The sequence below is a fragment of the Coenobita brevimanus genome, chromosome 80 (genome assembly GCF_032717465.1).
Source record: "Coenobita brevimanus isolate Jiangsu-jjx chromosome 80, ASM3271746v2, whole genome shotgun sequence".
In the NCBI taxonomy this organism is placed as follows: Eukaryota; Metazoa; Arthropoda; class Malacostraca; order Decapoda; family Coenobitidae; genus Coenobita; species Coenobita brevimanus.
In genome coordinates, this window is record NC_137033.1 from 17,691,329 (window position 1) to 17,763,417 (window position 72,089).

Consider the following 72,089-nt stretch of genomic DNA (forward strand, 5'->3'; position numbering starts at 1 on the left):
CCCTCCTTGGACACTCGTGACGATTTAAAAACTGCATCATTTCCAAGTCCCAAAGCTTATCACGAATTCAATTGGCGTTCAGACTCTAAAATCTCAAGTTCATATTTTTACCAAGTTCACATATTTCTTTTGCAAATTATAAGTATAAACTTCGCCGTAATTTCATCTTAATACATCTTACGTAGGACAACTAATTATCATCTCTGACCTGAGAAATATTTCGCCAATTAGGTACCACCTCACATCTTCACATATGATAGTATTCTAGTGCTACTAATTATAAAGGCAGTTTTAATAAGCCTTTGAAATTTTTACCAGCGTTTAGAATATAACAATGAATAATGAACACACCTGCCATGTAACCGCTGAAATGCTCACCGCAGCAGTGCGGTTTTATCGAAAGGTGGGCTTAACGTAACAGGAAATCAATAGTAGTAACACCAAATAAGAATTGCACATAAACCAACTCACCCTGAGTGACATTGTGTGCCGAAGTAGTGGTATTAATCCTTTATCCGCGTACAAAGTGACACTCCGCGAGCGAGCGCATCACGAGCACCACCTGCCATTGCCTTTGTTTACAATCTACTGAGCAGCAGACGGCACTCGGCGTCCGCGCGCAAGTGCCATGGCGATGCACCCGCCCTCTGCCGCCGCCTCACCTAACTTTCATCTGGCTGCACCGCCCTTCGCCTGTGGCACAACTAAAACTTGCATGTCACGGTACTGTTCACTATTACACGAATACATCTATTTATGAAGAAGTACGAATCGTAAAAAATGAAAGCCGGTCACGAATGTCTGGTCATTTTCTTAACCAACAAAATAAGCAATAAAGCATGAAAAATTATTACACGAATGTAGATCCTGTATCCCATATTTCAACACGTTCAATGTCGTGTGTGGTAAACTATAATATGATCCATTCTATTGCAGTTCTAGCTGATCAAAGCGCTTTTGATCCAAAAGAGCACAGGGATCGCCATGCACAAAATTATTATTATTATTATTAACACCGGTCAAACGTCCTTGCAGAGGACTATCAGGGAAAAGAAAACAGTTGAGATGAATAACGTATAGTTACAGATTAATTTGGTACAAATCACCTACGCCCCTTCATGGATATCAACATAGGTTGGAAAGCTTCCGGAGATGCTGTACGAACATTCGATGGTCCCCAATGACCTCGAGGTTGGGTGCAATTTGGCAAATATGCGGCTGAAAGCAACCAAGACAAAAGAATGCACTGAAGTGCTACCACAAGTGAAAAGCAATGGGCATGCAAATCCAGAGGGTTAGACTTGTTGCTCCCACTGGAAGGGCAAGTCGACGGGGATCCAGAAAGGGCGGGTTATACGGTGTTGCCCAGAGACATTCCTTTCCACATTTACCATGCTGCGACAGTTGCAATAGCATATACCAAGATACTGTACTCGTATAACACAAGTAGCCTATAGGAAGAGGGTATACCCGTATATATGTAAAATATAACAAGATGGTGGGACGGGTGCAGCCTGTTTTCTGGTTGCCGTTGACCCAGGCTCAGCTAGATATGAATCCAGTGGGCTGCAACCTGAAGTTGCCTTTTCTACAGTCCACCACTGTCCTTTCGGGGGATAGGGAGGGAAATGAGGGACACTTGATTAACCGAGTAGTGGAGCTACCAGTTAAATCAATGCTGCCATGTGAAGGCCTCTCTCTTCAGCACCGAGATTGCTGGCTAGGCTTTGTCTAGAGCTGACGTAAGCAACAGTCGAGACTGCATGGTGATAAAATTAGAGCGACCTGAAAACACTGAATTATTGTTTTAAATAACTAATCATTACACGAACTGTTCCTTAAAATCAAACCATTATTCTGTGGCATTAAAGCTTTATCCTTTTTGCTGGTACATTCCTCTTGCCACTCAGTATCGTAATTAGAACTTGACTGACAAGAAAAGCAACCAAGCATTCCCCCAGATACACAGCCGTCTCTCGACAAGCCATTGAACACTTCACACAAAATAATGAGCTCTTGCCGCAGTAGCTCACACACATACACAGCCATTTCCACCATCACGCAAGGAGAGTCCTCTCAATGTCAGGAGAGGTAACAGCTCCTGAACTTCCTCCAACCACTCCTTATCCTAGCCACAGGGCTAGTTCCAGCCCCACTTCCAGCATAGAATGTCCAAATAACAAAACTCTTCCATACGCTCATGAGACTCACCAGCAAGATCAATCATTTCATGTGACAGTCTCTAGCTCTCCCTGACACACTGCACAAGCTGCCGTATTATCTCATTTACTAAACAATTGAGTTGGAAAGACATTTTTCCCATATACTGATGGGGCGAGATGAGATCCAGACGAGCAGTTTGAAAAGTGGGTACTACCGGCCGTATGCCCAGTGAAATGTGTCTTAAACATCATTGAAGTCCTGGAATCTTTGCTCCACTTCACAAACTTAACCATCTGCAGTTTTTTTTTTTCTTTGAAGATGTGCTCCTCTTACACCTGCCAGTGCAATTTTACTGACTACAAAGTTCAAAAAGGGTTACTAACTCCATATCAATTCTCTACCCTCATCAACTATTGTACCATATCTCGCATTTTCACACACACACACACACACACACCATATCCGTTCATCTTTGTAGCCAATCAAGCTTCCTCCCACCTTCAATCTGCATACATATACCCATTTCACCACCATATCTGGTGCTTAAGATGGTTGACTTCACAAGGTGGCACCGATATGAAGGGGTGGCCATGCTTCATGGTTACAGAAATATTGTTATCTATCCCCAGCAAGGAGGATGGTCAACAGCAGCAGACCAAACTAGGCTACAGTTCACATCCGGATGATCCTGCAGCCAAACAACCATCACCATTTCTACATCCATTCTCCTCATATAACCATACCATCCAAACTTGCTGCTGAATCTTTCACAGATTACATTGTCTGATCAGTACTACATACCATATATATTCCTCAATAACCCCACTTACACTGTTCTTTCCTTCAACTTTGTACTTTCCTGCCATGCCACCTTTCCTCCCATATGTAACATAGGCACTAAAACCTTCAATCAATCCTCTCGCAACTTGCATACGTACTGACTTGTTTAGTTACATCACCTTTATAGTACCAGCCATCTTCCTTCGTGTGCCACTCTACTTTCCACTTCCATTCCATGTATGCTTTTCTACAACTGCATCTACACAAAGTACTTAAAACCTCCTCACCAAATCGCATATTTCCATTCACCAGCATATCACTGTTTCAATCTCTCTGAACACCCATCACTTTAATCTAGTTAACATCATAGCTCACAACACACTGAACCCATCTGCATTGCTCTTTCAGAATCCTGTACAGTAATTCTCCATCATTACTTTCAGTTGTATGTACTCATCTGCCTGCTGGCATTCCCTCAGTGTGATCACTATCTGTGCTATATCATTATTCTACAGTCATGGTCTTGATGGCTTAGGTGTAGCAACTCAGCAAGAAAGATGAATTTTTGTCGGGGGGGGATCAAACTCGTGGTTTGACTGTGTACAGCTTGAGCAATCTCCAGTGACTGTAAGGTACTGCAACATTGCCAATATTCTGGAAACCGTTTAAACAGCTTGGGGGGGGGGGGCAGGAAACTATAGTTTTCCACTTTTCTTTGGTAACTTAATCAGTTCTTTCAGGAAACTGGTACTTCCAGAAAATTAATTTGGATTTTGGGAACTTCACTAAATGTACTGGACCCAAGTGTCTGTAGGTATCTACACTGTGCAATGTACATTCTCTTCAGTGTAAAATTTGTCTTACCAATTGCTATAACATGTGTAGCATTTAGAATTATTAAGCAATACACACTTCTTGTGACATGTCATACCCATTGCAAATCACCTGAATGAATAACTGATTACTAATGATTAGTAGACTTCAGTAAAACATTATCACAGCAGACATGTAAGGTCTATTCAGAAAGTATCCAACCTTAGGCTCTAAAAAAAAAATAAACAGCTAACCTATTGAGCTAGGACACCAATCCCCCTCGAAGTAGGCCCTTCTGACTTGACACACACAGCCCATCATTCTTTCCACTGGCTGAAAAATTTTAAAGTCGGTTTTCAATATCTTCCGAAAGTGCTTCGTCACATTCAATATGATCTCTTCTCGTCTCAAATCGGGAATCATTCAGCAGAGTTTTGAGTTTGAGGAATAACCAAAAGTCACATGGAGCCAAGTCTGGTGAATAGGGAGCCTAATGGACCTGTAGGATTGTTATGCTGGGCCAAAAAAATTGCTGATTTAGTTGAAAAGAATGGAAAGAGGCACTGTCATAGTGCAGCTTCCAACTTGTTGCATTCTAAAAGTCTGGTCTTTTCCACTAAACTGCGTCACGAAGACCATGGATGGCATAAAGGTAATAAAGTTTGTTGACAGTCTGACCTGGTGCGCATTCATGATGCACATGAGTGCATTTCACCATGCTGCAGACTTGTGCCTTTTTTGGCAGACGACCCTGCATGCTTCCACTAGAACGACTAATCTTAGTTTCTGGGTCATGCCTGTACACCAAAGTCTCATCTCCAGTTAGTCTTTAGAAAGTCTGGCTTGCAATTTGCACACTCCAGCATGTCTAAAGCAACATTCATCCGAGAGAAGAGATTATGATGAATGCGACGAAGCTCCTGCAGGATACCAAAAACTGACTTTGGAAAATGTTTTAGGCAGTGGAAAGAACGCTGGACAACATGTGTTCAGTCAAAAGGGGCCTCCTTTGAAGGGGATTAAGTGTCTTAGCCCAACAGGTTGGCCTTTTTTTTTTTTTTTTTTCTTTCCCTTAAGAGCCTGAGGTTCGATACTTTCTGAACAGAACTCGTACAATCAGTAATTAATTTAATTCTAAACAAGACTGAGCAGTCTGTTACAATTCTGCAGCTGTAGTTTCTTGAAGATTTACTTCCTGCACAGCCACATCATTTGTCATGAACTCTCTAATATGCAGCTTCATTTTGTTCTTGTAATTTGTACAGATATAGCAAGATAATCTCATTAAACAGATCATTTACCAAAAGTCTCATTAAATATTCTGGCAACTGTCCACAGCAACATTTAGCAGCCTTCTATGCAGAATTAAGTTACTATAGAATGTACATAAACACAACTTTGCCACCTACAAAAACTAACTTTTTGTGCATTATAGAAACATGAGATATGATCAACCTGTATAGACTGCAACCCTACCTCTGTGTCTCGTGTTCATGCCAAAACCACACTAACCTAATTGTAAACTGAAAATCTGTACACATATTTAACTCCACAAGGAATCATACAGTACATAAAATATATTAAATAAGTAAATAAACAGTTTGGAAGGTGGTCCATTCCACTCAACACATCATAGTTCTACTCTTCTTTATTCTATTCCTGGATTTTCCCACCCTTACTTAATGGGAAAATAGGGTCAATATCATTTGTTCCAGTTCATAATACTGTATCAAATACAAATTATTTTACCCATCACAACAAACCAGTTAGTTCCTAAGCAAAACTAAGCATGATCAACAATAAGACTGTAAATCCAGTTCACTAGTATTTATTTCTGGCACTATTCCTAATGTCACTTCATATATACCAACCCATATATACATGTCTCAATTTTCTTCATTCCTTTTACTACCTTTTAACTGTCAACTGACTTTCTGACTTTTCTTGCCTCCTAGAGACAAGATTTGGAGGTGTGCTGGGGCTGGTTGGATGAGGCCAACATCCAACAGGTTGAAAGGGAAAAAGATGGGAGACAGTTGTCCTGCAAAGGACAAACTATGGCTGATGATAACTTTCACTTTCATGACAGAATGCACTAGTCACTATCAAACCCAATGAATTCATATCATCAAGCATAGGCAGTACTTCTGTCTTGTGGTTTACAGAGTTATGTAGAGGATTTAAAAAAAATTGCACTATGAAAAAGGAGCATATATATATATATTTTAGCAGCAGTGGTAACAAAGCTATTACAATGATTTATGAAGCTTTATTGGTTACACAATTATTCCATTTTAAAACTATTTTGAAACAGCTATGAAAAAATTATAATCCGTTTATGAACTTTCTAAACAGCATTAACAAGAATATATATAGTAACCTTAAGGTCAAATGAGAAATTCTCCACGACCAATCTGGACTTAGCGTGCAACATTGTTTTTTGTAACCTTGAAGCTGAATAACGGAAAAAAATATAAATAAAAAATTCCTCCACGTTTTATGTAGCAATACAAGTGACTACAGATCTGTGCATGGAAAACTTTTTATATGCAATACGTGTATTATCACAATCTCAACTTTCCATGTGTCCTTATGAATGAGCCTTTATCAGCCAACAATATGCCCATTAAAATGGTGCACACAGCAGGTCCGAGCTACTTATCGTCTCGCAAACACCTAATCAAAATATGATAGCTAACTGATTAGTACAAAATCCTTACTACTGTGGATCATAACATCAATATCCAGAAAACACAAACACATTTTAAACATTCAATCACCAAACAAAGTTACAACATGGGTTTCCTTAAGCTTTGAAAATTATTTTTGCTTAAAGTGGCAACAAGTTGTCCCCTCATAAGAGAGAGAGACAGAGATTTTGTAGAATCATTAAGAAAAGCTGGTTACACCAAAACAATTCATAGTAATATAGCCAGAAAGCTAATAAAGCAATGTGCAGGGAATAAAAACATACTACCTTGGAATAACATGTCCTTCAAGGGTTAACATTACTTGCCTACACCTAACGAAACAACACATTCATAAGGGTATGCCACAAGAAAGTATGTAGTAATGCCACCATGTATGTAACTACACAAAGGCCCCAGATGCTGCTGCTAAAGGTCAATGGAGAAAGATTCTAGGTTTAGCCAAAGGGTCACTGCTGCTTGCAATCTGCCGGCTGTTGACCCTTGACTGACTTGTCTTTCGTTGGATCATAATCTGGGTCATCTTCCTCTTCCTCATCACCTTCCTCTCCTTTAAAATATTAAGAGAGTAAATATCTACACCAATTTACAACACTAATCTTCTACATTAATATATATCAATATATAGTCACATAAAGGTTTGTTGTTCATTACTGTCATTAGTTCTGGTCATTCATGAAAACGAAACAGCATAAATTTATATCAGCCAGGTTGCTTGAGCAGGCTGATCATTGTCAGAGGCAGTGTGCAGCTTTCAAGCAGCTAATAAGGCAGACATCATCCTCTGTGACCTTCACAAAAGTTTAAGGTGTTCAGTGAACTCTGTTGTCTTTGAGCCACTTTAGTTAAATGCTTTCACTCCAAACAATTGCCATAAATTAAAAAGTTTTATCAAAACAGGGCAAGTTCATAGCATCATACCCATGCATTTTACTACAACCAATATGGCAAAGCTTCTAAAAACTATAAATTCAAGCTCTGGTATGACCTGCCATCATGCAATGGTTTAACAGCTAAGAATTAACTAATTTTATTTTCAAAAGTATCAATAAATTTCATTAGTACCTGATAATCTGGGGATGCTATGGTGCTACACTGAACTTATTACTGACCCTGTGAACATAATAATTTTAAGCAAAATTATATTACAATTTTTAAAAAATTTAGGCATCTGATAAAAACTATGGTTGGAACAACAAACCTTCAAATGATATTAATATGACTCATTACGCTACAGTACACTTGTTAAGTTCTTGAACCAATCAAGCACTGGAGTATTACTGAAGAAAAATTAACATACAAGAGCATCTAAAATATGCAATGTAGAATGGGATACAGCTTTGCTCTACAGTCAGCTGGGAGGTTCACAATGTTGATGGTAATGATGCAAAGCAATTTTGTTATACATTACATTTGTGATACAGAACAAACAATTTGTGACATTAATTCATGGGGAGAAATTTTAAACCTTAACCTTTAAGGTACATACCGAGATTTATAATACTGGGGAAGGGGTCATAGGGTTTTGATGGGGTATGGGAAATAACACTGGTTTCAAAAGGGTACACAAGTCATACACTGATTAAGTACAACTTTGACAGCTTTATAACTTATATGCTCCCACCCTCACAAAATTGATCTTGCCTCATAACCATTTATTTACTACACTATGGCAAAGACATAACTTACAACCTAGAATCTTTAAACTAGAATAAATCTGCAAAAATGTGACAAACCTTTCCACACATTTTGAATATGGGTAACTACTGGATGTAATACTGATTGCTAGTCAAAATGAAAACTTAAATACTTCTCCAGGATACACAGTAAGAATCAAATGACTAGCCACCAAAGAGCCTACTCAGTTCACCAGAGGATATTCTAAGTTGAGATCTCATGCATTAGTAGCACCACCTGTGACTCAAGTTAGTCTTAAAGCTTCCTAATCAAGCATATGCACGAGGCATTATCAGAGACCAACCAACTCCCTCATGACTGGAAGCCTGGTACATCAATATATACAATGATCAGAAAAGTGTAAATAGTTTGTTTCTTGTTTATCATACCCTGAAAATACATGGCACTAGTTATTAAAGCATGGTTAACAACCATAGTGTAGAAAATTACTTGATGTGATCACAATGGGAGTGGGTAAAGTAACTCCAAGGACAGGTTGACAAGATTAGCAAAACAAAAAAATTACCATGGTTGCAGAATAAAAACAAGTTAACTTCACAAAAATGCCATGAAGAAGGTGCTAGGCTATTACTATGGTCGTTATCCATTATGACTGATGCAGGATTAATTTGAAAAAACATAGAATCTGGATAATACAGAATGGAGACACAGAAAATGAGAAATGCCAACATTATATAGTGACAATGAGGGGTGATGCTGTAGTGAAAGGGCTTCAGTTAGTAGTACAGTTATACAAGCTGTCTCACTCAAAAATCCAACTCTCAGAACCAATTTTATTGTGGAGTATGATTTTGAAAATACCACCAAATACGAGAAATAAATTTTTCAAATCTGCAACACAAGGATGGGCTCTGAATAACAAAAAAAAAAATACAATGGTTCGAATTAAAAAATGAACTCGGAAATCTTTGTACTTCCATTTACCGTATTATACAGTACAAATACTACTGTATCATAATTCATTAAATTACAGCAATTTTCCACTGCTGACCTCTTACCCTCAGTCTAGTCATGAGACCATTCGTTCGTCCTGGTGGGAGGTAAGTAAGTTTTCCCGCTTCAGTTACTAAAAGCACCATGTATACTACTGCATAACACTTGTCACAATCAAGAGGGAATATAAAATCTACCAAGTGCAAAAATGGCCCCCATCTCGAGGTGTTCTAGTTCACTTTTACCTGCCAGAACAACACTCACTGGTTAGAAAAATACAATGTAACTTTTGTGTTCAAACATCTGTTAAGAAACCTGTGTGTACCTTGTAATTTTTTTCCCACTGAATAAGTATCATTAATACTATAAACAAACAATGTATGACCACTGTTTTAACTATAATGGTACATGATATGAAATGACATTACTGTGATAGCATGGACCTAAAGGATACTTGCAAGAATAAATAAATCTGCATGTAAGATGATGCTAGTCAGATATGAGGATGATACACATTAGTAACAGTGAAAGATGGGCTGTTGACAGAGCATGTTATGCGAGGGGGAAAAAAGTAACCTGGAGAAGCTTTGTCAAGACCTAACTGTTTAAGTATGCCTGGAGGGAACAAGCAGTCAGAATATTACAAAGCACAATCTGATTATCCAATTACAACTCATTTATTTAACCCTTTCACTCCAGAGACATTTCTCCATTGTTCTTGCTACCACTACACAGTTTTATTCAGCTTAAGAGATCTCAGTGACATTAGTGAAGGATGTACCTAATCATTAGGCTCCAAAAGTTTCTCCAACTGAATATAATCATCTGGAGGTGGAAAAAATAAAATAAACCATGTCTCTGGATGGAGGGGATAAAGAAGATAAAACAAATTAAACAAATCTTGAAACACTACAATCACACTTTTGTTACTTCAAATAAAGAACCCTCATACATTTTGTAATCCAGGATAATGAGTGTATATATATATATATATATATATATATATATATATATATATATATATATATATATATATTTATTACCCTGCATTCAACATGCCCAGTAGTCACCCAACTTCATACATAAATTATGACTAGATACTTTGAACTCTGCCATGTTACTACAATAACTCTTTCATGCAGAATATATGCACTTGGCATGGAACTGATGCTAAACCTGCTAATTCTGCAAAGCTGAGGGAAATTCCAGCAGCCAAATGGGTTAAAGGAGTCAGTTTTGAACCCTTTGTCTGCTTGGATTTCCATTAAGAGAAAATCCCAGTTAGCCTGAATACCCAAGTGCATTAATAAGAGAAAGAGTTAATACTGAAATACACATGAAGTTGAACAAAAGAATTTAACCATCCATACCTGGCTTTCCTCCAGTTTGCAACAACACTATAAAGGGTTATTGCACCTTGTATGACTGGCAGAAGCAACTCAAAGACTTTGTTCAGTGGTGTTCTCACTAGTTCTATATACTTGGCACATCCTTTCCAATAGCCAATTTAAATATAAATCTAAATACAACCTTTTGCCCCCTGCAGTTCAAAAGAAACACTTACAAGCCACTTCAAGCATATGAAAACTAATGAATTTTACTGACTGACTTCAACATTCCATGTTTTTCCTAATAAGCTCCATCACCTCTAATGAGTATCTTGTACTGAACTTGCTTAAGTCAGTGGCAATAAGCACTCACCTTCCTCACCCTCTTCCTCTTCAAAATCTTCATCGTCTAATGCTTCACCAGTATAGAAGAGCACAGCACGAGGAATAATTCGTTCACGGATATAATGTCCAATCTCAAAGTCTGCAGTCAAAAGAGCTTGTGTATCTTCATCCATCTCTTCATCAGGATCCTCAGGAACTGTTGAGAAAAATTCTTACACTAATAACTGAACTAAAGTGTTCAGAGGAAACTGACCTCCAAATTAATTGAAGTGGCACTAAATTTTAATTAACTGCCGTACCAATTTCCTCTTGCATTAATAGCAATCAACTGAATGGAACAGCAGATCTTGCTGATTACAGTAAACTCTCTATTATCTATTGTCACAATATCTAGCCCAACATAATATCAGGTGCAGTTATCTTGGCTCTATTAAAGCAATATGCAGCAATTTTTATGCAACATCCAGCGCTGAAACGGGACGTAACCAGTGGCCCAATGCAATGGCATTAAGGGGTCTCAACCAGCTCATGAGCAGTAGTCAACCAACGCCAGGGGAAATCTCGAAACTTGGGAGCCAATGAAAATGCTCACTATGTGCCAGGCAATCAGAATCCATTGTGGGCATGGCTTATCTGGAGTGCCAAAAATACCACCACGCTCTCATTCTCACCTGTGGATGTCGTAGAGTCAAGATGGACCTATGTGCTCCAGCTCTTCTGACCATGCAGTCACAAAACCCTGGTGCTTTGAGTAACTCTCTGGCATTGTATATATATAAAAAAAATAATAATAATTTGGTTTTACGCCAGGTATCCCCTAAGGGCTAAGGCGTTGCCCCTGGGTAGAGGACTTTTGGACTGAAGCGTGTAGCATTTTATGACCGGATGCCCTTCCTGATGTCTACCGATGACCCTTGGGTGGATTCGATCCTCCGACCCTTCGGTCAGAGCAGAGCGCTCTAACCCACTGAGCCACGGCATCGTATGTTCAAGCTATTGTACTATATTGTATTGTAAAGCTAATGGCCTGTCAGTGTTCATGTCCTAATGCTCTACTGTGATTGTTAAACTAATCGTGCTGTATTGTGCACTGTGCAACCCCCCCCCCCCGCACTGTTCTCCCCATCGCTGCCAACACTTAGTGAGTACATACAATAGTACACTATGTATAGTACTGTATGATTACTGTATTGTTTTTATACACTTAGTTTTCATCCTTACTCAGGGTAATGAGTTTGATGGAGGGTCAAGATGGATAGAATCACAATACTGTATCTGGCTCAAAGCTGAATGCTGCGCGAGATATGCAATATTCGGCATTTCATTTTAACCTGTGTTGGACTTGGCTGAATTACAACGGTTAATTGAGAGTTTACTGTACAACAAAAGCAGTGATCCAAATGATGATCACCAGGTTACTGTTATCCCAAGCTGATTTGGATGTGAAGCTGGTGGACTACAGACTGAAGTTCCCATTATGCAGTCTACAGTTCTCTTGTCAAGGAAGTGTAAGGGAGCTGGAGAAAATTTTATAACTGGGCCATTCCACAGCCTGGTTAAGTTATACCACATGAAAATGTACCTCTCCAGCAACAATGATCAATATGAACGCAACACACAACAATTCTTAACATTTCATTATAGTGCAAGTGTGCTTCTCAAAACAACAGAGATAATAATACTTGAAAAGGCTGTCCCAGCAAGAAAAATTTTACTTTCTGTACTTTAAAAATTCACATCCAAAGCATTAAAAAATAAAAAAAAATAATTGTGTATAATATGGTTAAATGTGCCCTTACTTCAAGCAATTTAAGAACATATTGAGAATACAAGTCCTGACTGCCAAATAGTTACTGAAGAAAATAAATAAAAGCTTATGTGGAAGCATTAAGCGAGCAACTTCTGTACTAACATAACTTACACATCTGTTAAGTTTAGCAAGGTTACAGGAAGGCATTTATTAAAAAAATAAAAAGGATTACCTTTAAGATTTTGGAACAAGTCAACATGAAAGTTTCAGATTCATAGTGTCAATAAGGTAGCACTTACAAAAAGGAGGGATCACTTGCTAGGAACTCAGCATGCATGAACTGATTCTTTATAGAGCTGGTGGACTCCCTCTGCTGCATTTTTTTTTTTTTTCTTTAACAGGTTAACAGGAAAATGATTAAAAAACAAAAACATTTACAGAAGACCTATGCTACTTTAACTAACTTCTAAAAGAATTTGTCCTTAAAAATGTGAGGAATACTCTAACCTCCTCTGCTGCAATATTGTTTTTTCTTTAACAGGTTAACAGGAGAATGATTAAAAAACAAAAACACTTACAGAAGACCTATGCTGCTTTAACTAACTGCTAAAAGAATTTGTCCTAAAAAAATGAGGAATACTCTAACCTCCTTTAAGCTCAAACAAGTGAGTTATCACTTCTCCACTGAGATGTTCCTTAGCCCTATGGATCAGCTGCCACAGACAACCTGTGAATCTATAACCTCAATGGGAAAAACCCAAACTATAGTCATTCTGCATCATTACAAGTCCACCTGACAGAAACCCACATTCCTTATCCCAAGCAATGAAACAGTATGACTTCATAGTGCAGTCTGCTTTCCTCTCTCTCGTCCTGCTGTTATCAACTGAACAAACTGCTACCAAGAACTTCTCGCCTAACAAAGTCATGCTTGGTACATCAATGCAACCATTCTTGAAGTTCTTTAAAGTCAAGAATGTCCAAATGAATGGCCTAAATGACCTCTTTGGTCAGAGTAACGTCACTTACGCCTTTACTCTGTACCTACAATTGCTAACTACTCCAGTTCCTGTAACAGGAACTTCTAAGCTCAAATGTGCAATTAAGTATAAGCATAAGAAGTTACAGTGATGAGTACCTTAAAACTAAGATGCTTAAACTTATTTAACCCATACAGAACAAAGGCAGGTGGTACAAAACTTTATGACTCCAGAATATGGCACAACATAATCATGGAACAGACAGCAAACAATGCATCAATCAGTGGGGAAATGGAAGTCTTCTGTTTTAGATAATGTGCTTTATAGAACCCATCATATATACCAAGGTCATTATATTAATTATCAGTTTTTAACAAGTCCTCCTCCAAAAATATGATATTCCTTTCAACCAACTTAAGCCCCTGGCCTCATTAACCTCCATACCTAAGTTCCTAAGTCATTTACCACATCCAACAACCTTATTGGCCTACTATGTTTCCTCCCTTCTTCAAACCCATTTACAATACCAATTTCACCACCCTACCTCCATCCATTCTATCCATATGACAGTATCAAATTATAATTCCACACCATTATCACCAGACTTTCTTACTCCACATCCTCCACAAATCACTATGTTCCATATCCACTCCACATAATGAAGTCCCATTTCCACTGCTTTTAGTTTTGTTTTTTCACTCGAGCTAATACCAGTCTTAACATCCAGATGGGTCACAATGAACTGTAATAAACAAGCTGGCACACAGCAAGGGAAGTCTGCAGTGCACATCAAAACCTGACATGCAACAAACATACGGTACTATATAAAAGAAAATAGACACAGGCCTCTTGGAAATATTTTAAAAAGTTAAATGATGGGCAACACTGACAAGGCCAGAAATGCAGGGATTATCATGGTAAGCAGAGAGATGACTGCAGAGCAGAGGGTGCTGGTATGAATACATTACCTGGAGACTCAAGCCATGTTTAAACCCTGCTGGGAGGGATCTAAAGAAGATAATATGCATCCAGAATACTGACTATGAAACACCTTAATAATCTCACTTATCTGGTTAGGTGAAAGAATACATGGGTATTGAGGACAGAGGTCAAAGCTGGGTTAAAATTTCAGATCTGCAAGACAAAAGGTAATATTTTTAGTAACTATGTAACAAACCAGGTGGTGGATTAAAGAAGTTGAAGAAGGAATCATTCTGTACGGTCTTGGTTATAGTCCTAACTGCTCCCCGAGATTTGTGCTTCTGCTTCTTCTTTATTGTTTTGACAGTAACATTCTTGCCCTTCTTCCAGTCTATGGTGCAACCCTGGAATAAGCAGCAGCAGTGGTAATATCAGTAGACATATGTGCCAGAATTTCAAAACTATATACATAGCGCAAGACACTATTATCAAAAGTACATCCATTTTACCAAGTTGGATTCTTTCCCAATGAAGTTTATAGCAAGAATAATCCACACTATCCATGGAACCAGTATTAACCAAATATATTAGTCATCAGTATTTTCAGTCAGTTTAAAGTACTCGAAGGTAATTACTACCAAGCTTGTGTGTAAAGTAAATCATCACTAACAGGTTAGTGAACTATCTCTGAAGGAGCTCCCTATCAGAGAATGGCCATCATGGTCTTTTGGCTGCTGTCTGAATCTTTTCCTTGCAGTCTCAAACCATTCAACTCAACAATGGTATCTATCCAGTGCAACTCATCTTTGTGATTACATAGGAGCTAGCCTAAAACTGGAAAATACAAATAAGAAAATCCTTCTACAAACCTTGCATTTGAAAATTTCTGGTCCCTCAAAGCCAAAAGGATCTTCTTTATCTGGAGTACATTTCATTTCATAATACTTAGTTAAAGTCTTGTTGGTGAAGAATTCATTTTCAGTGAAATGGAATTCAAGAGTAAAGCCCATTGGCTCATCATGGAACTTCAGCTGGATATCTGATAAATGCTTTAAAATTGGTTCATCATATTCCTGAACCATCTCAGCTAATAGGTCTACATTTTTGAAGATGGTCAGCCAGAACTCGGGAATGCCTTTTGTATTCTCATCAAAGTCATGGACCCTGAGGAAGAACACACACATTAATGAAACGAAATAAGCAGACATATCCAATGTTTATATTAACCTTTAAATACAGTTCACACTAATCCACAGAATATAAGTAAAATACACAATAAAATCAGTTCATTCAAAACATTGTCAGCCAAACTACATTTTTTCTATAATTATGGATAAAGCATTTAGGGATAATTCATTTTCCCCAAGTCAGACTATAGATAGAAAATGGATGATTTAAGGAAAAGCTTGTCTAAGCTGTGACATACATCAGATGAGAATAAATTCCTAGTTCCCTCTCCCTCACTGGGTTCTATCAAGCAACCTCACCTATGAACTCGCCAATCTCAGCAAGGGACTCCACATCTTTCACACAGTCTCCACACAATCATCAGCAATTTTAGAGCCATCCCAAGCTCCCTCCCCACCACCCAAAGACAAGCTAAGGTTAAGGTCCAACCAGGAATAGGGAAAAACACAATACAAGAAGAGCTATATACAAAAATCTTCACTCACTTCTCTTCCTTATCTTCAATCTTTGCCTTCTCCTCCATGTCTTTACTGAGATTCTTATCCTCATCATCTTCATCATCAGACGGGAAGTCGCACTCTTCATCATTAGGTTCATGCTCAGAGCTGATGATCTGCCGTCTCTTCTCATACATATCCTGATGCATTTTGTCATACTTTACCTGCAAGAGGATAAACAAAATATCAGGGATAGCTTTTTCTAAGTGGCGAACCCCTACAATTATATTAGATGAAAATGTAACAATAAATAGAACATGGCATTTCTTAGTAGCTATCCTCTCATTTTTAGTAGTGGGAATACATACTACACTGATGGATGAAAATATAATGAGCAATCTACTAAGTTGTTCTTGCTCCATGTTCATCTGGACATGAACCTGAACTAAAGAATGATGTCCTTCTATAGCCATCCACTACCATCACCCTTTCAGGGGGACAGGAATACAGTACTGTCTGTGCTAACATGCTAAAGTGTCCCTCTCCAGCAACTACCATTTAAGTTGTTGCTCTGCCCAGGTCTGTTTAGCCAAGCACACCCAGCGACCACCAGCGAGCAGCTGCCTTCCTGCAGCACACAGCACTTTACTAGGGCTGGAACAGGCTAGTGCTAACACAAAAGCATTTTATATCATACTGTTCAATTTATAAAGGCTCCATCATGCTTCCATGCATAATCACATTTTCACCTTTCATTCATTTTTCACACCATCATCACTATATCTGACACCTATACATCAACCATTTAGCTGCAACATCTGACTATGGTGTTTTATTTTTGTTGCCCACGGGTCATTTTATTCAGCAGGAAGAAACCTGGCACAGCTAAAGAGATGAGCCATTTTAAACCTTTTCATTGCAGTGGCTAAACTGACATGCATTACTCTTGCTAACCAGAGCTGACATGGAACTTACACACAGAAATGCTGCATACCCTGGGTGGATTAAAGTAGTTGCAGCATCAACCCAGGAACCAAAGCTATTTCCCTGTACCTCACCATGGGAAAGGATCCTAAGCCAACCCTGGTGAGGGACTGTCTACAACAAGAGGGCCCTAGTTCCCAATACAGAGTATGTACTAAGCTGTATCTGTTGAAAAGACCAACAAAAGCAGCTGCCTACCTGTGGTAAACATGTCTGTTTGACCTGACAGAAAAGTTAAACAAAGACGACTCTGGCTATTTACTGGTAAATTTAATCAGCAGAAAAAGCCTAAGCAGCTAAAAGGTTTATAGGGGTATTAACTCTGCCTAAATCCTCATGCAATTATTGTATTCAGTAAGGATAAATGCACTGCAAAACCATGTTACCACATACCTCTAATGCATGAACTTCCTTGTAAAACTCCGCTTCCAAGTTAGTGTATTCGAGCTGAATTTTTTTTAGCGCCTTCACACGTCTTTTAACAGCTACTGGAAGGGACTGAAATCAAACAACTGCGTTAATAAAATGTCTTAACCATTAGTAGCAATGGGATAACTTACCTTTAAAATCAGAAAATGACAACCTACCAACAGAAGGCACATTTCCCTGACTACAATATTTATTCCTCTAATATGGTACATTCACCATACTAACTTCCCTGAAATTAAATACAATTGTTTAACTGAAAAACCACAAAATGAAATGTTATAACCTGCATCACTTTAAATTTCCAATATTAAATTATGCCACCACTAATGAAGCTAGTGCTATCACATAAATCACCCTGTAAATGAAGGACACACTGGCAGTTTTCATTTTTCTCATCCATGTTACTAAAGTATTATTTTTATTCACATTAAGTGTGCAAATTACTTTATACAACTCTGAATTATAACTAACCAAAACTGTGTATGCACATCAGCACCTACAGCTTGTCCCAGTTTATCTAAACAGCAAGCATTACTCAAGAACATGGGTCACCTCATATATATATATATATATATATATATATATATATATATATATTCTGCTACACCTTGTCTTTAAATCTGAGTGGTTTCATATAAGTGCTGAAGATAATTTAAACAAGCACTGTTATACAGTACATACCAACATTTTTGGCTACTTTAAAGATTAATATTTGTGTCATGAATGAAAGTAATCACTCAATTATCTAGATGCTCCATATCCGGTCATGCTCCGTCTACGGACGTTGGGCCTTGGCTCTATTAGGACCGTATCTCGATTTATTTGTCCCTACCCAGAAATAAAAGTTCTGGGATTGGCAGCCAGCAGGCCTTAAAAAAAAAAAAAAAAAGTCTGTTGGGAGGGGGGTTCACTGACCTCTCCATCCACACACAGGTAATAAGCCGTAACCCACAAGCAGACTAAACATGGTTGTTCAGCTCCCTACTGAATAGCCAAAGTCCCTCGCCCACTCCCCCAAATCATCGGTTGCATACCAGTAGCGCAAGTTTATTACAGAACATACCCCACAAGCTGAGCGAGAATGGCTGTCCGGCTTCCAACCAAAGGATCAAAGTCCACCAGTCCCCCCGATCATCAGTTATATACCGGCAGCATGTGTGTATTACAGACTGTACAAGCTGAGTGAGAATGACTGTCTGGCTCCCAAACAAATGGTCAAAGTCCACCAGCGCCCGGATTAGTCTGAAACTCCCAGCCACCCGCAGCCATCTGCCTTCTTACCAAATGGTCCAAGTCACATCGCCGTCCGGATTATTTGGGCACTCCTTATGCCCATGATGTATGGGGACCCAGTGTTTCTGCCATATTACAACATTTGCCTAGGCAAGCAAAATGAACCCTTGCACTCAAAGGTCAGTGTGTCATTTCTGGCTTGTTTGCTCATAGCCAGGCATGGGTAGACACTGCAATGCCGTACACTCCCCAGCGACACCGCACCTCAGTTCCCACCTTTGTCTCTCCGTGTGTGGATGTCCTTGGCTGAGGTAAAACAATGGCAGCTTCCATTGTTGCATTTGTGGTGGTGACTTCTGCAGGCCTTAATCTTCCTATATAGCATTCTTGAATGTGTGATGATGGCTCCACCACCACCACCCAAGAAAAGAAAGAGAAGGTTTTGACTCTGGAGAAGAAGCGCAAGATATTGGGCAAGGTTGACATGGGCTGTCCAACTTCACGTACTTTGTGTGAATGTGACTTGGCCCATTCAACCTTGTTTGATATAAAAAAAAAAAAAAAATCACAGAATAAGTTGACTAAGTACGGCCAGGAATACAGCGATACCACTCGAAATGGTGACCTGGTTATGTCCTAGCCCCACCACGCCAACATCGACCAGTCGACTTTGGTGTGGTTCCGCTAGTAAAGGGGTGCCGGCGCGCTTGTACGTGGGACAGAGTTGAAGGCTGCAGCCGAGAAATTTGCACGCCTACACAACGTGCATGACTTCAGGGCATCCGAGGGTTGGCTTTTCCAATCAAACTTCGGCATGGACTTACAGACTATATGGCACATGGTGAGGCTTTGGATGCAGCAGCGGAGATGTTGAGCCATTTCGCCAGAGAGTGCAGTGCCTAATCAAGGAGGAGGGCCTTACTCTCGGTCAAATGTACAATGCTGACGAAACTGGCCGGATCTACCGCTCCTTGCCCACCTATACCCTGGCAGATAATGAAGAAGACTGTACCTGGTCAGAAGTTGTCCAAACAACGTGTCTCGGTGTTGTGCTGTGCCAATGCTAACAGGTGCACTGCCTCAAACCTGTTATTGTTCGACACGCAAAACAGCTGGGTTGTCTCCGTGGGCTACTGGATGGCCTGCCTGTTGTGTGGTACCCCTCTGTGAAGATCTAGTTTGCCTCGACGATCTTCAGAGACTGGTTCCACAGACACTCTGTCAAGGAGGTAATCCATTATCAAACGGAGGAGCTTGGAATCCATCGCGACCAAGTGAAGGTTCTCCTGATCCTCAACAATGGCCCTGCGCATCCGTTGGAGAAGGATTTGGTTGCTGACAATAAGCCATATTAGGTGCAAGTTTTTGCCACTTAATACGGTTGCTCTCATTCAATCAATGGACCAAGGTGTTATCGTGGCAGCCATGACACTGTACCATCAGAGGTTCCTCAACAAGGTGATGGTGCTTGAGGATGAGGAAGGGGATGACACATGTGGGGAGTTGACCTTAGAGAATCTGCGGCGTTTCAACATCAAATCTATGGTGTTCAACTAGGCCAATGCTTGGAAGTCTCTGTCAAAACCCTGAAAAGTGCTTGGTCTCATCTTCAGGAATGCGAGGCCTTGCAAATCTTTGAAGGATTTGACGTGGATGATTTCCACCTTCGGCTGCAAAACGCAGGTGGTGTGCACGTCGACGACATGAGGGATTGGCTGGACAACAACGGCAGTGATCCAGGTTATCAGACATTGTCTGACAAGGAGATGGCCACTGCTCTCTGCAGGACCAACAGAGGAAAGTGACGAGGACCCACCACTCCATTACTCCCACATCTTGGTACGCAACAGGACGACATCGAGCAGGTGCTCAAATGTGCCGAGCATCCTCACTGTGACAGGGAGCTAGTGCCATTCAAGCTGGAGATGGATCTGCAGGTAGTCAGTGACACTATCATCCTCTGACATAATCACCACACTTATCATCACAAAAAGATTAACTTCTTCAAGCCCGCCACCCCCAGGAGTGCCAGCCCCTTCTCCCCAACACCAATACCCTGTTGACCTCAGCTTTCACTCTCGGTCCCACAATCGAGCACATCGACAGATGCTGAATCGCCATTAGAAGTGAGTTTGCGACTGTCTTCAGTCTCCTGAGGTGGATGGGGCTCCATCACCTTGCCGCAAAACCCCCAGCTTCAGCAGATGGAGGAGGAGGAGAAGGAGTTGCTGTGATCTTTCCTAAGTTACAGTGTTAACCACTAGACTGCATGGGATACACACACACCTGCTGGAGCCTTGTGGGTTATGACACCTGCCTACTGTTCACTGGATGGTAAGTACTGTGGATTTTATCTTATTGTTTATGTGTTGTTTCCTTAGTATTCAGGATTGTATTGCATATTTTAATGTGTGTTTTGATGTCTAAAGACATTCGAAAGACTGCAGAACACTGCCATAATTTGGAGGGGTACTGTACATAATACTGCAGGTAGATTTTTTTTTTTTTTTTTTTTTTTTTTTAAGGATTAAACTGCATATTCCAATCTGTGTTTTGATGTCTAAAAAAAGCTCAAAGACAGGAGGAGAACACTGCCAAAATTAGGAGGGGTACTGTACATACGGGTTGGCTGTGGGTATAGGGTTGATTATATATAGGGTATGGGTGCAGTAGAGGATACTGCTCCATATCCGACCTTTGCCCCTATCTGGATATGCCTCTGGCTATTATGTCAGATGATTGAGGGATTACTGTATTAGTATCAAGAGTGTAAACTCCTCCATATTTCATACTTCCTTGTTTATGTTGTACATTTTCATCTCACACACACCAGACAGGTGTGACAATGAAATGAAAAATCCTATAGAAGTAACATCCAAAATGTATGCTAACTCTGCTTAGCAATGGCTGATTACTCATTACTTGTGTGTGTGTAAAATATTGTATTAATTCACGATGAAGCTTCATCATACTGTGACAACCAAAAGAGGATACCCATGTTCTTTGAAAACCTAACAGATCAAGATAAGCCAGAGAGAGCTTCCACTGATCTCAGCACCATGAGGTCACCTATAAGGCAAAAGGAGGCCAGTAAAGAGAAATTTTACAATAAACCATGACAAACTGAGTTCTTGCAACCATTCCCAGGCCAAAATTCATAACTGTAAATATATGCACATTAATCAGCTGTATTATTAACCACATGCATTATACAGCATTAGCAATTTTACATCCCTTGCTGTCCTCCATTCCCTGCAAATTGCTCTCATGCTTCTATCCTACATGTTTACCATTTCAGTGAGAGTATATCTAGCGTTGCAATATTATCTAAATACGGTACATGGCATCAATGAGAAAATGCATCATAGCAATAGCATAATGGCACTTCAATATAATAAACTCCAATTACAGACAGCAGTACATCAACCACATTCAAGAATATAATAATGCATATGGAGTAAAAGCCACCTATCTTAGTCTTATGGTAGCCACATATACTGAATGTGTATGCTATACACTTGTACAGTACAGCAACAATTCTACTGAAACCGATCCACTTGGAGGGGGGGAAGGGGGGGGGGAACCACTACAAGCAGTGATTCCGTCAAAAGCAGTGGAAGTGCATGCAAACTAAACACATTAAAACTTGTGTGAGTGCTGAAATTCTACAGGTTAAGTGCAAAGGATGTGTTAATAATAAAATGATAAAAGAAAAATTCATGCAGCCCCACTTGTAAATCCCCTACTAGCATATCTACAAAGGGAACGAAAAAGGAAATCCCTTAAAGTTTGTGTGGGAGTCCATAAAGTACAATCCAGTATTTAAGGATGAGTATAGTAAAACACTTATTTCAAAACTAAACTGATCCACCAAAAAATACTTCATGTCCACACATTTACAGGGTTGATACTCATTTAATATTAGGTACACTTTATAATTATCATGTAAATCACAACTTGTGTGAAAATATACTAAATTATGATCTTGCTATGATTTATTTGATTCTCAAAAACCTTCTTAGATGGATAGCTCGAGTGATAAAACTTCAGCATACTTACAGTAGAAACAGATTCACGTTCTGAACTAAAGCAAAACCAGTTGGTTGACTGCAGTGCTGTATTTACGAAAACAGAACTTATAAACTACAGGTTAAACAGTAATTTTATATTTAAGCTTCAAATGCATAATCAACAAATGTACCAGAACAAGCAATATCTGAACTTAGCATCAGTGCACAAATGCAGAACAAAATACTGTGATTAACTATTTAAGCCTGAAGATAGTTTCTAATTTTATTGGCTCAAATTATATATATATATATAGATATATATATATATATATATATATATATATATGTGTGTGTGTATATATATATATACACACACAGTATGCACTAAATGAAAATTTAGACCTAATATGTGAACTTATCATGAAGTACTTGTCACAAAGTATGCATAATGAAATAATAATTTACCTTCGTGAACTTCATTAAATATGGTACCGGTATCTTACACAGTAGGATCAGAGGCATTGTGATTAATTGGTCAATTACTATTCATCACAAAGTAAACGTGACTGGCCTTGGTGAATGTTACTATCTGGTACTACAGGATCAGAGGCCCAAAGATTAACTGAAATTTGTCACTATTTATATGTACAACAGGGTAACTGGCTCCAAATTTTTGCAGCATGATTACTTTCTGTATCAGACACTGTGAAAGGTAACTGCTGTTGCTCTCTCTCCTCCAACGTTAATCCAGTGCACACCAACTCCATATCTGTACTTCATAAACCAACATTCTATGCACCTTGAACCACCAGCAAACCTTTACATCTATTAACAGTATTCCTCACTCATACACTTGGTCAGGTTGATGTATACAATATCAAGATACTTAAGAGGATTTAATGCAGCAGATCTGAACCATCAAAAGTAAACATGAAAGTTCAGTTTTTCTACTGTTTCATTCAGTATAAATTTTAATTTCCCCCATTCACTCTTCACTCAGATTACTACAGTAGCTAAGCTGGTGCTTTTTCACTAGACCTAGATAGCAACCTATACTAAACAACTTCAGAGTTTAACTCCCCCCCACCCAGCCAAGAGATATCCTGGATATCTTTGTTTCCTAATTTACTCATTTTTTCACAGCAACATTCTAACAATATTCAAATGCACATTTAGCATTCCAAAATTGTTACAATGCATGAGTTCATGCAACGACTGGTCAGTATCCAACCCAGATGATGGAGTTTCATGCAACGTGTTACTGTACTTGCAATTAATGTCTCCCTACGTGTCAAGTGGGGTTGGTGGAGGATTAGTGCCCCTCCCTGTAAAACAATTAACTCTAAGCCCTTGGCCATCCCGTTTGGGATACATGGCGTCTGGCAATGAATGAATGAATAAGTAACAATTGCAATGGCAATGTTACACATCATGTTCTTAGTAAAATCCAGTCGAGCTGTTGTCTAAATATTTTAACCATTCTGATTATAAATATACCCTATTTAGGTATATAAACTCATATCAGTGCATGTTGTCAATACTGGAGACAGGCCAGCGGTGTTGGTAACCTTGCCCTGAAACTGATTTTAACACTTGAAAGCAATACATACTGCACATCATGATCCCTTCCTGGAAACTGCCATTCCTTTGGAGTGGGAGGGGGGGGGGGGAGAATTAAAAAAAAAAAAAAATCCTCAATCACAATGCCACGGATCCTACTATACTGTGTTTCAGTAGCCTTGCTAAACTGAAAATCAAATAAATCATTTAGTTGTTGCAACTATGATATTGTATCAAATCCATCTCAACCCTGCATCTTACACTAATGTAACCCGAGGGAGAGCCAAGGAACCGACGAAGTTTGGTCTGAAGGGCTGCCAGCACCTGCGGATCTTTCATCAGTTTGTCCACCAGTTCCTTTCGCTCACCACCTTCACCTTCCTCCTCTACATCATCGACTTCCTCTTCAGACATGTCCTCCTCCGCAGCTGGAGCGGTCCCCTTCTCTGGATCTGCCATGACTGGAGTCTATATCTGAAAGACAACAGTAAATGTATAACCTCTATGTGCAACTTGATGGCATGTACATCAACTTGATAGTTGAAAAGTCCAAATTATCCGTAATGATTCCCTAAGTCATGCCAACAGTAAGTGACAAGCCAAATGACTTGCTTCCAATCATCCCACCTTATGATGTTTGTGCCAAATATTTACAGTAACAAAACAGAATTTAAAAAAAAAAAAAAATCCATACACCATATCTTAAATGTTTTCGCTTGACTGCTTTCAGTCACACTGACAACATAATCAGTATTTTTTTTTCAGCAATTATTATTTATATTCATTACTGTACTGTACGTGAGTCTCAACAGTACACCAGCAAAATATCAATTCACTGCTAAGCATCTGAAAAAGTGTCAGATTGAATTACTGCCACAAAATTTTCATTTGCAACACAAAACTGTCTTCAATTTTGTTGGTAAAATCAGATTTGGAACACTGCGAAGTTTTTCATGCCCTAACTGCCAGAAGCATCAAACAGTTCCAGGAAAAGTACAACTTACATTCACTGAAATTTACATGCCTATTTATTTTGTAATCACTCAGTCTTCGATATATATGGTAAGTAATTTTATCACACCTGAGCACATGTGATTAGCCAACAAACATTATTTCAAAGACAAAAATCCATTACCACTCAGCTTAAGGTACATAGAACTTCACAATGGACCCGGCTGTGAAGAGGATATGGATACAAGTCACTAATATCCATGGCTAGACAGACCAGAAAGATGCATGGCAATCATATAATGGCTACGCATCTTTGAAACCTGTGGTGGCTGGACAGATCAGAAAGATGCATGGAGATCATATATTGGCTACGCATCTTTGAAACCTGTGGTGGCTAGACAGATCAGAAAGATACATAGCAATCATATAATGGCTAAACATCTTTGAAACCTGTGGTGGCAAGGTGGGTGCAAATTCCACACAGATGAGGGTGCTTTAACAGCTCGGTATTATTACTAGAAGACATAACTCTTTCATTAATTATTATCACAGAAACAGTAACAGCTAATCCCACAGCATAAGTTTCAGGTGATGCAGCACAAGGCATGGTGACCATACAGTCCAGTATATTTATTGAGAGATGACCTGCCTATTTCCTTTACTGACAGTGTGTATGTGTGTGTGTGTGTATATGTGTATATATATATATACATATATATATGTGTATATATATATATATATGTATATATATATATATATATATATATATATATATATATATATATATATATGTGTATATATATATATATATATGTATATATATATATATATATATATATATATATGTGTATATATATATATACATACAGTATACTGTAGGTATGTATCTATGTATGTTTATGCATCATTTCATTTTTGAAGGCTTCAACATGCTTGCATGTGTCAGCCTTGGTCACCTAACGGCGGCTTTCCATGCTGTTCGATCTCTGACAGCTTTCCTAGTCCTATCCCTGAGGTCATACTCACATGACCTCGCCCCAGGTCTTTTTCGGTCTACCTCTTGCTACCCTACCCCCAACATTAACAGTTCTCACCTTCTGCACCCAATTATCATCCCACATCCCCTCCACATGCCCAAACACTCTCAATCTACCCATCCTTATCACAACAATACACTCCAGTCCCATCCTACCTCTCAACTCTTCCATCATAAACCTAGCCTCCCCTTCCCCCCAGGCCTCACACTCGGACGCACTGCACATCCACCTAATCATCGCCATTTCATTAAGACTGAGACTAGAAATATCCTCTTCCTTCCTGCCCAGGTATCACTACCATACAGCATTACACTCCTAACATGCCACATACAAAGATCCCTTGGCATGGTGGGAGAGCACTCTCAATGTCAAGAGACATAACAGCTCCCTGAACTTCTTCCAACCATTCCTCACTCTTAGTCACACAGTTAGCTCCAGCCCTACCTCCAGCACATAACATGTCTCCCAAAATAATAAAACTCTTCCACACACTCAAGAGACTCACTAGCAAGATCACTCTTTTCACGCTGGAAATCTCCACATGCTCTCCCTAACACACCACACACATGAAATCAGTGTTATCTCGTAGTCTACTTCGAATACCACATCTCTTATGCACCCACTTATCACAAACACTGCACAAGATGGAATTACTGTATATCCCATTCCCTTGGGGCCAATTGCACATGGCCAGTGCCCCTCTTCTTTGACAATACACCCCAAGTCACAGATACCATCACCCTTGTTTTATAATCATTTACTCTTAAGCCTTTGTGCCTCATACATTCTCTCCATTTCCTAAATCTCAAGACTGACCCCCTGTTGCACACCTTCAAGGAAAACCTCACTCAAAACTCAATTCACCCTTACCTGGATGAGAACACCCACATACATGGCCATAACCACCCTAACCAGCCATTCCTTAATCCCAGGCTTTCTCATTGCCCCCTTCACTTCTCTAGGGACTGTCATAGGCCTTCTCCAAACCAACAAAAACAAAGTACACTAATTCCCTTTTCTTTTCTGTATATTTTTCCAGAAGCTGTTGAGCAATGAATACATCGGTGATCCCCCTGCCTGGCATAAACCCAAACTGCATCTCATCAATATTCAATTTTTCTAATCAAACCTTCTAGAACTCTCTGCATTACCTCCATTATCTGGTCCAAAAGCTTTATGTCTCTATAATTTCCTCTTTCAGGACATCACCCTTCCCCCTGTAAACATTTATAATTACACTCTTCAGTCAAACATCTGGGACAACACTCATTATAATCATATATATATATATATATATATATATATATATATATATATTGGTATATATATATAAATACATATATATACTGTGTATATATATATATACTGGTATATATATATAAATACATATATATACTGTCTATATATATATAAATACATATATATACTGGTATATATATATAAATACATATATATACTGTGTATATATATATATATATATATATATATACACACACACATAAAAGCAACCTCTATGTGGCTGGACCTATACAAGGCTGTTGCTCGGACTGGTGTTGTTTAAAGTGCCAAAATTCTATTTTGATATTCACACCTAACCAACCCAAAAAAGCCATTTTATTTTGGTGCTAAACTTTGTTCCATGGTTCTACATTTCTTAATTTTTGAAGTCACATCCCCAAAACATACACCAACACTTAAGGGACAACCACCTATGAAAGCCTTTCCTCATTCTAATGTGGACAATGTACTAGCATCTTTTAACTTCAATTCTGAACCAATAGCAATTAGATTCTGGAGCTGCCTTCATATAATCTTCCTTATAAAGAACCAAGACGGAAATGTCAAGGAACAACTATTAACTTACTACAAACACCATACTACCTGCCAGATAAATTTGTTTCAACATTTCTTCTACATACATTAGTATAATACCTAATGAAGTCTACAGGCCTACCTGTGCCTACCACACTCCCTGGCACAAACAGTCTGACAGATTGAGGGAGTGCTGCTTCAATACCAGATAATTTTGACAGACATTTCAACTTGGTAATCAATAAATATGGAACCAGCAAAGCCAGGCCTACATGTTTAAGGTTCAGTACACTGGTTACATTTACCAATTATTTAAAGTTAAGTGCAAATTGAAAACAGGGAGAAAAACAAAAATTGTTGTGCAACACCTCAAAGTAAATCTGATAACATGGATCACTTACAGGTTACTGCAAATCTAGGACAAAATGGTAGAACCAGGGTGATGTACCAAGTCATCCCCTTTAATATGCTGTAGGATGCAACAGTTATCCACCATAATTTACACACACACCTCTCCACGGCATAACAGTCACTTGCACCCCCAGTCACTCACTTACCTGGCCAAAAACGAACCAGGAACTACGATACACACACCACCACGGTCAATAATTAGACCAACCCCCTAGCTGGGTGTTGTACCTGCGCAGGCAACACCGTAATTGAGCCATCCCTAAAGTACGACCGTCCGATACACCGATGATGTCACAATGCTGGGGGGATTCTCCGAGTGACCCCCGTGTTCTTTGCAAAACACCTATTCACACCGGAATACCGAGACATAGGTATGCATATCCCGGTATATTGAGGGGGATTTATGGGCTATGGAGTAGACGGGGAATGCGGACTGCGGTCATGGCGATTATGTCCCACGTGAGCCAAGACAAAGGCATCACAACACTCCCTCCCTTATCCACCCCGTCAAATCACCTCGCCATAGTCACCTCACTTCCCAGGTCTGTAATCACTGAACTGCTTTCGTGAGCCTCGCCTACACCATCAGTTAAGTAATTACAAGACTACAAGACCCAAGAACATGCGCTGCGCTCACTACGCCGCGGTCGAAACCGCGCTTCTGTGTTTACGGCCTTGGAATGTCTCCTTCACTACTTCTTTAAATACAACTGACTGCACTAAATACAGGCTCAATGCACTTACATTAATCATTCACGCAACTGCGTAACCTCTCGGTGTGAATATAAATCAATAACGGCACAGATATTCCCCGAGCTTGGCACTGACCTTCTCTCTATGAGATCCTAAGGCAGACAGGCGAACATGCGGCAAAGATGGCGGGAAACACCGGGTCACGTGACTAATGTGGACTTTACACGGAGAAATAATGATTTGATAATATACCAGTCATCCAAACCATTATATAAGCAATTCTGATTACAGTGCGCTAGAACCTCAAGTTAATTTCGCCATATACTTCATTGCGATTTTAAGCAAAGCTTTGGAATATAGTCACTGTTGCCTTCCACTTTCAGCCTGCACTGCTACTCCTGACGTCATGATCCTGGCCAATCGGCTCCGCGCGGGAGCTTTGGCGGGAGAATGTAGATATACGGAGTGAGTCATCCCACTTAAGGAAATACTACAACAGTGAAGTACAGTTTCACGAAAGTGTCCCTGTTAGCATAAACAGCCAAAATGTTCAGCGGTAAAAGAAAATATAGAAGTAAGATAATGCAGGCATAAGGATACATGTGGGAGTCATCCAACATAAGGAAATAACTGGGCTGCTGTAAGTTCCACTGAAATAGTTTCACAAAGCTGCCTTTCTTAACACGAACAGCAATTCTATTCAGAAATAATAGAAAATACAGAAATATCATGCAGTCACGCATATACTTTATACATACTGCAAAATTCAGTGCTCAGATGAGAGATTCAACAAACAGTATTCCTGTTGTACTGAGGACCAAAATATTAAAACCAAACGTTAAACTTTCCAAAAGCATGGAAAGTCTTTGGTTAATACAAATAACTTAGCCACTGAGGGATACTGAAGAATCTGTAAGATGATAAGCTTATGTAAAGCTGAGTCACTTGTGAAAACTCACTGCTATCAGAGAGCATATAGATCCTCGCTGCGTTCTTCATTAAATCTAAAGTTAGTCACACAGTGCTTACTTGGCCAGGATCTAAAACTATCATAATGAGCAACACAGGGGCAGACTGGTGACAGCTATGCCCAGACTGTGTGACTGCCTGGCCCGTTGAGTCTCAACCCTGTTTAGAAATATAGTAGGCTACGCATAGAATTATTGAAAGTACACGAAGTTTTGATCAGGCCTGTGGGAAGATGACCTTTCCAATTAGATCGCGAGCTAGAAATACCAAGGATACTGAGAGATGAAGCATGAAGGAGTGGTCATGTGGAAGATTTGGGAGAGTGAAAGATGAAGGAACTATAGTTTGAGGCATAAAAATAGCAAAGTTTAAACTCTACAGGAGAGCTAACTGTGCCAGAACCATCACGTCATGACTGCTGAGGTGACATATGTGATGGATGTAGCGAGAAACGAGTGGAAAAGTGAAGGTATTTTTTTTTTTTTAAGTAAGTAATCTTCCTATGGTTGGACGAATGCGTGGCGGAAAAGAACATTCTGAGACACGCATTGGCAGAGGTAGGATTCCCGTTGTGTTTTACCAGTTGTAAATTTCTTTAGACGGAACTGTACAGGCCAAAAGATAGTGTATTATTTGAAGGAAGGACAGATTTCAGGGTAACATCACAGTCGAATTATCGTTCGATAAGTCTAACGTCAATAGTAGGAAATATGTTAGTCAATTTTGGCAAATAAGATTAGAGAACACTTAGAAAGATTTAATCTTATAAACGAAAGTCAGCACGGATTCAGGCAAGGACGATCCTGCCTCACAAACCTCTTGACATATTCTACTCGGAGGTCTATGAGGCAGTAGATAGCGATAAAGCTTACGATGTTATTTATCTGGACTTTAGTAAAGCTTTTGATAGAGTCCCACACGAAAGGTTAGTTAGAAAGGTTGGAGCACACGGTATAGACGGCGATATCTTAAAATGGATAGAATCCTGGCTGGAAGGACGAAAGCAGAGATCTAATAAATGGAACTTTGTCGGACTGGGGATTAGTAACTAGCGGTGTACCACAGGGTTCAGTATATATAAATGATCTAGACTTAGGAGTCACTAGGAGCATCAGCAAATTTGCCGACGATACAAAAATAAGGCGTATCATTAACTCGACTGACGATTGCCATAACTTACAAAAAGACCTCACTACATTGTCCAAATGGTCTAAAACTTGGCAAATGGAATTTAACGTTGAAAAATATAAAAGTACTTAATGTAGGCAAGACCATTGGAGATACTAAATACAGCTTAGATAACAAAGAAATTAGCAAATCGGAATGCGAGAGAGATCTAGGAGTTATGGTTAGTAACGACCTCAAACCAAGGCAACAGTGTATTAATGCGAGAAATAAAGCAAATAGGGTTTTAGGATTTATTTCGAGAACCGTGAGCAATAGGTCATCAAAATTACGGGTAATAATGCAACTTTATCTAGCATTAGTAAGGCCACACTTAGACGAAGCAGTACAATTTTGGTGTCCTTACTATAGAATGGAGGTGTTTAAGTGGATGAAGGGTATAAATAAGGGAGATATTAGCAAAGTACTTAAAGTGAGCATACAGGATAGAAATAGAAGTAATGGTTTCAAACTAGAAAAATTCCGTTTCAAGAAGGAAATAGAAGTTGGTTTGGTAACAGAGTAGTAGACGAATGGAGTAGGCTACGTAGTAAAGTAGTTGCTGCCTCTTCCATTGAGAGTTTCAAGCATAGGCTAGATAAGCATATGGCAAATAAGGGGTGGGTATAGAAAAAAAAAATCTTATAACCAGTACTAATTCATACTTTTTCCTTTTCAGGTTACAATAATCTCTATTCTCCTTTCACACTTTCCTATAAAATGTCCACGCCAGTTTTTCTATACTGCATGGTGTTCTTTCTGACATTTTCCTGCCGGCTTCGACTGCAGGGTTTGGAGGGCGAGGGAGAGCCTTCTTCTTTGCTATCCTTATCTCATTCTAGTAGTTCAGTTACTCTTCTAGGAGCTGCCTAGTATGGGGCAACCGGCCTACTGCAGTTATCCTCTCCTCTCATGTTCTTATGTTCTTAATGTTAGTTTTAAAAGAGGGCAGTGGCCATCTTTATTGGAGCTATAGCACAACTAGCGCAGATATTAGAGATGAAGGCAAAGTCAGAAGGATAGAAACCTCAAGAGGCCAGTCTGAGAGATGACCAAGAGTTTGAAGGAATGTAAGAAGATCGTCAGTGGAATCTGGCTAACAAAGAATCATTTACTATTCGTTATGTTAGTCCTATAACTCTATAGAACTAGAATGCATATATAGGGATCATATTTTCCAGATTTTTTTTTACTTAATGGAACTTAATCTAGTGTCATGCTTCTATTAAAAAAGAAAAAAACTCGACAATTTCTACAGTTCTACGTATTTTGACACAGAAAATAGGTTTCAAAAGGGCTTGTTAATATGGACGCAAAGAAATAACTTTTTGCGTATCGATTTTTTTTTTTTTTTGTCCGTGGAGCGCCGTGCTGATTTCCCCCGGGACGAGCCAGATTTAACCCCTTGAATCCCTTGACGTATATTTAGGCATTTCACTCCGATGACGTATTTTTAGGGACGACACAGGTGTAGCTATTGTGATCAGTTCTGTATGTATGTATGTATGTATATAAGCATGTTTATGTCTATGTATGTTTGTATGATGTATGTACAGTGTATTTTATGTATGTATGTGTGTGTCTGTCTGTCTATCTGTCTGTCTGCCTGTATGTATGTATGTGTGTGTATGTATGTGTGTATGTATGTATTTCTGTATGTATGCATGTATGTATGTGCTAATGTATGTAATAGAATATATCACTAATGCCATATCTGAGCTGAATCAGAATTAGCACATACGCTGTGTGGGATCTGAGAAGGTATTTGTTATTGATACAGATCGATTAGAGGCCAAAGGTCATGAGTCGAGGTCATAGTTCATGGTGCGGCATGATCTCATGAATGCCCGAGCATCTATTTATCTCCATCCATCCACCTATCTATAGCTATCTATCTATCTGTCTGTCTGTCTGTCTATCTGTCTATATATCTATTTACCTATCTACCTATCTACAGTATAGCCAAACGCCTTAATCCCGTAAGGGGTGGCCACAAACAAATCGCCACCATTTAGCTGTCCTTAACATTTGGCTACTTTCTCTCTAGCTCATATATCTCTCCCTCATATATCTCTCCACTCCACCCCTCCACCACATCCTCGGTCTTCTACCCCTTTCCCCCTCCACCTCACTTACATACACTGTTCTAGTCAGTCTTTCATTCTTCATCCTCTCCACAGGCTTAGTTATGAGTACTGAGTCTCCTTAGTTACTAGACAAATCGACCCTCTCGTCTGGCTACACCTGGCAATCAGCTGAAAAGGGGTTAGGGGATCTTTGTCAGGCAAGATTAAATGCTATAGTTTTTTTTTCTTTTCTTAATGACAAAGATCCCTAACCCTTTTCAGTTCAGGTGATAAATTTGACTAGTAACCAAGGAGACTCAACCCTACCACATAACTATAAAGGCGCACCGAATTTCACGCAACCACGGCTTAGCACTGAAGTTGTGAGCGTGATACTGTTCCGTCAGATGAAAACACACCAAAGACACTATGCAAGGCGGAATCAGTATAAGTGAAGCCTGGGTCAGGAATGTGGGAGGGGTGTGTAACGTATGCCACACCCTGTTCACTTCAACTATATTTCGTTCATTTTAACTTGGCGGTGATTTTCGTCCTATTTGCAACTTATTTCTCGTAGGTGTCTGTCTGGAGCTGTCTTCCTGTCTGTATTTCCAATTGTCAATGGTCTCCAGTCTTTTAAACGCAGTGTGTCCGGGCATGTCGAAATGAAAGGGTCTTGAATTTGACTCTCTGTTATCCTGATTTTAATTTTCCTTGGGAGAAAAAAACTTGTGGACTTCTGGCCTTTGGTTCCTTTTTCCTTGTCTTAAAAAACAAAACTCAGTGGCAGAATAAGGCAGTGCTACGGGGCTACATCCTTCCCATCGCAACTCTTCGTGACAAGCGCCATATTTTAGTCTCTTGTTACAGCTCTGTGTTCAAAATGGAGAGATGGTATTTTTTTTACACCTAATTAAAGTGAATAGAGAACAGGCGTCGAATTACCATCAGTCCCCTTCCTAACTCGACATTGTTTTTGCGGGAAGGATAAGACTAGAATATCCCCATGGCTCAAGTTCTTTCTGCATAATAAAAGCTTTGTTACGAGAGGAAAATTATCACTTTTTTTTCAGAAACGACAAGAAAATGACAGGAAGAAACTTCCCGTGTCTTGATATTTCCGCAATAACAAACCAAGTTTACGACTGAGAATCGATCATAAATATACTCGAGAATCCCATCCCCGTAATGATTATTATTGTTGGTCTGCCTATCCGTCGACCATCGGTAAGCAACTACTTCTGTGGGTCCGTTCTACAAGTACAGTACAGTACTTACAGCGTGCAGGGAACCGGCATCCCCTTGTGGTAGACAGCGCCTTGTCAGTGTCGGACTATGGTCCTTCCCCACAACGAGGTTTGTCTCCTAGGCAGACACCCTAACTGTTTAGCCCCATTCAAGGTATACAGCGCCACCAAGTGTAGGCTCCTGGTCAGCGAGGCCCTGTAACAGTAAACATCATGAATAAAACACCGAGTACGTCATGGGATTGAAAGAGTTAAGCTGTGTTCCCACCATCTGCCCGTCCCTCGCTTTAATCCAACTGTGGACTGAAAGTTTTTTGTCTCTTGTGTAATCCCGTTTCCACGCACTGTACACATGCAAGTTGCAGAGCGTTGCACAATATGAAGTTTGACTGTTTTATATGGCGAAAAGAAGAACGTTAAAAGGTTCTGTAACCGTATATTAAACTCATGATTGGAACTCTGAACACTTGGTAGTATATTTCTAGCATCGATACAGTTTGTCTCGGTAACATACAAAAGGATAAGGTGTAACTGAGAAAGTAATCCCTGAGGAAAAGGCGTTATAAAGCTTCCTATGCCGCCTATACGAGGTAGAAGTGAGTCTCCTTGATTACGAGTCAATCTATTTCTCCGAGTTGACTAGATTTATTCCTGACCTGAGAAGAATTAGAGATCTTTGCCATGTCAGCACAAACACACTATACAACTGTACTCCAGCTAATAAGAGACGATATTACAGTTCATTCACGTTAACTTGGCAAAATTGTTCGTCCTTTTGCAACCTGTTTCCCGTAATTCAATGGCAGAAGACAATGCTTCGGCGCCACATACTTTCCATAGCACTGCTTTGTGACAAACACCGTATTATAGTGTTAATCTGTTGTTACCGTCCAGCATTAAAGATGGAGATACGGCAATTTTAGTCTAAGGAAAAGTGGAACGAGTATAGTAAACTGGGAATGAGTACGGGAGTTTGATAGTTTTAGGAACTTCATCATTACCCTCACTCACGGTCGGGACAGCTTCAGTATTCCACTCAGGATAACACCAGACGATTTTCTTCAACTGGGAAAGTCGTACGAACCTGAGTGTGTTAACCCCTACCATCCTACGACGCTTTGTTTATTTCATTTTTGCAATGTTCAAACAACTTCAATCAATTTAAGGGGAGGCGTCAAGTTGCAAATGGGTTGATAGGGACTGTTCCTTTTTCCAAACCTTAAGAATATCGTATGTGGGCAGCAGAAATAAGATAAAGGCATCGAGACTGTGAAGGAGGTTTACATCGATAACAGGAAGACCCAGGAAGAGCTTGTGCCGCCTTGACCTGCGGCGAGTGTCAGGCGAGTATTCTGACAGCTCGAATCAATAGAACGTCAGCCGCATCCCACGATATTTCTATCTGTGTGTACCACTTTCCATATCTTCTTTGAGAGTCGCAAGTGTTCCAGGCATCACTAAAATTCACAAATATAACAGCTCCAAACTAATATAGTCAGTCAGCTTGACACAATAGAATGTCAGCCACAGTTCACGATACTTCTCTCTTTATGTACCGGTACCTCTTTTCACATCTTGAGAGTCGTAGATGTTCCAAGCATAATGTAAATAAGCAAATATAACACCGTCGGGCTAATATTCTCACAACTTGAATGAACAGAACGTTAGCCGTGTCCCACGATACTTCTCTCTTTATATACCTTTCATGCCTTCCTTGAGAGTCCCAAGTGTTCTAGGCATGAGTAATATATACAGATATCACACCTCCAAGATAATATTCTCACAGCTGGAATCAATGCTGAGGCACACTTCGTCAGTACTAGAAATGTAGTTGGAACCCCAGGCTCATCTGAACGTGAGCAGACTGCAGGCCAATACTGTCTTTCTTCCACAGTCCATCATCTTTTCGGGGGATAGGAAGAGGAGACTGAGGGACGTCTGTATAACCGAACAACTCCACCACCCAGTCATATCAATCCCACCACATGAAGGCGTCCCTCTCCAGCATCGGTACTAGAAATGAAACGCATTAACATAAACGTCACTATCATTGTGTACTTTGAATAATAAATCGCAAAGAAAAAGGTGCTACAGTCAGTTTGATCTTACCTGGCAGGGGTTTGCGTTCCCTTTTAACTGACTGCCTGTTATTCATTGGCAGGGTGAGATGATACAACATCCATACATCATTTCCGCAACATTTCCTCAAAACCAGCAGCAAATTTTACTACCCATCTCCTAGGTCAGCTCAGCGTTCGATATGGAGAGGTAGCAGTCTTATCGGGGGTGAATTGTAGTAGTAGTAGTAGTATCAGTAATAGTAGCAGTAGTAGTCCTAACTGCAGTCCCAGGTTTATCTGAATGTGAACCCAGCGAACTGCAGGCTGAAGCTGTCCTCTTGCAGTCCACCATTTTCCTTTTGGGGGGCTTGGGTGAGCTGAGGAACGTTCAAACAACCGGGCAACTCCGCCACGCACGGCACCTGCTTGGAAACGTCCCCATGACCTATCCATAGCGCTGGGGTCAGAGGGGCCGCGTGTGTATGTGCGCGAGTGGAGGACCTTCATACCTTCACACCCAGTACGTCTCTCTCTCTCTCTCTCTCTCTCTCTCTCTCTCTCTCTCTCTCTCCATATCAAATTGCATATTAAATGGCACAATGACACTGGCAGTATCAGAGGCTCGTATTCACTCAGCTGAACATGAAGTGCTGGAAAAGGGATGATAATGTAATAAAAATATTCCGTATAACTTGGCTGAAAAATAATGCATTGATTCTCTCCGTAACTTTAATCATTACCATACTCGTTCTGTTCTAACTTGGCCTAAAAACTGCCATCTCTCCATCTCCAATACTGAGCTCCAATAATAGATTAGCTTTAGGATATGATGTTAGTCGTGGAGAAGTGGCGAGGAAAGGAGGTAGCGATGTAGTGTTGTTTCTTCTGCCGTTGAGCTACGTGGAACAAGCAGCAACAAGGCAAAATTATGGACCAAGTTAAAGACGATATAATATGCTGCATCGCCGACTCCTTACGTCTATTTTCTGAATGTGGAGTGAAATCTGAATTTATAATTTTCTTTAGACAAGTTTCTGGGATTTTATCTGTAAAATTTGAATCTGCAGTGCATAAAATACTGAAAAGTTAATACGGCTGATGACAAACAAGGAATATATTTATTACAACAATAGCCTACATTGCCTGACCTCAACGAAAAAATCTTGAACCCTCCCCCCTCGGCTCTAATGATTGTAATTTTGTATGTTTTCCGTCAGTCGTGTAAATATCAAGGCCGTGTAATTCACCGGGTCGGTCAGGATCATTTGATGGTCGTGATCGTCAGCTTTTTACCCTCCCGGAAGGGAGCTGAGAGCTCATATAGTCCGATCTAAGGTGCGGCAAGGCTGTGACCTTCACACACACACACACCCGTCCCCTTGCTCAAGGGGGACAGTAACCACCCACTTCATCAGTGAAACTTTTCGCAACCCGAGCGAGGCGCGAACTCCCGTCCACCAGTTGGCAAGCGAGAACGTTGCCACTGCACCAGCGAGCGGTGTGTGTGTGTGTGTGTGATGATGTCAGGATGTATGTGACAACTAACATCATCGATCACTGTACAGATCCCCCTCCAGCAGCATAACTATGGCGTTATGTGACGTCACAGGAACCCATATTCCCACTGGCTTAAGACGCTGTCTTGCACTTCTTCTTTACTAACTTATTTCTGTTTATGGCAGGTTAATATTGTCTTGTATGATATTTCTACAATATATAGCGGTATTTTAAAGTTACAATAAACCTAAAAAGAGAATACCGTGGTGGAAGGTTCAAGACAAATCGCCTCCCACCCTCCTAAGCTCATGAGAATGTGGGTACGACTACGTTCCTATAGATCAGTTCCATGTCGTAGCTCTGATTTATTTATGCAGGAAGCACTAGAGACATGCGAAGAATCTGCACTCACTTCTCCTTTTCTTCCTCCAGAAATCAGAAATAGCTTGCGGTAATTTCCCTCTAATGACCAAGATTTTTTGTTGCAAGAAAATGCAAGAGATAGATGCAAGAGAATAAATGCAAGAGAATTAAGAGGTTAATGCTTGAAAACATTTGCCATTATCTTTTTCACGAATGTTTATGCCGGCTGCTTTGATCAATACACCATGAAGAAAGATCATTTGTACAATATATGAACTATTATCCACAGATAAATATTTACCTTGTGAAAAGAAGAAAGCACACAACAGCTCTCATTTTGAAACCATCGATCACCTGGTTGAAGACGAGTTGAGTGAGTGTACACCTTGCACACATTAACCTCTGTTCAGTCACAAACAAAGCTCTTCAGTGCACATATAAATAACCATATGGCTATTTCATTTAGATATTAAGCTTTGACTTAAAATTTCTCTTGGCTGAACAAAATCGTATGTAGTTAACCTGAATGACCCAACTACACCACCAGAAGCAGCGCAGTAGCAGTAGCAGCAATAGTAGTAGTAGTAGTAGTAGTTGCAACCTCAGGTTCATCTGGATGTGAACCCAGTGGTCTTTAAGATGAAGTTGCTCCCATCTCGCAGTCCATCATCCTGCCTTCAAGGGAGAGGGAGGAGACTGACATCCCAACTTAATCAAATTAAATGATGATGCGGGGATGTATAAATTTTATATCATCACCGCATCTGCGTCAGTGCTTCCACCCAAATGCAAGAAGAGTAGCTATAGGACTTTGGTCGAAATGTAAGTCTGATTTAATCCTACTGTACCAGTAGATCATTACACGGAACAAAAATACAGCAGACAACAATTGATTTTCTGTTCCGTGAGACAACAACAGGTGTAGTGTGGATGAAAATACAGGTGCCACGAACAGGTACAGGTGGTTCTGAGGGGAGCAGGTGTTACAGACAATGGCCCCTAGTTTCGTCAGCTTAGGAGCCCTTTTTGGCACATCTTCCTGAGCTATTTACTTTACCCATTTCACCATATTATTCTCTTGTATGCCTCTCACATCCTTTTCATATTGACACAATTTGAGTAATATCTTAAACGCGAATATCAGCATGCTGAACACAAAAATAAACTGGTAAGGAAGAGATCAAGCCGACGAGAATGCGGGTTAGTGGCGTCCGTACATACGACACCGGCATTGAGTGATGATTTTACCAGAGAACACTGCTATTAACCATTCGACAGCACACTGTACGTAAATTTAGACTGTTTGACCGCTTTCCCTGTTGCTAGCGATGCTGTAGAGGGATGCCTTCACGTAGTGGCTCCGATAAAACCGGGAGTAGGATCTGGTTATACTAACATCCCGCACGATTTGTAGGCAATACCAAACCTGATTCTCTCTCTCTCTCTCCTTTGCGATGATCGACCATTTTTTTTTTTATCTTTAATAATAATCTTTAGGACATTTCTTTAAAAGTCAGCGAATATAGTAAATGAAGATAGCCTGCCCAATATGAGATGTGAACATTTAGTACCTCATACACAAGGTTACCTATATTACACCGATAGACAGGTAATCGTACTGTACAGCTTTGGTGAAAGAGGATGCTGGGAATAATCTCGGCCGGCGAAAAGGAGACACACACTATCAGAATTTACCTCAGGGTATCAGACTAGACCTTCATTCCTATGACATTTTCACATTATTCTTGCCAGATGATTTGATTCTGCTTGGAAGAGACTTTACGATCGAGGCGTCAAGTATCGTGTCCATTACCTCTCACTGAAGATCCCGTCAATTAAATTAAGTTGCCCGGAGGTAGCAAGAATAAGATATAAGATTCAACAGGCTAAACACAGTATTATAAATTTAACCAGCTTCTGAAATGGACGTAACTTTTCCTCTTCAGGGTTAAAAAGATCGATAGTACAGTCTTGATTGGTGCTGGAGAAGGACGTCTTCACGTGATGTCACCGATATAACTTGGCGATGGAGTTGCCCAGTTGTATAAACCCCCTAGGCTACCTCCTCATCCACCTAAAGGAGGAAGGTGGGCTGCAGGGGAGGGTCAGTTTCAGCCTCCAGTCCACTGGGTTCGTATTTAGATTAGCTTGGGGTTGCAACAAGAGTCCTACTGTCTTGATTCCAGGTCTGGTGTTTTGAAAATCATACATATACCATCACTAACCTGTGTCCTAGATTATGCTTTAATTCGACTTCGTCTACATGAAGCCAAACATTAACCCCTTGAACCGGTGACATATTTGTGTGTGTGTGTGTGTGTGTGTGTGTGTGTGTGTGTGTGTGTGTGTGTTTATTCGTCTCCAGTTCATTTTATTCAACTGAAGAGATTTTTAAATTGAAGGGGTAATTGGATACGTCAGCCTTTATTAACTTTTTGAAAACGAGTGATCTTAATTTTAATAAAATCGTCTGGAATCACACACACACACACACAAAGTAATTCACCGGATTGAAGGTGTTATCTTCTAAAGTAAAAGAAAAAATATATAAATGAACTAAAGGTGTCAACACGTATTTATATCCTCGTGTTCGTGCAAGGATAAGGCCTCTTGGAGATTATGTAACACGATCTCATGTCGGAGCTACACAAGGTTGCCGTGGCATGTCTTGCGAGCCACGTGTCACGCATTTTCACCCCCACCACCTCCTCATTTTCCACACGACCACCAGCTGACATCACTACCACCACCACCTAACATCATCACCACCAACACCGGCAGCTGACATTACCACCATCACAAGCTGACATCACCACCATCAATAGCTGACATCACCATTATCGGAACCACCAGCGGCTGACATTATCGTCACCACCACTAGCTGACATCATCACTACCATCACTACCTGACATCATCACTACCATCACTACCTGACATCATCACTACCATCACTACCTGACATCATCACTACCATCACTACCTGACATCATCATCACCACCAGCTAATATTACTACCATCATCAGCTGACATCACCATCACCACCAATAGCAACTGGCAAACTACTACCAGCAGCTGGCACTGGCATTACCAAAAGCTGACATCACCACCACTACCACTGGATATCATCACCATCTCTCAGTACTGCCACCTGCAGCTGACATCACCACAAACAAAAGATAACATTGCCACCATCAGCCATCATCACAAGACATCAGCAGCTAACATCGCCATCATCATACCACTGACATAGCCATCAGCACCTGCAAATATCGCTTTGGCCACCCAAGGACATCATAAGCAACTGGCTTCACTCACCATCAGCTGACATCACCACCACCACCACCAGCTGCCATTATCCACACTACCACCACCACGAACAGCTGATATCACCATCATTATCTTCTGACATCACTACTACAACCTCAACCACCAATTGGCATTACAATCACTATCACCACCAACAACTGATACCACCATCACCAACAGTGAACGTGACTATCAACAGCTGACATCACAACCATCACCACCAACAGCTGACATCATCACCACCACTACCAGCAACAGATGACATCACCACATCCACCATGATCACCAGCTGATATCACCACTACATTGATATCACCACCACTACAATCAACAACAACAATTGACATCACCAGAACCACCACCATCACCAGCTGATACCACCACCACCAAAAGTTGACATCAACACAGCCACCATTAACTGACATTATCACCACACAATCAAAAGACATTGTTGACTTTGAGGAAAGGTCCACATGCCTTGTATGGCATTTAAAAAAGGTATATGAAGCAATACACCCTCTCCTCAGCTCTCCAAGTCCAAAATGGTTCTGTGCATCTTCTCTTAATATGCCTAGTGTTTATAAGACAGCTATGAGCTTACTATACTCTTTTCCCCTTAACTTGGACTGACATTTCGTCCTTTTGCGGCTGATTTCACATAGCTTGATGGCAGAATAAGACAATGCTGTATTATTTCCATAGCACTGCTTCAGGACTAGCATCATACAGTATTATAATGCTAATTCATTATTACAACTGAGCATTCAAGATTTTGAGATGTTAAGTTCGGGCCAAGTTAGAGCAAAAAAGGTATAGATCTTGGTATTCTTGATGTGATTCAGCCTCTGCATTGAGTCACTATGTATGAGGAGCTCCTTCTCAAGACAAGCAAAATCACATTTTTTGAAAACTGCTACTAAGTTTTGCAAATTATGACTAACAATTACTCACAATCACATAATTTATGTAATTTTTTTTTTTAAATAAAAAAAATATGCCATGGTGTGATGTAACATATACATTAATATGCCTTGGTGTAATGTAACATATCATAATGAAAAATATGTATAAGTTTATCAGTACTGGCAGCATTGTTTGATTTGTCATAATCTGAAGGAAGCGCCTCATCATGAAAGCAACTTTCTAGTCTTACTGAAGACTTTTTGGAATCCTTTATCATAAAAACTGTTTTGGCCATTTACATTTATAAACAGGACAAACAAAACAAGAACTGCAACAAAAACAATTACAGTATACTGTAGCACGAGACAATATGTCAGATAACGCTTTTGGAAATGTGCCCAGAAGCTAATGAACCAAGGTGAAATGTGCACTGACTCCTGATTGCAACATACCAATCCTCATGGGATGTTCAATCAATTGCAACAAAATGCAGTGCAGGCAATCTAAACTTATCACAATGTATTACTGCATGTTATTAATGAAAACACAGTCAACTTAATCTTTATTTAAGTATCAAAATTTTTCATAATTTCTTAGTATTACATGAAAGCTGCCTGTCCTTATGAAAGAAATGGAGTACTTCACACATTGTTAAAAATATCGAATATTTCATATACATTTTTAAATCTAATGAATGGCATGCACTAAATTCAATACAGTAATTATTCCCACTTAAAAAAAATATATATTCATCTAAACTATTGCTACCATAACACATCAGATCTGAGAAACCTAAGTCGCAAATATATATTCATCTAAACTATGGCTACCATAACACATCAGATCTGAGAAACCTAAGTCGCATTATACTTTAATCCAACAGAATAAGGGACATGTGGTCAGATCATGTGCCCAGCTCAGGAGAGATGGATGTCTTTGCCCTGCATTGTGCTGGATCACTCTTGGGCAAGGCATAACACCCATTAGCTCACCAAGAATTTAGTCAGTGGATAGTTACCTTGTTTTATGAGGTACAGTACTACCTGGGAGTGACATGGAGCCAAGGCCCAGTAGCTGCTCTTGCTCAACACTCCCTGGTGGGAAACACTGCATTTACAAAGTAGTCAAAGTCAAGGCTATGACTACTCATCCATATCTCCTATACACAGCTCATCCTCCTGGGGTCTATGCCTTCTCCAAAGTCCCTGTACCTCGCCATGTGGAAGGACCCTGTCCCAGCCTTGGTGAAGCAATGTCTGTCACATAAAGTTAGCTGTTTGTTTGCAGTTAATGGGTCTGCTCTACCAGACAGACCAGCGTGGAGGAACAATAACATCAACTCAACAGAACCCATACACATACAACTACTAATACCATTTCAGTGCATTTGTGCTTGTAATACAGTATTCTACGAAACAATATATATATATTTTTGTTCATGACAACAAAAAATTCAACAAATACTGCTTCCGTATTACACATATTGTGATGGCTCTCCCACATTAATAGTGAAAGTAATAGTTAATATTATCAGTTTCAGTAAAGTTCCTTTTGTGGCCCCTTGTTCAAATCAACATGCCATTATGAACTGCAGATATCCAGTATCCTTTATAGTATGTTTATGGAAGCATAGTTATGGAATTTGTGCACTGTAAAATTCTAGTGCATGCAGAGACTATGGTGTGGTGTGGCAGAGCAGGCTTTTGGGGTTACAGCATGCAGCTTCTCTTTGTATTAAGTTAAGGAGGAGTAACAGTTTTAATTAGCTGAAACATGTTTATGTCCATCAGCTGCACAAGGGTCTTTGAGGCAGATAATAATTATGAGTTTTAGATCTGAGGAGGGGTGACTCTATGACTTCCACCACTCTTCAGTACCAGCTGCAATTCAATTAGCAATTTATAGTATCTTACTGGAGATTATAACTATTGCAGAGTGGTGTGGAAAAAATGGGAGAAATGGAGTTCCCCCGAGCTAAGCCCTGTACTGGACTATATAGCCCAGCTAGGGTTACAGGAGTGAGCTACCACTCCCAGCACAGCAGCCCGGGCGAGGCTCGAACTCGCAATCCCCCGATTACGAGTTCAGCGCGCTACCACTGTGCTACCGCGCCCCCCTAGAGTGGTGTGGAAGATGTTTTTCAAATAAGGAGTGAATAATTAATGCATAAGGCTCTACATGGCAATGTATGAATTTTGAAAATCAGTAGGAATGTGGAGATTTTGAAATAATTATATCATGAAAAACAAACAGACAAAAATGGATGGGTATGCAAACACTATGTGTAGAAATACTTATGTAAAAATTTACATGTTCAGCTACAATCTCTACCTTCTCTATATTAAAGTACATTTATGGAATATTATACTCAGTATTGTTAATGTAGAACAAAAAGCTTGGAATACTATACAGAACCATTAATGCAAAAAAAGAGAACTTGGAATACACTTTACTGTTAATGCAAATCAGAAAAACAATCAGCCTCTGTTACTGTAACAGAAGCATGCCACAAAAATTATTCCTATACTGTATCACTATTTGTTATACAGTCTAAGGCCACTTTGATGACCCACACAGGTTGGATCATGTGCTCTTATAATACTGTTTCATGATCATCAATACAGTACACTAACAGGAAACAAAGATTACCAAACTGATTTCTAGCCTACTAACTCTAAGTACTGTAGTTGCCACACAGTTGTTTTATGAAACAACCTAACTTTGGTCATCTATTAAAAATTTTCCTTTGATTTAATATTCACCATGCCACTCCAGGCAGGCTTCATAACATACCTAATAACATCCAAAACTATAGGTTTTGATAAAACATCAGACAATATATTCTACATGTTTCATCAAAGGTGTAACCTTGGAATCTAGTTTTAACTGCACACGGTTATTGCGGCTCAAAACTATGTTTAATGACATATGAACTGAGTGAATGTTCTTTCAAAAGAATACTGTACTATTACTCTCAGGATGAAAATATTAACTGGTATGGAAAATACAATGATCAACAACACATTCTTTCAAATTACAATGAAGCCTCCCTATATTGGACTAACTGGAGGTAGGCATAGTCTGATTAATATACAAATACATTATGGGAACTTTTTTTTTTTTTTTTTTTTTTTTTTTTTTTTTTTTGGGGGGGGGGGGGGGGGGGGGGTTATATCAGATACCATGTAACAGCCCTGCATATGGGAAACCCTGTGAGTTTTAAACAATACACAGAAAAGTAGACATACTTAAAGGATGCTGGACATACAGATATACTGTACATGGAAATACTTATGCTTATTAATGATCCATAATACAGTACACATTAAAAAAAAAGAAAAAAAAAAGCAGTGGTTACTTCACACTACAGTATTATCATTTGTATAGGCCTGAGGCTGAAAGAAGACAAGAAAGTATGGTTAATTAAAGGTGTGCAATAAGCCAAGTCTGACATAATGACAGTTTCCTGATAAATTTTCACACAGTCTAATGTATAAATAATAAAATGGAAAAATTCTTTGTCATCGAAACAAAATAACAGTGGTCATATTAAAACAATCGATCACCTGACTGGAGATGATGTATTTTATATATCTTTTTAACAATACCCCACTAAAACTGCATCAGTAATGATACCTACCACAAAAAGCTAACCTTCTTAATGACATTCTCTACTTGTTCATTCCACTGTTTTTGTAAAAAAATAAATAAAAAAATAAAATAAAAAAAGAGCAGAAATTTTACATCAGGAAATGACTACTTGGTTCAATCAGAGATTTACTCTAAACAGTGACAAATTTTACATGGTCTCTGCAGAGACATCTGCACTGTGTAGATCATTAAGTTCAGCATTTGTGCCACTGCTGAGGGATCCCTGAAACACATCTTTGGTACATTTTAGTGTGAAACAGGGACTTCTATCTATCTACCTATAGCTAGATGCAATAATCCCATAAGGGGTGGCCATTTGACTCTGAGTTAGTTGTTTTACAGGTAGGGTCACTAACCCTCCATCAACCCACTTGCTGAAATGTAAGGAACACGCACAGGTTGGCTATATGGTTTATCCTATAAATGTACTCGTTATCTTATGAAAACAGTACTCAAACTAGCAATAGCTTAAGAATTATGTATTGCTAGTTGATTAAGTAATGTATTCTGAAAACCCTTCCCTCAAGCTAACTAAGGTGCTTCACTTACAATACTGTACAACTAAAATAATCAATATGTAGTAGCAAAAATATATATGTTCATTGAACCCCATCAACTAGGATTACAGTATATAATATACATGGCATATACAATATATACAACACAGATCTCCTAAATAAAGCATCAGATAAATCTATACTTATAGTGAACCCTTCTCTCTCACAGATTCTGTTCAAGAGATTCACCAAATTGTGCTACCATCTTCCTATTTCAAAGCCTTGTTATGACACGAAAGGGGTACAGAGGACCAACTGTTTCTGCTTACCAAATGGACACCATTATCTACCTTTCATACAACTAATTCAAGAATTTGGCATTTCTCAAGAAAAAAAATAATAATAATGTACTGCAGGAAGGGTACTGATGCACAGTTTACTGGCAATATAGGTAATGCACCTTTGTTAAGTGTAAACACCAGTCGTGTCTCATGATCTCCCACATCAAGCAAGCATTGTTACTCTTCAATGTTGGCTCATTCTTTGCTTAGATTATCATTGCGGTTCCCATGAACTTCTGTGCTTCCTTTGATACCACAGCAACCCCCAAGACCAGACAGTGTGAGATGGTGGAGATTTTATGGAGGACAGTGTATGCAGAATATCTCCTTCTTGGCTTATTATGAAGGCGTCAGCAAGTCCACCATCAAGCAGCAGTATAGTTAACCTCTTGAATCTAGGTGATGTCCTTTCAAAATATTCCTGTCACCTCCAGACAATTTTACTCAACTTAGGAAAGCCATTTCATAATGAAAGATTTTATCAAAGCTATTTCTAACTTCTCCAATATCTTTCTTAAGTTGAATAAAATCATACAGAATACATCATCAGACTGAAAGTGATAATGTTGACAGACTTGTGGACACAGTGGTTTCAGGGTATGAGTAATGTCTGTAAGACGAATATGCTTACTGCATCCTGCTTACAACACACCAAGAAATCACTCTTACCACTATATATATATATATATATATATATATTTTTATGGTACTGTTTCCAGCATAATGAATAACACTGCTTCAATGTGCTGAATCCAATGGTATAATTTCTGTCTAACAAAACTGAGTGGAAACTGTTTTGAGGGGGTATGATGGTCATGTCCTGAGGAGGTCAAATCACATACATTATTATTTTCCCTAGTTATCAACCCCATCAATCGGGTGAAATGCAATATTAATTTGTTCCTGCTACCACACAACGATTTTATTAAACTTAAAACAGAAATTTTGCACTGAAGGGGTTAATGAAGGCTATGTCTAACCCCAGCAGTTTGAAAAGTCTCCTCAGAGCTGGATAATATCATCTGTCTGGTAGCAACAGCAGAAAATAAATCACTGAACTGATGGGGTTAACTTCACCTCTTGCTGTTTTTTTTTTTTTTTTTCCCTGGTTCAAAATACTGTGAGGGAGGAGGCTTCAGTTTCCTTAGTGATATGTAGGTTCCTTACTATAGTACTGGATGGGGCAAAGCTGGCAGTGAGTTTCATTAAGATGAAGAATAAATAAAATACTTTTGCAGTACAATGTCTTACAAATATACTGGTGCTTATGGTAGAGTTCATGATTTTTTTTTTTTTTTTTTTCTTGTCAACAGGTACAATACAGCTACTGTTAAGGTCTATTTATCTATTTATAGCCAGATGCCATAATCCTGTAAGGAGTCGCCATTTGTCTTTGAGTTAGTTGTTTTAAGGGGAGAGACACTAATCCTCCACCAACCCATTTGTTGACATGAAGGGAACATGTGTTGCTTGTTAATGTGGTTACCACCCAGTGTTGCAAATGGTCTCCTGGTTTACAGGAAACCATTAGGCTTCTCACTCAATGTAAAGCCACCTGAAAAGGAGAGATGAGTAAAAAAGGAAAAGTGACAGGAAAGATAAAAGAAATAGGAGAGGAGGGCAGATACAGAAAAAGAATGATAAAGGTGAAGGAAGAAGTAGGCAGCACTACATTAAGTGAGTGGATGATGATCACCACCACCTACCACCAAACACCACCTACCACTTCAAAATATGCACAAGATTGACAATAGTATTATAATCAAATGCCAATCATCAGCACAAATACCAACATTACTTTATATTCAATTTTTTCTATTTTCAATACAAAAATCCATCCATTTTTTGGAAGATCTCTCATTAGAGAATGATGATGGATTAATCCAAATGCGGAGCTTGACAATAAATATTCACGCATCATCACTAATCAAAACTAACATAAATACATCATACATAATATTCCAATGTCTACTCTGAGAATACAGGCAAGGATGAAAACTCTGCTATGTACAGGATTTTGGAAGCAAAGATACAGCACATCAATATGCCTCTTACTCTCCAAAATTCAGCTTTTCCTAAGTGTATGTGTGTGTGTTTTTTCAGGACAATTCATAAGCTTAACAAAATAATTTTGAAGGACTGGAAATATGGGCAACATTTACGGTTTTTGTTGCAGTTGTAGGTGCAGGCTCACCTGAATGTGAACCTGGTGGACTACAGACTGAAGTTGCCCTTCCCCTGAGGTCTACTATCCTCGTTTGGGGAGGACAGGGAAGGGGTAGGATAATAATCAATGGCTTATAGTAATTACTTGCTGTCTGACATCCTTACCAGTGGCTGCATGAATATTATTGCAAAACTCTACAATATCTGCATTACCTGCTGCTGCATAAATTTTAAAATACAGTAGTACTTAACACTGAGTATCGTATGATGTATTTTTAAGTGCATACAAGTACATTACATCTAAATATATTTTCTTATTACCTTATACTACCATGAATGTATGTACACACAGTAACCAGAGGCCATATTCTCAACTGCTTGGGAGACTATCTGGCAATTTTTTCTCAATGATCTACTTTATATACAGTACACCAAAGTATTTTCATCATCCATTCAACCATCATCCAATTCTTTTTTATTTGTGTTATTAATACTACGCAAGTACTGACACGCAAAAAAGAACTAGAAAGAATATTGTGCCATATGCAGAAATAAACTAGTAAGGAAGAGGTGCCAGAAAGCCACCTAAGCTGATTAGACTATGGACTCAGATCAGCTGGTTACTGATGAGTGAGTTTAGGTTGTGCAGCTCATGAAGTTAATAGCTGCTAGGTTGAAGAACTCACCACACAATCTTTGGCATGATTTATGGTCCCACATTATACTTCAGTGATAACCATGCCAAGCTTAACTGATATCACAACTTGAAAGCATACCAAAACTATATCTAATAATTACAAAAAAGATTCTTTGATACTGAACCACTGGTCAGCTTAAAATCTATTACAGTTATATTCTGCTACCATAAGAAAATAACACAACAAAATAAATGCTTGTTTAATACAAATTATGTGCATAACGTCTAACTAAGATTCATCCTAGAGTAACCTCAGATAACAAGTAAATGCAGCTATCTGGACCCTGGCACTTGCAGTCACAAACTATTTTCAATATTATGTATTAAAATGTTTCATTATATGTGACCTGATTGTACCTGTATAATTTTTTCATAAGTTCCAGTGCCATTACATTCTTCATTAACACAAGCTTCAGAAAAAAAAAAAAAAAAAAAAAAAAAAAAAAAAATCAACACTTTCAGCATCAAATATGATAAATGCCGCAATACACAAGAAAGTCAAATTTATGCAAATACAGTGTATTGCTGGGGGTGGGGGAGGGGGGAGGCATAATGCCCTTACAACAAATAGAACAATGAATCCTGTTTTGGGTATTTTTTTATTTTTCCAATTGAGAGTTTGGCAATGATCTACAATAAGTCTTCATTATAACTCTCCTTTTTATGTTCTTTTTTTCTTTTTGATTAACCCCTCCAATCTACCGATGTACATGTACTATAACACTGTTCTAAATCCAGACCTTCTTACTGCAGTGCCTATGTGTAGCGTTCATTTACATCGAGGGTTAATAAAGTATTCAAGAGGCATCAATAACAGAAAGCAAAAAACAATATCAGATTGAATTGGTTTTGAAGTAAATTGAAGAAAATTTCCATATCACATTTTTAGTACTAACTACAATGCTTCCTTATTGCTTTCCTTAAATTTAAGGTACCAAGTACTGTACAGGGAAAAAGTTGACATTTACTGACATTTAAAACACATCTTTTATTTATAATAAGGACTGCTTGCACTGACATTTGGAAAATGCCTAATAAATCAGTCAACATCATAACATTAGCCCCCTCAGTCTGTGGACACCCTTCATAGCCTAATCTGCTTACTACTAAATTATGTTATTCAGATCCAACAGATACTCTTGGGCAAAACGGGTTACAAATCATCTCAGTTAACTCCCAGAATCAAAGATTTTTTTTTACCTTTATTTTGACTAATTCCAGATGATTAATTAAGAATGAGAAAGCTATTCCTTGCCAAAAGCCAATAAGAGCATAAAACAAATGGCAGTCACATCTTTCAAATTACACCCGATCTTCTAATCCCTGTTTACGAGTAGAAACAACTGGAAATACAGGGTTTGCTTCTTCCATACAAAGACTGTGAGGAAAAAATGTAACTGGAAAAGGCTGCAGGATATTCATTCTTGAATGCACTGTGATAATCAAGGCACAGAAGTGAAAAAATAATAATACTGCTGTTTGGCAAACAAATCCTTTAACTAATAAGCATCATATTCATTAACTTTCTGTAATATTTGCAAACTTAGGAATTTTATTCTAGTTAATGTTACATAATTTTCTCAAGCAGAAGGCCATTCTCAGATGCCAAAGAATATAACCTATCTCAGTCCTTTGACTTCTATTTCCTCACGCAAAGATTAGACAATACTCTTAAAAATGCCAATAATATTACACTGTTCTCCTGAAAAGGATACCTCCACAAAGGTTAAGTTCTTAGTACCATTCAGGATCTGCTACAACATGAATCCCAAATTTTACTGTATTTCCTAAGTGAGGAATCTGCAAGAAATGGCCATCAAGAGCTTTATTCTGTATATTGAGGATAACAGCAGTTTTATCTAAATCTATCTATCTATTGTCAGACACCTTGATTCTGTAAGGGATGGTCACAAACAAATTGATCCCATTGTTAAACTGGGGTTCTATTTAATCAACTGAAGTCCCTGGAACTTAAGTGGACAGTGCTCTTGTTCTAAATCCACTTGTACCAGTTTGATCCTGGGAGTCAACAGAGATTAACTCCTTCAGCCCCAAATCTTTTATTCTTGTTTTTTCCTTCTGATCACAATCAACTTAAGAAAGATCTCTTGTACTGTATTGAAGAGATTAGTGAAGGCTGCATCTCCCCGTTTCAGTTTGAAGAGCTTCTTCCAAAAAATAATGTCTGAAGATAACAATAACAAAAAGTCACTGGCTTGCAGAGGTTAAGTGGATGTAGTATTCTGCACTCTGACATTTCCTTAATGTTTTTTTTTTTCTCTCTCACAAACAATATTAATCTACCAGAACAGAATCATATGCATTTCTATCCCTAAAATAAAAAAATCTCCCACATGTAAACCAGAGCACACAGCATTGCTAGTGATAGGTTAATCTACCAGAGACAGAAGTGTTATTCCTCAATATTACAAACCAGTACATTGTAGTTATTCCCAATTCTACAATTGGGCTGCTCAGCTAAAAACTCATTGATTAACTAAACACCTATCCGCCAAATAGCCATTAATATAGATTTCATTAGGATATGTTTGAGGCACTCAGAGAACTAAAATTTTGAGAAGTATTTAACATCAATACAATAACAATTTTAAATTAACCTGAAAGACAAAGCCACTGAAACAATACAGATCTACAGGGGCATTTCTAACCAGAAATGTAAATAAATTATTGGATAAAAAATACAGGCATCATAAAATTTGAGATTTCCTCCTGCCACCCACTGAAATGTTATTACAGTAATAAAAACTAATATATATATATATCTATCCATCCATCCATCATCCAATCCTACATTGCCCCATGAGGAGCGTAGGAGCCCAGGGCTAGGCAGTTGGTCCCGACATTTAAGATGAGAGTGACCAGCCTCACTTATCCCTGAGTGGCATTACATGAGCAATCAACCCCAACCACCCCTTGGATATAAACCTTCACCGGCTCAGTCCGACTGGAGCACAATAATTACCCACTAACCAAACAGGTGCCAAAATTTGGTTCTATGGTTACCACCCAGCACAGTAAATGGTTTCCTGGTATACAGGAAACCATTTAACTTGTCACTCAGTGTAGAATCACCCACAGGCAGAAGGAAGAGGAAAGAATGAAGGAAAGAAAGACAGAAGAGGGGGTGTAAAGTTACCCGTAGGCAGACGGACAAGGAAAGAATGAAGGAAAGGAAGACAAAGAGGATGGAAGGAAAGAAAGATGGAGGAGAGGAAAGGGGAGACACCAGACAGCAGCACTACATCAAGTGAGTGGATGGTGAGCATCCCCACCTATATATATATATATACTGTACTGTATATATATAGATAGATAGATGGTTAGACAGACAGACGAATATACACAGATATGTAATCAGAGTGCACAATGAGGAAAAAACTATCATCACTGTCTACTGAGAAGAAACTATTATCAGTACCACAATATGAGCCATACATCCGTTCACTGATCATGCACACCTTCAAGATCCAGAGATTTTCAAACTACAATATATCTATACCCCTATCACTTAGTTATCTTAAAATAATGCTGACAAAAATATAAAAAAGTAAATTCACTGCATTATGGTGCAGTATCTGAGATTCTCATCGTACGACTGTCACACTAAACTGAACTTCCCCTCTGATAAAACTGTTATTAATTATATTTAATAATCCCCTTCACTATGAGGAGGGATATCTTTATTGGTGTCCTCTATCAATGATGTTTTCAGCTTCAGAGACTTTTCAAACTGGAGGGTTTAGATACAGCCATCATCAGCTCCTTCACCAAGAGGCATCAGCTTTCAATAGCTGCCTTTGCAATGACTCTCTCCAAAGCCAAAAAAAAGGTCTACTAGTGGCAAGAATAAAATCAATATGATATCATCACAGTGAAGGGGGTTACTCTTCCTAACTGCTGTATTAAGTTACACAAATTAAGTACACTTATGACATAAAACAATGACATGGAATGTTACCATATAATGATGACTTAATATAGTTTTACCTTCACATTTTGAGGAGCTGAGGCACTGCCCTTATTTACAGGACTGTCTGGTCATACAGCAATTTGTGAATGGAAGTCCTTAAATGTGTCAACCAATGATCTTTGGGTGGGACTCAAGTGCCTGACTCCTCTATCAACTAAAGTGTCCATTAAGACTTACCAAAACAGGCAACTGTGTAGTACTGTACACTCTACTGTTTAAAGCAGCTGGAATTCTTTTTAATATTGTCCATAAAGACCATCTCTCAACAGATCTACGACTGTGCATTCTCAATCTCGAAAACCAATAAGCCCAAGTATACCTTTGTCGAGTCATTTACAATTCTATTTAAAAATTAAATAAAATGAAACAAAAAAATAAGGTATGTCATTGAACATGTGAAATTTAAAGGAATTACCATGGACCAAGTTCACTACATTAAACCTTCATCTTTTTTTAATACCATACAGGAGTCTAGTCACCTGGTTCCTAAGGTTGCCCAATCATATGACTGGATACCTGACAAATTTTAAGTCCCATGAATCTACAAAGGAGACAGCCTCAGATGTTTATGGGTAGCAAAAGTTGTTTACATAAGTTTACCACAAAATATAACTTGTCTACTACAAACATCAAAAGTAAAAATGAAAATGCTGACACTGAGGCTGCAGTGGAATACATTCCTTAAATGGAAAAATAAAAGATGAAAATCAGAATACGGCAAGTCAACAGAAAGCATTTTATGCCATGATCAAGCATTAAGTGCAGTAGGATTCAAATGATTTACAGAAAAGATTATTATTCTTTTTTGGGTCATTCAAAGTATCTAGAGAAATAATGATTTTTTTTTTTTATCTGTTGCCAAAGCCACTAATCATTATCTATTACTGAAGTCAGTATGGTGTATTTTTCCTTGTTAACCATTTGGTTTTACCAGTAAGTAAAATGACTGGTTGGTTTAAATGGGGCTAAATAACTAAGTGAGGTAGGTACAGTGAAGTCCAGTCCCAAATGAATTTTCCCCATACATTATTGTCTGGTCTTGACAGATACTGCTTATCCCCTTCACTACAATTATGTCTTTTCATTATATCCACATTATTTTCAGGCAATTATATTCAACTCTGCACTAGAACAGAAGGAATTAATAAAGGGGTTGTATCCATTCTCTTCAGTTAGTATCCCCTGAGCTGAATAAAATCATATGGTGGTAGCAATAAAACTAATGTCATCAGATTCACTATCTCATTTTCTGTACATGTGAGGCTGGTGGGGGCGCTTACTATCCACTTACTTGATGTGGTGCTGCCTTCAGATGCCTGCCCTTTCCTCTCTTCCTTCCTTCTTTCCATCCTTCCTCTTCTGTCTCTCTTTCCTTCATTCTTTCCTCTTCCTTCTGTCTATGGGTGACTCTACATTGAGTGACAAGGAAAGAAAGACAGAAGAGAGAGTGGAAAGTCGCCCATAGGCAGAAGGATGAGGAAAGAATGAAGGAGAAAGAAAGAAGAGGATGGAAGGAAAGAAGTACTGACATGTTAATAATAGCAAATACCTGTACTGTTCAATTTTTTTACGCTGACAATCTGATTCCTATAACCAATTCCTTCAGGCATGACAGACATGCTTTCCAGTGTGTTCCATAGGGACATAATTCCATGATATACTGACCAAGGAATCTGAAGCTCATACTCAATTGTAGACACTTCAGGTTTCGAACATCCTTAGTTACAAGTGTTTTAGAGGGACATCATCAATTTCTTAAACAGGAATGGTTAATTTTCTTAATCAGCAGTAGTTTAGGAAATATTTGAAGGAGATATTGCTGGCAAAGAACACCCTTAAACAGCTGCAGTCAAACAGCTAACCACATTAATTAAAAAAAGAAAAAGAAAAAAAAAAAAATAATAATAATCATCATCACCACCCTGATGATGATTATTATTTTTTGTTGTTATTTTTTTAACCTACCTATTTAACAACAATAATAATAATAATAATTATAATAATAATAATAATCTAATAATAATAATAATAATGATAACAATAATAATAATAATAATAACAATAATAATAATCTATAATAATAATAATGACAATAATAATAATAATAATAATAATAATAATAAAATAATAATAATTATAATAATAATAATAAAAAAGGAGGTATGGAAGGGGTAATAAAAAGCCCCCTAAGTGGGTGATAATAAGATCCAAATACTCCTGATTTTGGCTCTGAACAAACACAAATGGTACTACTGCTGCTTACACCCATCTTTACCACTGGACTTCTCCTTGGGTGGCTTATGCCTGCGCTTCTTTTCAAGAGAGGCTGTGCGGCGCTGTCCCTGGATGGGCATGTATGGTGGCACTGGGTAGTCATCATCGTCATCATCATCAAACACTGTGGGGTAAAATAATCATCGCCACCATCATCATAATAATCATCATCATCATAACCATCCTGATCTCTTTTTCCCACCTAAGGATGGGATAACACACTCTTTCCAGCATGCAGCATCCAAGCACTTCTATTCGCACTTTGCAATCCAAACATCCTTCTTCCTAAAACATGATCTTGTTTACTTACTTATCTTGGCCCTGTCTTTCTCTTTCTCTTCCAGCCACTTCTAATCTCATACATCACCCTACTAGTCAATCCCCTGCTCTCCATTCAATCCATAGCACCAAAGCACTACAATGTACTATTTCCTCCTCCCATAACACATTCATTATACAATGATACTGGAAAACTCTTTGCAAATCTTTGCAAATACCATTCCTCCTCTCCCAGCACAACTGCACCATAAGCAAACTAAAGTGAAAACTGCACCAAAATACTAAAGTACTTCCAAGGAATCAAGTTCCTATGCAGAAACAACTGGGAATTTTTTTTTGTCTTGATAACATTCCTGGTGCAGCCAACTGAACCTGGTAAAGCACAACACGGTAATTAATCCTTAACAGGGACTCACCATCATCATCATCATCATTGTCATCACTGTAGTATGTACTAAAACCTTTCCAAGCCCTTTTTTCCTTTCCAAAATGCATGCAGGCACATGTGCAGGGCTCTTGCTAACTGCTGATGGTTGCGAGCCATTTGGCTCCTAAGGTTTCAGATTTACGAGCCAAATAAATTTTTAGTAGAAAAACTGACTACGAGCCGAAATATTTTACGGGCAATAAATAAATTTATTTATTTATTTATACATTCTCTATTTTTAAACATTCACAATGACGACAAGGAAAGACTTCATAATCGATCACAATATGCTTTTTTGCTCATTTAAGTAAGATTTACTTCTTTTGTAGTTTACTGGGTTTTGAAGTGGATGTATTTTCTTCTCGCCAAAAAGTGACTTGCATGTAAAATTGTAGGGAAAAAACACTTGCATTTGTGAGCTGTGGCTCGGCAAACAAGAGCCCTGATGTGCAATACTGTACTAACATGTATATTTTCATACTAATCTCTTACCAGGAGGTGGAAGAGGCGAAATGGGTGAAGTGAGTGAAGTGGATGGCATTGCTCCAGCACCGCTACTAGAGGTAGAGGAAGAGGAGGAGGACTGCAGCGTGGCTGGAGGGGATGCAGCTAATTCCCCTCGCATAACCCGTCGCTGGTATGTGGGATCAATGGCACATGCAATGTTAGTGTAATTTGTGTAGCCAGGGCTTGGTTCTACACTGCTGCTGCTGCTCTCAATCAAACCTTCGGTGCCATACTCATCAGGATCTGGAAGCCTATGAAACTCACATTTAATATCGTGTTATATACTGTAAGAAGGTATAATGCATGAAATGGAAATAAAAAATTTACTCATCAGACTCTGGAAACTCACATAAACTACACCTGGTATAATGTTACAAATAGCTGGTACAATGCATGGCAAGTACATATTTAAATTATACAGAAAATACAATTCAACCTCCCATAAAAATAAAAAGGTCATCCCTGGGCTAAAGAAACTAAGTCTTGATGAGAAGTAAACTCTACTATAATATGCTGAGTAAAATCTGCTGGCGGTATTCAAAATAATATGACGAAACGGCCTTGCATCTTAAAAAGGTTAATAAAGTTACATCTTTGTGTATCTGAGGATGACAGGTAACACTGGTGGATGCCTGAAGAAAGTATTTAAATAAATGTCAGATTTAAAAAATTACATTTAAAGTTTCCTGTGCCCTGATGGTAGCCTGACTGATAAGATGACACTCACTTATTTTATTGTGTCTACCACCATATAATTTTTTCCTTCTACAGATGTATGTCCATGATTAAAAATGCCAAGTTATCTTTAAGAAACTTAACAACAGGATGACTTGTTAAATATTTTTATTTGGCAACCTCCAAATAATTTTACTGAACTCAGGGTTGCCTGCTTAAAGTCATGGGTCAATGATCATATTTTAAGGAAAACACTGAATTGGATACTTTTTTAATATACCAGTGACTCATGTTAAAAGTTAGAGTGGATCCTTAAAAGGGAAGAGGGATGTCAGGATGATGAATTAATGATGACTGTTAGTTACCTAGGCTTATTGGATCTGCCCACAGGAGGAAACTGAGGATTTCTTAGCCTGTCCACATGAGGTCTGATATCTGGTGAGTGTGAGGAACAAGGCAAGTCAAGGGAATTTGGCCTCTGCAGTTGTCTAGCCTGAGGTAAACCACACTCTTCCTGTGGGCTAGTCTTGAGGGAATGTGGGGTGGCATAGGTGGGTGATGATCCATCTGAACCATGTCTAGGGGAATCTTCCTCAGTGTAGTCAGATGGACCTGGTTGCTCTGACATGGATGGATATGATCTGGATGGGGAGGCACTCTCTCTTCCTTCCTGCAAACATAAAACTACTGTATATTATACAGATATGGTAAAGTGTTGTTGTTTTTGCTACTTTAGATGCTGGAGCTCATGATCTACCGTACTCTGGCTGAGAAAACCTACATTATTTAGACGGTCACTTTCATTCATGAAAGATTAGAAATAAGGAAATCTGTTAATCAAAGGGATGGCAAGACTGCGGTTAGATAGTTGGGTTACACAAAGAAAATGAAAAAACATGAGTGCAGTGAAAGGGTATACCATGTATGAGTGTGCATGAGGGTCAGAGAGGGCATGGATGGTCAAGAAGAAACTGGATGGATATGTGCAACTATTGTATGGGTAAAGTATGTAAGGTGTGGAGGGAAAAGAACTGATGAAGGACAAAAAAGTGTGGATGAAATATGTATGGAGATATACATAATAAAAGGTGCTGAAGGGGACATCTTCATGTGACGGCAATGATATGACCAGGTGCTGGAACTGTCTGGTTATATAAATGTCCCACAGTCCCCCTCCTTATCCCTTGAAAGGAGGATAGTAGACTGTGGAAGATGGGTCCACATCCGCATAAGCCTGGGGTTACAACAACTACTATTACTACTGCTACCACTGTATGATTACTATTAACTACTACTACTACTACATAACAAGTTACTTTTTTTTTTTTTTTTTTTTTACATTGGCCCTTAGGCCAACTGACAGGCATTCATAACGCACTCTCTGGGTGCTCTTCTTTCTTTTATATTTCATTCTTGTTACCACCAATTTTATTCAGATTAAGGAAGATGTCTTACAGTGAAGGTGCTAGTTACGGCTATATCAAACTCTTTCAGTTTGAAAAGTATTTCCAAAGCTATATTAAATCATCAGGTAGCAGCAAAAATATATAATTACCCTTGTACATCATTGGACTGAAAGGGTTAAAAAGGTTAATCATTCCTCCCTTGGACTGACCTGCTGGGGAGGAAGGCCTCCTGGTGTGGCTTGTGCCAACTGAGCTTGCTTCTTCAACAATGCCTTCTGCCGAGCCTTCTCACGTGCTTTCTTGGCCTTAGCTCTCTCCTGTTAATAATGAGTTATAAGTAAACTAGGTCACCACTGGTAATCAAAATAGGATGCAAGACACATAAAGTATTAAAATCAATATTCTTCTTTTACTTCCTCCTCATCAGTATCTCTAATGCTTTGCTCCCTCCTGAAGACCTTATGAAAGGAGATGGTTGTGGCAAAACAACTCTAAGTTATTTTATCCACACAGGTATTGGTAACTTGCCTCTATTACTCCTTTTGGTGATAGGTGGTGGCAACCATCATCCATTCACATGATGTACTACTGCCTACTTCTTCCTTCACCCTTATCATTCTATTTCTGTGTCTGCTCTCCTCTCTTTCTACTTCTCCCTTTCCTTACTGTCATTTTTTCCCCCCCTCCTCTTTCAAAATCATGTGACTCTACACTGAATGACAAGTCTAATGGTTTCCTGAAATCCAGGAAACTATTTACAGTACAATGCTGGGTGGTAACCATTTAACCACACCACAGGGTAAAATGGAGCCTACAATGATGCCCTGTTAACTGGGTGGAGATATGCAAATGAGGCTTTCACCCAAGAACTGAATCTCCACACTTTTCCCCACACCTCACCATAGCAAAGTGCTGTCAACTGCAGGAAAACATCAGTTCACTGCACAGGACAGTCCTGCAAAGGCAGATAATTGCCTGTGGTTGATGGCTCTGCTAGGTCAGAGAAACTGGGGTTGATCAGCAACAACTCCTCCTCCTTTTCTCTGCCTTACCAAAGCATTCTGGTGGCATCCTATGGCATACAAGACCCTGATGTGAACAACTTCATCATTACTAACAACCTTTCCCCTTGTCTTACACAGCACAAGAAGGGGATTTTCATCTGTAAGTCAAAGGGTGTTAGTTCTACGTGTTTGAATTTCTCCAGTGGAGAGCAAATGCAAAATTAGCAACAATGACAGAAAAACACAGCAATCCCGGTAGTCCTGCCTCAACCACCACTGACAAGGATCTTATGTGAGTCAATGCTGTCAGGCTTCTGGATCATTTATTCCACGTCAAGGACTTGGCTGCCATCACTGTCAACTGTTACCATAGTTCCCTGGCATATCTCCTGCAACACCTCTCTACAAATTAATTTTAAAGCCAGACACTATGTCTTACACAGACAGAGGTCCTTCTTGTCAAGACCACCTTCATCAAGGACAGGGATGCAGTGATCCTTCCAATAAGCTGACACCTTGCTGCAAACTGCAACCTTCATTTCCCCAGTGGCACCCTAGGCTGTCCTACAGAAAACTCTCCTGATAACTACCAATAACATTGACAGAACAGCTGGGATCCAACAATGAAAATTGCATTCAGTCTAATGTTATAATAATTCTAATTTTTCTATAGATCCAATCCATTCCAGTTCTCTATCTCTCTTTGCCCATCTTTACCTTTACTAGTTTCTGTAGCTAATTCTTGAAAGATCAGTTCTAATAATTCAATCCCATAGGTTAAATCTGTCAAAATTTGGTCATGGTAAACTACACAGAATCTATTATACATACTGCTGTTTCTTCCTAGACATACCGAACATACAGCAATGGCTTTTATATTCATGTGTAAATATCTAAATCTATATCTACATTTGCAAATATTATTATCTGATATACGTTACACTACTTGATTAGACTGGTGAGTGTTGATAACTGGTGCGTGGTGATTGGTATGTGGCAAATGTGCAGACAAGTGGGTACTGAATGGTAGGTAATGAGTGTACAGACTGGTGGGTAGGGAGCATAAAGACTGGTGGGTGATGATAACAAACTGGCAGGACAGTGTGGATGACTGACCTGCTCCTGAAGCACCTTGGCCAATTCCCGATCCTGAGCTTCAATGGCCATCAGCTGGTCCTGGTGCAGGAGGTCTCCACGTCTTTTCCCTTCTTGTTCCTGAAGTAGCAGGGCTAACTCCTGTAAATCAGGTGTGCAAACAAGCACCCACACATGACACTGCATGCCAAGTCAATTAATAGAACTCAAACAAGTGTTTCCAAATAGGCTCAGTTGTTGCTGTTGTAGTTCCAGGCTAATCTGAATGAAAACTCAGTGAACTGAGGGCTGAAGCTGCTACTCTCCTGCAGTTCATCCTCTTCCTTTCAGAGGATAAGGAAGTGATGGATGTTTGTATAAATGGGCAGTAGAGCTGCCTGGTTATATCTGCATCACCACATGAAGGCATACCACTCCAGCATCCAGACTCACTTAATATTTACTGGCCGTCATGGTGACAAGAGTCATCTTGCAAGATGCCACCACAGCCTGAAACTATTAAAACAAGAAAATAGCTGGACAGGGGTCCCTTTAACACAGCAACATTGATATACAAATATCCCTCAACTCCCAACTTTCTCCAGCAAAAGGAGGATGGTAAACAGCAGGATAACAACTGCAGCCTGCAGTCCACCATGTTCACATTTAGAAGTCTTGACAAAGAGAATTTATGAGAAATTAGTGTCTCAGTTTTACAAAATCAGGCATTGAGAATAATAATATGGCCTGCCTAACTAATAGTTGTTCAGTATTTCAAGCTGCAGTCAACTATACAGGTACTTCTATGCAGCCAATTATCATCATCCCTATGGTACCCAATATATCATCTCACACATTCTATCACATCGTGCCTATTGTATCCACTCTATCCGCACCTGTACTTTATCAGATATGTTTACAGCTGTGTTAGAATTTTGAAAGAATACATGTTCACATAATTACATGCTACTTCTTTCAGTCATGTATGTACTGTATTTTCATGACAGACTGACAATGACATTAATTTTCTGTTGCACCATGACCATATTCAAACCTCAAACTGGCAAGGGCTGAGAAACCCTGAATTAGACAGATTCCATTTACTTTCAGTAAAACCATATGGAGTATCACTGTCATTATCATTCTGATCTTTTCTTTTTTCTCCTTTCTTTCTTCTAAGTATGGGGTGAGGTAGGATCCAAGAAGCAAGAAAAGAAAAACACAACAGAGGGAGAACTATCAACAGCATATCCAGTGAAATCAGCCAGACACTAATACATTATGATACTAACACCATCTTGCTGCTCCTGGAGTGAGCGCTGCTCCTCTTCGTCCATATCCTGTGTGGGCTGGAGGCAAAAGTCACTCAGGTCTGACAAATCTGAGGAAACTGCACTGCTGGTACTATGGCCTGAACAGTCACTGGTTACCGTTCCATTCAAGTCACGCTGCCTGTGAACATTACATATATCATAAAAATAAGGCTCTTATCTAATCGCATACATACTGTATTATACTGTGCTATAACAAGATGTTGGAAAATAGGAGGACATATCTGACTCCTTGCACAGTACTGTATCTTTATATTTATTCCAAAGTACAACTCCGAGGCACATACAGCATGCAATAGTCACAGTATACAATACACTACTAAGTTAGAAAGGAATACCTTCGTTCCTTGCGCGACAGCAATGCCACATTGTCACTGCCTGTGTTGATGCCAAGGTATGCTGCCTCTCTCTCCACCTGCCGTTGTTCTCGAACCTGACGTATACTTTCTTTTTCTTTCTCCTTTGAGTTAACAAATTACAATACAATAAATACTCATGTACCAAAAAAATCCAATTTACTTCATGAAAAAGTTTTGCAAAAACCACCTCTGAATACAGTACTTCTTAGACCTATTCTTGAGTTCTCTGTGAATTAACAGGTTTCATTCATTCATTGCCAGACGCCATGTATCCCAAACGGGGTGGCCAACGGCTTAGAGTTAATTGTTTTACAGGGAGGGGCACTAATCCTCCACCAACCCCACTTGACACGTAGGGATGCCAACAGCATCTGGTGTTCCCAGGCGGTCACCCATCCAAGTACTAACCAGACCCAACGTTGCTTAACTTCGCTGATCGGACGGGAAGTGGCGTACTCAACGTGGTATGGCCGTTGGCAGGTAAAAACAGAAAACTAACTTGCCTTCTTGCATTTGCGTGAGTACAGTATTAAGCGTAAGAAACACCTCAAAGACCAATCAAGCCGATAGGAAAGTTAACAACTTATGGAAAAATACAGTAGCATGATCAGGCTCTAATAACTTCCCTTTTGTGACTCATATCCACCCCTCTGACACCAATTTTAACCACTCCATCAACAGTAGATGACATGGAACACTCTAATGTAGTAAATGGAAATATCATTGAAACTTACAATGCTCAGAGACACTCCCTGGCACTCTCCAACCTAAACCATTACATCATTCACAGGACCAGTATTAATTATCAATTTAGGTCTTCAACTACAAACACTTGACAATTCAAAATTAATTATTCTATCACTGTCAAGTTGGTCCAAAAACCAGTTCTCTTCCATTCCTCTAAGATTACAAAGTGCATACACAATAATCAGTGCTAGTTTCACCAACTCAAACGTAAACTTAACAAGCACGTTGAGTTGCAATGCTTATAATGTGTCATTCCTTTCAGTCATTCGTCATTTATCAGCTAAATGCACCCTCTGTACTTCACCCATGCATGATCATCCTAAACCTTAGGCATTTCACACCTATCCCATCATCCATTTTGGTCCCTTTCATCTCAAGTCCTGCATGGCGCCATAACATCAAACCTTACTTTACATACATAAAATTAAATGAAAAATAAAATAATCATCAACATCATCATCATCATTTACTCTTGTGTTGCCCCATGAGAAGCGTAGGAGCCTGGGGCTAAGCAAGTTGGTCCTGACATTTAAGATGAGAGAGGCCAGCCTCACACATCCCTCAATGGCATTACTTGAACAATAAAGCCCAACTACCCCTTGGATATAAACCTGCACAGGATCAGTCCTTCATTACCCATCAAACCACCAGGCACCATAATTTGGTTATATGGTTACCACCCAGTATAATAAATGGCTTCCTAGTGTACAAGAAACCATTTGGCTTGTCACTCGGTGTAGAGTCACCTGTGGACAGAAGGAAGAGCAATGAATTATGGAAAGGAAGACAGAGGAGAAAGGAAGGAAAGAATGAAGGAGGAGAGGAAAGGGCAGTCACCCGAGAGCAACGCCACATCGAGTGAGTGGATGGTGAGCGCCCACACCTACCACCTAATAAAAAATAGATAAATAAAATAAATAATAATAATAATAATCTTCCTGATCTCTTTTTCTCACCTAAGGATTATGGGAGGCAGGGCCCACAGAGCATGAAAAAACTTGACAGGGGCACAGCTTACCAATAGCATACCAAATTAAATGGGCTACACTCTCATTCACGCACCACTCAAGCCTCCAGAAACCTTCCTCCCTCCCACACACACGCACACACACACACACACACACACACGCACAAAAGGCTTGTGACTAACCATTATGCTGCGAGCGTAAATCAAGTCATGTTCTTCCTGCTGCCGTTTCTTCTCTTCTTCTTGTACGTTGAGCTGCAGTGCTAATGTGGCTGCCAAGTCTGCATCACGAACCTCTCTGTAAATAACAATGCATTAACTAAATAAGAAGTTTGAGGGATACCTTGAAGTGGTTACATCAATATAACTAGGCAGCAGAGTTGCTTAAATATACAAACATTCTTCCACTTCCTCCCTATCCCTTGAAAGGATGATGGTGCAGCAAGAAAACATCAGCCTACCATCCAGCAGGTTCCTATTCAGATGAGCCTGGGGCCACTACAACAATAAAAACAAGATGAACTACAAAATACTGTAGTTCAATACTAGGAGACACAAGAAAGAAGCACTTACAACTACTTGGTTAACCCCTTAAATCTGGCAATACATTTTTCAATTTATTCTTGTTACCTCCCAGCAATCAAATTAAGCTTAGGAGACTTCAAGCTGGAGGAGCTAAATATAGCCTCTGATAACTCCTCCACTGACATATCTCAATCCAAGTTTGAATATTTTTCTCTAAAAGTTGGCAAAATGAGCTAAAATGATGTCATCAAAGTGATTTAGTTAAAATGATGGTCATGAATATCATAACACACACAAACATACAAAGAATCACATACCAAATATACATGTCACAATATGTCCAAATGATCTTATAGCAAGAAAAGAGTCATGAACCATACTGCAACAGTATAACAAAACAAAAATAAGCTACCTGGTACATGCAGATTTTACTATAGACACTCAAAACTGTTAGCTAGTGCTTTCATGCTGCACATGCATATAAGAAAGTATTTAACTACTTAGGGGATTTTCACAAAAAGGGACCTTTAACAAAAAAGGGTACAGACGAAAATTATATTACAGTACCTAGTACTGTATCTAGTAAATGTTATACTTGAAATTTAAAGGATATATGTTTACTGACTGTATGATGAAGTAGCAGAGCTAAAAAAAAAAAAAATACTGGTATGAAAGTATATATTACTGCAAAAGTCTGCATGTGTGAAATGTGTGTTAACTAAAGAGAAAGTACTTTTATGACACAGTTAACTAAGACAGTACAGTAGTTAGCAGGTTACTGCACAACTGATCTTGGGAGATACTAACATGACAGCAATTTTTATAAACAAGTTTGGTAAGATGTCATACAATCATTACTCTTAGGATGAGTTCTAACAACACTCTCATACAGTTACAAATCCTGATACACACTGCATACTTTTATTTCCTGTTAAATAGCATGTATCTCTGGCGACAGGAAAAAGAATGCTGTTTATGGCTTTTCCTTAATACAGTACTGTAATGTACTGAAAAACAGAAGTTGACTATGAGGGAAGAAATAGGGTTGAATCGCACTGCCATTTACTTCTGTGCCAAAATGTTGGTTGGAGAGGCCTCATAGCTGGATATCAAGATTGTCAACAACCTTTACAAGCTAAACATCCTCATATGACTGAGTAAAATGAGAAAAGGGTGAAGGTACAACAAAAGAAATTAGTGTAAATGAAAGTTTTTAAAGGAAGGATGGAAGATATAATGAGATGGCACTGAAACAAGGAGGATCTCAGGCACTAACACTGTCCACTGTCACCTGTATGAGATGGATGACTACATGTACATTCTTCAATTCACAATCTAGGATTATAGTATGAAAAAAATCATAGGAAGGGAATAGCTATGAAATAACTGCCCCTATAATAATGTAAAATAATACATTAGTGAGGATCCATACTGTTGGGCTAGAGAAAGCTCATATGCAGTCTGTGCCAGGGCTGCCTCATGGTCCTCACGAATTTGCTCTTGTCGAGCCTTGGGCGTGTCCTGTCGCAGTTGCTGGTTCCTCTCACGGTTGTTGACCAGGTGATTCTGGTCTGTAGGGTATAAAGATATTCTAAGTGCCATACAATACTGGTACATGAACACTGGAAAATAGCAGCACATAATGCAAAATAACAAAAATTTTAGTTGCCTTACCTAATTAAATCTGCTAATCTTAAACAATAACTGCACTGTATAAGATAAAAGTCCCAAAACATCAAAATATTCTGACATCTGAAAATCAATTTAACCAATACCAACTTGGGTCATGTTATATTGGCTGTGACTATCACCTTCTGAAAGGATAGTGTTTGGCTGGCTGTTTCTCAAGAACTGTGCTTTACAAGCTATACGGTACAGTATTAGGAAGAGGGAGATTTCAAACTACATTACCAGTCTTTTTTAATCAAAGACATTTAAGGAATACTACCACTTACAATATGGTGCAGTCAGTTTGCTTACAACATGCTCCCTCATACACACTGACCATATATAACAAGGTAGGCACATTTTCAAGTCTTCAAAGCTACTGCACATACACTTAAGTCCATCACAGCACAAACCAGGGGCTCATATATGGCACAGTCTGTTACTGCACAGATGTATCTTCCACAACAAAAGCCATGTGATGCCTCAGAAGTTCACTGATGTGGGGTAATGGTGTAAGGAATTGTGCTGAGTGATGGTGCTGGACGATGATCTGAGTGATGGCGTGGTCTGAGTGACGATGTGGATGATGATCTGAATGATGGTGTGGATGATGGGGTAGCCTGGATGATGGTGTGGGTGATGGGACAGTCTGGGTGATGGTGTGGGATGATGATCTGGGTAATGGTGTAGGGTGATGATGTGGGGAAATGGTCTGAGTCAGGGTATGAAGTGAAGGTGAAGTCTGGGTGTTGGTGTGGTCTACCTCTAGACTTCGGGTTACATAAAGTGTGGTTTTCATTGCATTTATCATGGAGTTGGCCAGGGCAGGCTTGGTGAGGTCATAGGGGTGACATTTATAAGCTCTGTAATTCATGGTACTGATCAATTGGCTGCACTGTAATGAGCTCAATATCTATCTACCTATCGATCAATGTATTGCCAGATGCCTCAATCCTGTAAGGGGTGGCCACAAACAAATTGCTTCCATGGTCCCCTGTCCAATGCCATTTCATTGCCCTGCTCCCAGCTCACACCCCCCTCTCTCACATACCGGTACTTCTCCACTCCATCCCTCCAACTCATCCTCGGCCTCCCCCCTCCTCACTCGCATAAACCCTTGTTGTCTGTCACTCTTCATCCTCCCCGCATGGCTAAACCACCTCAATGTATTTCTCCTAATGCTCTCTATCGTATCCACATCTACACCACAATGCTCCTTCACTTCCTCATTTGTCAGTCTGTCTCTCCACGTAAGTCCACATGCTCCTCTCAAATAACTCATTTCCACTGCTCTCACTCTTGACTTGCCCTTCCAACAAGGTCCAAGCTTCTCTTCCATACTTTAGGGTTGGTATCACAGTACCGTCATGCAGCTACTGTTTTACTTCCATGCTCACTTCCCTGTTCCTTATCACTGCTTTCAAAGAACCAGCAACCTCTCTTCTCTGTTGTACCATGTCAAGCACTTCACCCTCTAAACTTCCATCCTTACTCATCACACTACTCAAGTACTTAAATGCACTCATATTTTCCATTTCATCCTCATCCAGCCTCACTGTACATTCAGTGGCTTCATTTCTCTAGAAGACCATAACTTTACTCTTCCCTACACTCACCTACATATTCCATTTCTCACACACTCTCCCAAACTCATTCACCAAACCTTGCAATTCCCCTTTGTTTTCACTTAACAATATAGTATCATCTGCAAATAACAGTACAGGGAGTTCCAAACACTGCCCTCTCTCATTAGGGTCGCTCCAACATCCACTGCCCTACCTTGTACCTCTTTTATAACCCCATTCATATACAGATTGAACAACCACGGGGACATGACACATCCCTGTTTCAATCCAACAGAAAAATTCACTCAGTTCTCTATCCACACACACTGCAGCCTTAACCCCCTCATACATACTCTTCATGGTATTCAAAAATGTTCCATTTACTCTATATAATCTTAATACTTTCCACATTCCTTGTCTATCCACCCTGTCATATGTTTTCTCCAAATCCATGAAGGCTGCATACAACTTCTTTCCCTTGTCTAGAAACTCTTCCACTAAACACCTAAGAATGATCATTTGATCTTTTTTTTATTTTTTTATTTTTTTTTTATGTGTCCGACTCTGGGCATAGGCCTCACAGCCTGCTCTCAAGGCCCAGTAGTCCTCCTACATACCATACACCTCTCTATATGTCACAACCTCATCCTCTCCTAAAACCTCCTTGTTCTTCTCCAACAAATTCCTCTGTTATTTTCCCTAACTCTGTCAATAAGTATCCAACCATATACATTTCCTTTTATGCTAAGACAAATGCCCCTACTATTACCACACTCTTCTTTTCCCCCCTTTCCTTTGTACAGGGGAATAATTATACATGACTTCCAATCCTCCAGGACTTTATCATCCTCTCAGGCCAATCTGCACATCTTCCATATCCATTCTACTACTATCTCCCCCATGCTTCTGCATTTCACCACACGCTCCATCAATTCCTGGGGTTTTCCCCATTTTGACTTTCATTACTTCCACTACTTCCATCCTACTGATTTATTCCTCTCTTCTCACCTCCATCCTTCTCCCAGTCATTCCCCAGCCACTTATACTTACACTACTGTTATTCTCTATGTTCAACAATTCCCTAAAGTGTTCCCTCCATCTGCTCACCTTTTCTCCCTTCTCCACTAGCAATCTGCCATCTTTATCTTTCACTCCCTGACTTACTTCTTTATCACCCTGTCTAACTCTCTTTACCTCTTTCCAGAACATTTTCTCACATTCCCTCCCTTTATACTCAAATTTCTTCCAAATTCCTCTTCCACTCTTTCCTTACTCTCTTACTAATCTTTTCACCTCTCTCTCTTCCTCTCTACGTATAACTCTCTCTTTTGTGTCTCAACTTCCTCCATGCCCTTGTTTCTCATCCACTCACTACATGCTTTTTTATTTTGTGCCACAGCCTGTCTCATCTCTTCATTCCACCATAGTGCTCCTTGCACCCCTTTTCATCTTCTCTTCACCCCAAACACCACCTCACATGCTGAACAGATTTCTTCTGTGAATATCTAGTACACACCTTCCACATCCCCCATCTGCTCCAAATCAAATTTACCCAATCGCTCCTCCACTTCTCTCTTATATTCTGCCTTTTTCCATCTTCTTGCAACCTTTCTACCCTTCTAGTATGGACTACTTCCTCCTGTCCTTCCCTTCTCCTACTCTTCCATTTCATTTGAACCTTGACTCTCACCACCACTATCTGAGGGTCAGAAAGTCCACTCACTCAACCCAAGTATGCTCTTGCATCCATTACTCACCTTCTCATTCTATCATCCATACACACAAAATCAATCATTGCATTCCGCTCATTCAGTTCACCATCCACCTTTCTCATCACTCGTCACGCAAACCTGTGGATCATTTTGTGTCTAAAGAGGGAACTGGTTATCACCAACCCCCTCCCCTCACAAATGTCCACTAGTGCACTGCCATTTTCATCCACTTCTGCAGGCACACCTCACTCTCCAACTGTTCCATCCACCTTTGCATTCCCTACATGATCTTGCATTGGCGCATACACACACACACAATTGTCCACATTTGTAGTCCAACTTTTAATCTTACCCACACAATCCTTGAGCCGACGGATCCATACTCTCTTATATTTTTCTTCCATCTCCTGCACACAACAATACAAACTCCTTATTTTGCCCTCTCATTCTCACCTACTCCCGTACATTTATCTCATCCATACTCCCATTCTCTCATTCTCACCTCTCCATTTTGTCCCCGTTATTCCAAATACAGTACATCCACTTGTGCATCCTCAAGTGCCTGGACAATCTCTCTTTCACCTCATCATTCGTACCCCTTACATTCCATGTCACAATCTGTACCATGGCCTTTGCTCGGTCCTTAGTTGTTAACTGTTGGTCAGTTCTGGTCCGAGGTTTCTTGTTCATATTTTTGGTTAGTTGTTTTGCGAGGAGGGACGCTAACCCTCCGCCAACCCTCTTGTTATCACGTACGGAACACGTGTTGGTTGGTTATAAGGTTACCACCCAGCGCTGTAAATGATTTCCTGGTTTACAGGAAATCATTTAGCTTGCTACTCAATGCAGAGTTACCCTAAAATAGAGTACCGCTACACTGAGTGGGTGGATGATGGACATCCTCACCTACGGTACCACTGTATATGGTAAATAATGCAGGTACTGTACGGCATAAAGTACAGTATGTAATACACAAATGAACAATAACACAATATCTTACATTCTTCATTCTGAAGTCTATAGGCCAAAGCTTGGTCCTCATGCATCAGCCACTCTCGACACACTGAAATAAAGTGGAATTATAAAATATATACATTTGCTTAGGCCTACTCATTTTCTTACAAATTTATATAAATCTATTTGGAAATCTCCAACTTATTTTGTGTAACTTTAGATTAGCTACCGGTATGCTTTAATATTTACAGTATACAGTACCCCTATATACTGCAGGTGAGAACTCAACAGTACTGGTATTTTACCAACAACTGTGATAGCAGTAGCAGCAGCAGAGTAACCCCAGTCTGTCTAGCTAAGCTGACCCAACAAATGCAGACAAACAAATGCCCCTCCAGGGCCATCCTATGCAATTAATCAAACTTTCCTTTTGGTTAGACGGCACCTCACCACAGCGAGTGGCCAAGAAGAATGTGGAAATTTGGTTCCTGTATGGATGCCACTTTTGTGTCTCTCCACTTAATAAACAGG

General features: G+C 39.4%; 3 protein-coding genes and 1 non-coding gene across 7 annotated transcripts in view; all 4 read right to left on the bottom strand.

The window, feature by feature from the left end:
* Positions 1 to 548, bottom strand: part of LOC145409380 (uncharacterized) — a 92,457-nt gene extending 91,909 nt beyond the window's left edge. The window contains exon 1 of the mRNA XM_080279856.1: positions 472 to 548. Coding sequence (XP_080135982.1) covers positions 472 to 483 — 12 coding nt within the window. The 5' untranslated portion in view covers positions 484 to 548. The remainder of the gene's footprint in view (positions 1 to 471) is intronic.
* Positions 549 to 5,956: 5,408 nt separating this feature from the next.
* Positions 5,957 to 29,435, bottom strand: LOC145409240 (nucleosome assembly protein 1-like 1-A). 4 transcript variants are annotated; one of them, XM_080279725.1, is made up of 8 exons: positions 29,300 to 29,435; positions 24,585 to 24,734; positions 17,422 to 17,526; positions 16,093 to 16,268; positions 15,289 to 15,583; positions 14,676 to 14,823; positions 10,797 to 10,964; positions 5,957 to 7,014 (listed from the first exon to the last, which is right to left on the bottom strand). In XM_080279725.1, the coding sequence occupies exons 2-8, from the start codon at positions 24,717 to 24,719 to the stop codon at positions 6,914 to 6,916; spliced, it is 1,128 nt and encodes a 375-aa protein (XP_080135851.1). In that variant the 5' UTR covers positions 24,720 to 24,734; positions 29,300 to 29,435; the 3' UTR covers positions 5,957 to 6,913. The 4 variants fall into 4 exon arrangements, with proteins under 4 accessions (XP_080135851.1, XP_080135848.1, XP_080135849.1 ...); XM_080279722.1 differs by having other exon boundaries at positions 24,522 to 24,734; XM_080279723.1 differs by lacking the exon at positions 29,300 to 29,435 and adding an exon at positions 29,216 to 29,236 and having other exon boundaries at positions 24,522 to 24,734.
* A 26,898-nt stretch (positions 29,436 to 56,333) lies between these two features.
* LOC145409244 (uncharacterized) overlaps positions 56,334 to 72,089 on the bottom strand; it is a 19,908-nt gene continuing 4,152 nt past the window's right edge. The window contains exons 2-11 of the mRNA XM_080279728.1: positions 71,605 to 71,667; positions 67,092 to 67,230; positions 65,318 to 65,432; positions 63,400 to 63,521; positions 63,023 to 63,182; positions 61,773 to 61,931; positions 59,858 to 59,969; positions 58,612 to 58,930; positions 57,557 to 57,822; positions 56,334 to 56,482 (exon numbers count right to left, since the gene is read on the bottom strand). Coding sequence (XP_080135854.1) covers positions 56,334 to 56,482; positions 57,557 to 57,822; positions 58,612 to 58,930; positions 59,858 to 59,969; positions 61,773 to 61,931; positions 63,023 to 63,182; positions 63,400 to 63,521; positions 65,318 to 65,432; positions 67,092 to 67,230; positions 71,605 to 71,667 — 1,604 coding nt within the window. The remainder of the gene's footprint in view (positions 56,483 to 57,556; positions 57,823 to 58,611; positions 58,931 to 59,857; positions 59,970 to 61,772; positions 61,932 to 63,022; positions 63,183 to 63,399; positions 63,522 to 65,317; positions 65,433 to 67,091; positions 67,231 to 71,604; positions 71,668 to 72,089) is intronic.
* On the bottom strand, positions 63,780 to 63,898 carry LOC145409417 (5S ribosomal RNA). The gene has a single exon (XR_013899081.1). It is a non-coding gene; the product is annotated as a 5S ribosomal RNA (ribosomal RNA).

What these genes read in the sequence shown, in the direction of transcription:
- LOC145409240 (XM_080279722.1), bottom strand. Translation starts at nt 24,719, where the DNA reads ATGGCAGATCCAGAGAAGGGGACCGCTCCAGCTGCGGAGGAGGACATG. An exon ending in CAGAAATTTTCAAATGCAAG is followed by an intron (nt 14,824 to 15,288) that starts GTTTGTAGAAGG and finishes TGCTTATTCCAG; the next exon opens with GGTTGCACCATAGACTGGAA. An exon ending in AGAGGAAGAGGGTGAGGAAG is followed by an intron (nt 7,015 to 10,796) that starts GTGAGTGCTTAT and finishes AATATTTTAAAG; the next exon opens with GAGAGGAAGGTGATGAGGAA.